The sequence below is a fragment of the Emydura macquarii genome, unplaced genomic scaffold (genome assembly GCF_026122565.2).
Source record: "Emydura macquarii macquarii isolate MOO-44397 ecotype Brisbane River unplaced genomic scaffold, CSIRO-AGI_Emac_v2 contig_1390, whole genome shotgun sequence".
Taxonomy (NCBI): Eukaryota; Metazoa; Chordata; order Testudines; family Chelidae; genus Emydura; species Emydura macquarii.
Genome location: NW_027131527.1, coordinates 22,030,633 through 22,092,169, shown reverse-complemented (window position 1 = coordinate 22,092,169; position 61,537 = coordinate 22,030,633). Strand labels below are relative to the sequence as shown.

The 61,537-nt window shown below is 39.7% G+C and overlaps 1 protein-coding gene across 3 annotated transcripts; it reads right to left on the bottom strand.

Moving 5' to 3' along the window:
• Positions 1 to 1,935: 1,935 nt before the first annotated feature.
• Positions 1,936 to 57,553, bottom strand: LOC137156149 (protein FRA10AC1). 3 transcript variants are annotated; one of them, XM_067552854.1, is made up of 15 exons: positions 57,379 to 57,553; positions 55,266 to 55,340; positions 53,456 to 53,532; positions 51,161 to 51,256; positions 51,041 to 51,086; positions 46,439 to 46,515; positions 45,341 to 45,424; positions 44,711 to 44,795; positions 33,764 to 33,809; positions 16,465 to 16,578; positions 14,098 to 14,140; positions 6,914 to 7,038; positions 6,582 to 6,620; positions 4,229 to 4,313; positions 1,936 to 2,881 (listed from the first exon to the last, which is right to left on the bottom strand). In XM_067552854.1, the coding sequence occupies exons 4-15, from the start codon at positions 51,229 to 51,231 to the stop codon at positions 2,839 to 2,841; spliced, it is 858 nt and encodes a 285-aa protein (XP_067408955.1). In that variant the 5' UTR covers positions 51,232 to 51,256; positions 53,456 to 53,532; positions 55,266 to 55,340; positions 57,379 to 57,553; the 3' UTR covers positions 1,936 to 2,838. The 3 variants fall into 3 exon arrangements, with proteins under 3 accessions (XP_067408955.1, XP_067408954.1, XP_067408956.1); XM_067552853.1 differs by lacking the exon at positions 55,266 to 55,340; XM_067552855.1 differs by lacking the exons at positions 55,266 to 55,340; positions 57,379 to 57,553 and adding an exon at positions 56,738 to 56,756.
• Positions 57,554 to 61,537: the final 3,984 nt, after the last annotated feature.

Below are 61,537 nucleotides of genomic sequence, written 5' to 3'. Positions count from 1 at the left end.
TATCGAAGTACCTATACCAATATCCCTACAGCAGGGCTGAATGTTCAAATGTCTTTTTAAAAGGTGTATGAAATGCTAATACATATTTGGATGGAATAATAAATACATTTGTCTGGTATTTCGGAATCACTAAATTTAGCCCAAGAGAATGAGTAAAAAAAAAACAGTCTTCATAAATCCTCCTCTAGCCACAGCCTAGGAAGCTAGTCTGTGCATTAATGGTCTCTTCATAAACAATATAAAGAATGAAGCTGCTCCACAGACACTATTCTAGCTCTTGGTTTGGAGAGTCTGCCATTCCCATAAGCAGAGGAAAGCGGAATGGCCAGTGGATTTATGTACTAAATTCACATTCCAGAGTATCCGTTGGACCCAACTCCAAATCTAACAGTACAGAGGTATAAAGGGTGGTTCTGCAATCCACAGAGATTATTCTCCCCATGTGCAGGCTCCCCAAATCCTACTACCCTTCGTTTCCTCCCAAAACAGGATTGTACAGATTCTACTGCTTGAAGGGCCCCTAACACCCACAAAGGCAAGGGGAATATTTGCCCACTGATAAATACTGTATGTAAAATTTCCCTACGAAGTGCAGAAGGAGAAAAACATTTCAGAATTTTCTCTTCAATTGTGATGTGCAGTTACTGACCAATGCTCCATTAATAAGTCTATGATTCTGTATCTCCATACATTAAACACTATTATTTCTAAATGTGTACAGGTAGTACCCAAATTACACTATACATATGGCATGATGAACTACATTCACCCCCTCTCTTCCTCTCTCACCCCATATCTTCTAGCATTTTTATAAAAAATGCTTTAAAAATGTTCTAACCTACACAAGACAGATACTGAACAACTAAAGTGAGAAATAAAATATTTTTCCACAAAAAAATTCCCATTTGTTATATCCTTATCTTATTAATAGGCCAAATATTTTATGCAGACTTAAAAATGCCATAAAACTGGGTATAATGTATTATTTTCTGTAATAAATGTAGATATAAGGAAATACCAAGTTTGCTTTCACCATCTACTTTAATTCAAAATATATTAAATGAAACAATATATTTAATATGTATTTTGTACCATTTTATAACTGTGTTGTGAAGACCCAGAGAAGAGTTAGGTATCCAAAATACATACCTATTCTACAGTATTTGAAGCAGCAAATATAGCAACAGACTCTACCAAAGCCCCTACAGACAAGTTGCATAGATGTAAGCAGATTGCTGCAGATTGGATTTGGCTCCCAACCAAGCTTGCAAAATGACAAAGAATTAACCTTTAAATCCATCTTCTTACCTAAAGAAGCCTTCACACACACAAGGCTACCTTTACTTGTTATTCAAGGACACCTTAACTGTGTTTCTGTACTGTCATCCATTTTGTATGTATGAACTGTCAAAATTGTAATTATGTTAAGTAATAATAAATGTAAATAGAGATATCTGTGGATATACACATAAAATCATGCACATGTAATAAAATGTTCATGAATATATTACAACCATGAATGCAGTTATGTTGTCTACACCAAATACTTTGTTGTACAGCATCTATAGCATGAACTACTCATCTAATTAAGGTTTTAGCTTTCAAAAAGAGATGGTATTTTATAAACCATTAATTTTCCCCAGACTGTTTAAAATATAAATTTCATTCAATAGTATGATGATAGAAATTTCTTATGTAGTAATTTTCCATTAAAAAAGGAATGGCCACTATAATTAATCTTGTGCAGACTGTTTCTTTGGAAACATACAATAAGATGAATTAAAAGTTATGCTGCAATTTAAATAGAAAAAATACAGTAAATCTCAAGTGCTATACGTTCTTATTTTGTATGCTCAGGATTACACCATAAAATAGGATTACCATTCATTCACTGCGAAAGGGATCAGAAACCACAGATAATGCGTAAGCCACATGTACTTTTCTCAGAGGCAAACTATGTTCTTTATTAAAACAAATGTGACAAATTGAAAAATTTCAACTAACATCCTGAACTACTAGTGGAGTGAACATGGGATTGTCAGTCAAATAATATTTAAATAAAAGACTTAAAATGAGGAGGGTAACAGTGATATGATGCTTTAAAAAAATTAAAGAAAATAATATCATTCAGAAAATATTTACTTAGGCCAAGCAAAATTAAGTTTTATAGAATAGGAAACTTCAGTATCAATGTTTCAAAAAGATTTACACATAACAGATGTTTGAGTCTTAAACACCGCATGATTGATTAATTTAAATCCAGGAACTCTTGCTGCATGATTTAATGGTTTAAAAAGAGAACTACATATATTATTAAAGGGTTAAGTGGTAAATACAGAACAGGGAGTCAACTAAAATATGCTTTTAAAGTAATTAACTAAAAAGCACAACATGGAACAAAGTACTTCGAGTATCTGATCGTTGTGAAAAACTGCACTCTATCAGCAAACTCCATTCTCATTTATCTCTCTCTCACCCTCTTTTGAAGTTAAATGTACAGTGTATTCTTTAATTTTTTAGATTCGTACTTCAGAATGCACTCAGCTGAAAATAAATGTATGTTATATGTCATCCTTCATTAATGTACAGGGTATCTATCATCTTCAAAGAGAAATTGCTTATGCCCCAATCCTGCAACTGCCCATAAGTGGGCATGTCCCAGTGAAATCAGTGATGCTCTATGCAGGCAGGGGAGTATGTTCACACGCAGTCAATTGCAGGAAGAGTGCATTTAATGGAATTTTTAGAGAAAAAAATACATAGGTTCCTAAATCTGATTTGGTATTCAGATATAAATTGTGACAATTAAGAAATTAATCTAGGTTTCCACGTGGAGTTTCAGAGAAACAAGTCTTGAAAATACTCATCAAACTCTTCCTCCCTGTAAGAAAAAACAAATATTATTATTAAAATCTGTATGTAGCAGATGTAAGGCTTTTAATCTGTAACCACACAGTCTCTATTTCTTGCGCTGCAAAAGTTCGGTGAGATTTCTGGTTATAGGAAGAACAAGTTCAAAGCCATGCACATAAGTACACTACATTCTTATTTTCCTCCATTTCCTCCCTCTTTCTGTCTGAGAGAAGCATTGTTTTGGTATTTAGGAAATACTCCTAAATTAATTAAATTATTTTGACATGACATTACTCTTATAATAATTATTAGAGATTGTATAGTATATAAATGATCAAAGGTTATTGTCTCTTGAGTGAGTAGAACCAATATAATTAAACATAAAGTTAAAATCATAATCCAAAATTTACAGATAATCATTTCTACAAAATAAGGGAATGGGACACAGTTTATCTGTCTCGGGTTTCAGGAGATCTGCTACATTTCTCTTTACACCTATTGTCTATAACCTCACTTCTCCTGCCTTAGCACTAAGTGGCTTTGGTAATCAAAGAGGATCAGATTTGTTTTTCATCTTTTCCAGTGAAATAAGGTCTCCTAGAGTTTGTGGCTCTGCAAGCCCAATAACAGCTTTTTGGGGCATTTTTCTATTAATATCTCTAGATGAGTAAGTATGCAAATAGGGTTATTGTACAAGTAACCTCACCTCAGACAGACACCATCACTCTCTGGCTGTTACTAAAGCCTGTGAAACTGTAGGTGTGTGAAGGAGGGATCTTTTCACTGTGTATCTACATAGTGGCAGACTGCCCCACTACAATACCTCTAAGCTGATATGGAGAAAGCTGCTACAGCATATTGCTCCATGGTATGCAGTAGGTGTAGTGTCTCTTTGCATGGCCTCCCAATGGCTGCCCTCACTGCACTGGAGAACTATGACAGTTCTGCTATTCCCTTAGAAATCAAATTACTTCCCATTATGCAAATATTCCAACATCTTTACTGGTGAAAAAAGTGCAAAGGAGCAAAGGAGTGTGCATACCCATTAGATCATGAAGCCCAGGCCAGCGGCTGCCACTCTCTAGCCGACTGGATCTGAAGGCAGTGCCGCTACCAGCAGCAGCGCAGAAGAAAGGCTGGCAATACCGCTACCCCCCCTACAATAACCTTGTGACCCGCTTTTGTGTCGGGACCCCCAGTTTGAGAAACACTGGTCTCCCCCGTGAAATCTGTGGGTAAAAGTACACAAAAAGACCAGATTTCACGGGGGAGACCAGATTTCACTGTCTGTGACATGTTTTACACAGCTGTGAATTTGGTAGGGTCCTAGGCATAACTATTACGAGATATACAAGCTATTACTATCAGAACTAACCGTGATTTTTCGTCTGTCTCTTGTAGAGGACCCTTCCAAAAGTCAGCATCTGAAGGAACATCTTGCTCTTCACTGCTACCTGGGTCTGTTAAAGATTATTAAAATGTCTTAAGAAAATTAATTTTCAAAGAATGTTTTCATCTGAATTTTACATGGCATTATTAGCAAGTCTAAGCATCTGAGCTAAATACAAGTTTAAATGTGAGAATTTTTGAAGAAAAACAATTTTGCAAATCGTTTTTCATACAAATGTGCAGCTAACTCCCTAGTAAGCGATCATGACGTGTGCAACCTTAAAAAGGAAAATGAATGAAGAAAAATGTTTTACTATTTTCTACCTTAAAATATAATTTTTATTATTAAATAAAGAGACATGAAAAATATGAGACTATAGCGTTCAATCCAGATTTCAGAGTCCAATTCCCAAACTGGATTGGGACAAATATTTGTAGATTGCATACTTTTTCATTAGCTGATGTTTAATTTTTAAGGTTGTCTTCCATATTTTTCCTACAATAAATTAAAATATTTCCCAAACATTATATAGAGGACTTTCAACATTTCACAGAAAAGAAACTTTTAACGTCATCAACTGATCTCTTGCCCAAAACATAACAGATATGGCAAAAATATCTGACAATCATTTCTGCTTGCCAACTAAAATTGTTACTTAACAGCCCTTGTTTTTTAAAAGCCCTGTTTATTTGATATGGTGACTCTAATGCCTTAATCTGTTGGACTCTGCTCCAGAACACTGATCCTTGTATCAACAGGAGTGTCAGCACTTTGTTCCTAAAATTAAACAAAGAAACGCTGCACACAGTCCATATTGGCACACAGATCCTCACAGGAGGGGGGGGGGGGGGCAGAATTATAATTTCCCAACTATCTAAGAACAAAGATATGATACAGAAAATTAGAGGCATATTGGCAAATTCAGCAAGGACCTTACAGCTCATGTGTTCCACCCTCCACAACAGAGATCAATGTAAGCATCTAAAATCACGGTAATAAAGTGTTTCGAATCAAAGTAATAAAAAAAGAATCAACTATTCAATTTCTATTTACACTCTAATTTATGTCAACTAATTATAAACTGTAATAATGCAGAGAAACTTACAGACTGTCTCAGCCTCTTAAACATCTAACATTTCAGATCTTGAACCTCAAAAAATATGTAATGGTTGGTAACTGCGCAAAATAATTTTTTAAAATTATTTTAATTTTGGAGGTGGGGGTAGGAGGGCAAGTTATGGGCCTGTAGTACTAAACCAAGAATAAGGCCACCTCCTTCCCGCCTGTTCCCTATGGTTCTTTCCTGGCCAAAGTCTCCTATTGTAGAGAGAAGGAACCACTGCCGGACACTCTGTACCTGGCGGGGAAGTGAGGGGTCTGGAAGGCATCCCAAAATCTTGTATTTAAGAGGGCAGGTAAACAGGAACTATCAGTCCCTTCCAGATACTCTGCAACAAGAAACTAGGAGCTCCAGACCCAGAAGCCCCTTTAATAAAACAGGCATTGGGAAGTGGAATTAGTGAAGAGCAGGGAACAGCATTTCCAAAGCAACCACTAGTACTCTGATCTCTCCTTACTGCAGCAGGTGGCTCTATAAAGTACTGAGGGTGGGAACTGGAATGGACTTTGGTTTAGAGCATATTGAACAAGTGTATATTCACATATCCAGCCCACCTTCCCCTCTTTCTCAGAGTTCTGTCTTGGTTTCACTCAGTTGTGGTGGAAGGAACTGAGGCAGTAGAGGGCTCAATGCCCCCTTATGTAGTGTTGCCCTTAGAATTGACTGTCTCTAATAATTTAATCTGAGGTTACAGTACATATAATTTATTTTTTAAATTCTGAGTGGAACTGTAATACTTAAAGTACTATTAATTAGTAGAGTAATACTATTACTTACTATTATATAGTATAACTACATAGATACACATACCCCATGTACTCCCCCCACATCCCTACAGTGATTAGCAGAGTAATATTTCTTTTCACTCATATAGTCTTTCTTGCACAAATTTAACCCAATTCTTTAACTATTTTTCTTAGCATTAACATTCTTATATTATCTTCTCCTTTCTAGATTCCACAATATTTCTTCCTTCCATAAACTTGAAAAGGGATCCTTGCCAAGTATCCTTCACCTATCCTTCCCATGAATTTAAATCACACATCTTTTTTTGTTTACTGTGGCCTATGTTTACGTCTGTTTCATAAACAATATTTCAAATCATTGTATCAAAAGACCAAAACACTGATGAATAGATCTGAAATCAAGGACAAATCAATTGGAAATAGTATACAAGTTTTTAGTTAAAAAATTTAGGAAGTCATTCAAATAACTTACCTTTATCAGAATCATCTGAATCTTCAGAGGAAATACGATCTTAAAAGAAATAGTCATTTAAAAACAATTAGTTATCTTGATTTTATGGCACTATTTTATGGCATGCGCACGCACACACACAAATAAGGCAAACATTGAAGTGAAAGGGATTATTTTTCTACAAAACAGAAAGTCGTCAGTTTGATGTAAAATATATTTTCTCTTTCCCCTGACAATCCAGTTAGTGAGCAACCGAAATCCAGAAACTTAAATGTATCTATCACTTTGATAGGGTTAAACACTCAATTAGTATTTATATTTCAAAATAGAGACAGTTTAAAAACTTATTTTACCTTTATGTTTATTTCTCTTAGACATGTGTTTTTCTGAATGAGATAATCTCGACTTCTTACTTTTGGGCTCTTTAGAGTTTTGTTCAGTTCTTTCTCTTTTCTTGTTTGGTTTGACTTCTCTCCTCCTTTATAATAAAAAATGAATGCATAACTTCTGCAAAGGTACTCTTCAAGCAACAGAAAACATATTAGAAATCAAGTCCAGTCAAGCAGTTATATACTACTTTCAACATTTGTTTATTACAGATTAAATATTTAAAACGAATCTCGAATGCAAAAAATGTTACTCTTACACTAAGGCTGTACATCTGAACAGAAAAAGGGGCAGGAAATGCAAAAATGACGGTTACTTACTTGTAAACGGAGTTCTTCACAATGACTCTGCGTATTCACACTATAATAATATAATATATATAATAATGCACCAACCAGTGCAGCCTAAGGGTAGAACCTTCCCCAAGTAGTGCCCATTAGAGAATATGTGTGCCCCCTCCTATTCCTTCCCTCAGCATCTTCGAACATTCTAAGGGCAACACTATGGGCACTGAGCCCTCTACTGCCTCAGTTCTTTCCATCACAACTGAGAGAAACCAAGATAGTACTCTGAGAAAGAGGGGAAGGTGGGCAGGATGTGTGACTAGAGAGAGTCACCTCAAGAATTCCAATTACAAGTAATCTTCATTTCTTCTTTGAGTGGTTCTGCATATTCCCACTGAAAAGTAGTCTAGCAAGCAGTGCTGAAAACTCTGATCCCTCCTCCTGAAGCCTAATTAAACAATGATTGAAGCACTGCTCTACCTAATCAAACATCTGCTCTTGGCTCTACCTAATCAAGCATCTGCTCTTGAAGACAAATACAAAGCATAATATTTACTAATCATATGGTCTGACTTCCAAATAGGAGCCTTACAAACTTCCGCAATAGAGACATTATCATCATAAGTAAAAGATGCTGCCACTGCCCTAGCAGAATGAATTCTCACATCTCACAGGATTTGTTAACTTGTCACATTCAAGGATACATTATTTAATCCATTTGGAAACAGTTTAAGCAGATACACTATAACCCATATGATTCTTAGCATATGAAACAAATAACCTAAAAGACTTTCCAAAATCTTTAGTTTATTTAAATAATATGCTAAAACCCTTTAACATCTAAAGTATATTACACAGATTCCCTTTTATTAGTACGCAGCTTTGAAAAAAAATACTGGTTAATTATCTGATTGACGTGAAACTCAGATATTATTTTCGGTAAAAACCTGGGATCAGGCAAAGGACCACCTTTTCTTTATGAAAATCCTACCATCAAGGCATCACTCACTCTTCTGACTGATGTTATAGCACAACACACAATTTAAGATTAAAAAAATAAAGAACACTCTGCCAATGGTTCAAAAGGCAGCTTTAAAGTATAGATAAAATAAAATTAAGATCCCATGGCGACACCAAATCTCTCAAAGAGGATACAAGTTAAATAACCCCATCATAACCTTTTTAACTATCAGGCACAAATGATGATCTACCATCAACCAAAACATAAGCTGAAATAGGCACCAAATACAACTCAAAGAAGAATCAGATAACTACTCAGACTTTAAATACATCCACTACTCCAATATACCCAGAATACAAGCTGTAACTGGTGAGGCAGATTTGCCTTGCAACCAAGAAACAAATCTAGCCCATTTCAAGTAATAACATTTCCTCACAGATTGTTTTCTAAAATTAAGTAATACACCTGAACCAACGAGGAACAAGATTGTTCTACATTCATCAAAAGCCCAAGTACCCAGGCTGTCAAATGGACAGACTGAGGATCTGGATGAAGAAACCTGCCATGCTGCTGCAGCAACAGGTCTGGGGACAAAGGAAGCAGTTTGCAAACTCCCTCCAACAGCTGAAGCAGGTGCATGTGTCACTGCTGTCTCAGCCAAGCTGAAGTAATCAGGGATCACCTTTACCCTGATTCGTTTCATCTTCCTCATCACTTTCTGAATTAATGGAACGTGGGGAAAGCATACAAAAAGTCCTCTCCCCAGAACATTAGGAAAGCATCCTACATGGACTGACTCTCCTTTCCCGCTCTGGAACAAAAAAAAGACCACACTTTTTGTTGAACCTGGTTGCAAATAGGTCTGCACTGGGCTGGAAAATCTCATGTCACCTGGTACTTCAGTGACCTCAAATACATCTGAGAAATGTCTCAACTAGGTGATCTGCCAACACATTGTTCTCCTCTGCTAAATGCAGGGCCACCAAATAGACATCAAGTAGAATGCACCAGTCCCGTAGGCTGACTGCCTTGGCACACAGCAGAATAGAATTGGTTTCTATGAAGAGGTGACTGGCTCTGTGGATATGGGGAAAGTGGTGGACGTGATATACCTTGACTTTAGCAAAGCTTTTGACACGGTCTCTCACAGTATTCTTATCAGCAAGTTAAAAAAGTATGGGTTGGATGAATGGACTATAAAATGGAACGAGAACTGGCTAGAGCATAGGGCTCAACGAGTAGTGATCAATGGCTCCATGTCTAGCTGGCAGTCAGTCACAAGTGGAGTGCCCCAGGGGTCGGTCCTGGGGCCAGTTTTGTTCAATATCTTCATTAATGATCTAGAGGATGGGGTAGATTGCACCCTCAGCAAGTTTCCAGATGACACTAAGATGGGGGGAGTGGTAGATACCCTGGAAGGTAGGGATAGGATACAGAAGGACCTAAACAAACTGGAGGATTGGGCCAAAAGAAATCTGATGAGGTTCAACAAGGACAAGTGCAGAGTCCTGCACTTAGGACGGAAGAATCCAATGCACAGTTACAGACTGGGGATCAACGAGCTAGGCAGCAGTTCTGCAGAAAAGGACCTGAGGGTTACAGTGGATAAAAAGCTGGATATGAGTCAGCAGTGTGCCCTGGTTGCCAAGAAGGCTAATAGCATATTGGGCTGCATTAGTAGGAGCATTGCCAGCAGATCGCGGGAAGTGATTATTCCCCTCTATTCGGCATTGGTGAGGCCACATTTGGAGTATTGTGTCCAGTTTTGGGCCCCCCACTACAAAAAGGATGTGGAGAATTTGGAGAGAGTCCAGCAGAGGGCAACAAAAATGATTAGGAGGCTGGAGCACAAGACTTATGAGGAGAGGCTGAGGGAACTAGGCTTGTTTCGTCTGCAGAAGAGAAGAATGAGGGGGATTTAATATCAGCCTTTAACTACTTGAAAGGGGGGTCCAGGGAGGATGGAGCTAGGCTGTTCTCATTGGTGGCAGACGACAGAACAAGGAGCAATGGTCTCAATTTGCAGGGGGAGAGATCTAGGTTGGACATTAGGAAAAAGTTTTTCATTAGAAGGGTGGTGAAGCACTGGAATGGGTTACCTAGGGAGGTGGTGGAATCTCCATCTTTAGAGGTTTTTAAGATGCGGCTTGACAAAACCCTCGCTGGGATTATTTAACTGAGGTTAGTCCTGCTTTGAGCAGGGGGTTGGACTAGATGACCTCCTGAGGTCCCTTCCAACTCTATGATTCTATGACCTTGCTTGCTGACATAATTCACAGCTATTGTATTGTCCATCATTACCTGTACAACCTTCCCCTTTTCATGAGGAAGAAAACATCTGAGAGCCAGGTGAATTGCCTTCAACTGTAAATCATGTATGTGCAAATTTTTTTCCTGAGATGCCCAGGGAGCCTGAACTGTCAGAAAGCCCAGATAAGTTCCCCATCCATTGTTCAATGTATCAGAGACTATTGTGACGGAAGGTAAAGGAGGACTAAACAGGGTTCCCTTGAGAATATTGTCTGTCTCTCCACCACATCAGAGAACCTAAAATGCCCTGATGCATGGTGAGTTGCATGTGAAGATTGTCCAGATTAAGCCTGTAAAATTGAGCCATCCAGTGTTACATTTGTTTCATTCTGACACATGCAAACAGAGTAACATAAATAGCCGCTGCCATGAGATCCATCAGACCTAAAAAGAATATTAGCCAATGGATTCTCTGAGTTGGACATAAATTTGACTTTCTGATATTCAGAATGAGTTCTGAATCTTTAAGAAAGGAGGTAATAAACTGGATGTGAGCTATAGCAGATCTTCACATGAAGGAAACTTCAGCAGCCCATCATCTAAATATGGGTCAACAAAGAAATCCCGCATTCTGAGATGCACCGTTCCTACAGAAAGGCACGTTGTAAAAAACGCTTGGCCTTGCAGAAAGACCAAATGGCAGGACGGTGTACTGAAACAGAAACAAAACAGAGGTACTTCCAATGATCTGGCCAAACAGAAAAACACATCTTTTAAATTAAGAGCTGCAAACTAATCCATATCAGAAAGCGAGGAAATTAAGGACACTAGTGTAAACTGAAATTTCCAGATGAATCTGTTCAAGTTTCTTAAATCTAAGATTGGACAGAAACCCACATCTTTTTTCTGCACCAAGGAACATTTTGAATAAAACTCTTAACCCTAAAGATCATTGGCTACCTCCCTCCACTGTGCTTTAGGGGTCAAGATTAGAATTCAAAACTACCTTTTACAAATTGGAGAATTGGTTTGAAATCAACAAGAGCAAGAGCCTTTCATTGCCACGTGTAGCTACACACTGCAGCATGGAAGCAGCCTGCTTTTCCCTATAGCCTATAGCTACATGTACCCTACACGCCACTAACAGTGGTTTGCAGTGTAGACATATCCTTAGGTGACATAAATCCGGACTGTTCAGGTCTTCTAACTCTTTCTGTATCCTTTCCTAACTGTGGATCTGGCCTTGGATCTGCTACGGATCCTACCAGAGATTGCACCCTCTGGTATCGTTGCTAAGACATAAAAGGTGAGAAGAATCTGCCTGGCAATTCTGCAGGAGTCTTAGGAGGAGGCAGAGAAGGTGGTAAAAATGCATCTGGAAAAAAAACCTGACAATGTCTACCCTCCCTTTCTAATGAAGGAGATTTAGACCACGGAACGAACAGAGTTTTCCTCTTCCTTCCCACTAACGATTTCGCTCTTAGATCTGAACAACACTTAGATGCCAAAAAGTGAGCATCTGCCACCACCACCACAGTTCTCTTCAGATCTGGTGTTGGTATATCACTGGATCTGGAAAAAGGCTCAATTCCATAACCTGGGGCATGAAGCCAAACACAGAACTGACTTAGGTCTCAGAGTTGGTACTGCAGAAGATATAGCCGAATCGGATGGATGTGATAAGTCTGACCTTTAGGATTTGGCACAGCTGACAGTGACTGTCTTCTCCACCACTTTTTCTGCAGAACCAATGCAGTTGGAACTAATGACTTAATCATAGGGTCCTTTGCTGCCAACTTAACAGATGGTGCCTTCAATACCCTACAGCTTTAACAGTAGGATCTGATGAAAAAGGAGTCAGAAACAATGAAGACATAGGCACCTCAGACTTACTAGACAGATCAGTCAGAGCTGAAACAGCCCTCTTAGTCTTTAGATCCAACAATCTCCCAGAACCCGACTGTTTAGCAGCAAGAGCTTCCTTAAGCAGGAGCACCTGCTTCCTATTCTGCCTTTTCTTATTTGCTCTGGGTGCAAAGGTTCAACAAACAGAACACCCAGAAGGAGAGTGACCGTCTCTGAAGCACTTAAGGCACCTAACGTGATCGTCCAATGCCAGGTAGATGGCTGAGCAGGAAGGCTTTCCATCTCTCAAACCTCAGCTTTTTCTTCTTCTTTGGCTTCATCACACCATGGAACCAAACCTAAAAACTAAACTAAACTAACTACAAACACCCTAACTAAATTAAACACTAGGGACTATCAAGAGCAACTATCTAAGGAACTTAATACAGGAGAAAGGAATAATTAAGGATAGGAATGGGTGCATATGCACTCTAACAGGCACTGCTTGGAGAAGATTCCACTGTTAAGCTGCACTAGTCAGTGCATTATCCATAAGTGGAAATATGTAGGGCCACTTGAAGCAGCAGCTTAAGTTCCAAAAGCAACATTAAGACAGCCACACTGCACACTGTTCTGCACTGAATAATCTAAATCAGTTATCAAATATCACGTGTGCAATGCGGCTAAGTTAACATCTCTATTGAAAGTTTAACTTTGTATATACAGACTTGTGTTAAAACATGCAACCATAAAATTGCATCAATGGCAGTCTCCATTTTTTAAAAACAAATGTTTGATCCATTAGAGATACTGAGTACAATTGATTTATGTACGTGTTTTTGTACACATATATTTAAAATGATGAAGTGAGAAAGGATAGTCTCAAAGTGAAGGAAATGACCTGGGCCTTGGGAGATCTGTGTTTGAATCCCAGCTCTGCCAAAGGCTTCCTGTGTAACCATGGGCAAATCACTTAATCTCCCTGGGCTTTGGTTCCTCATTTGTAAAACAGGAATAATATTTCCATACCTCAAAGGGATGTATGTCTTTGTAAGGTTTTCAGATACTAAAGTCATTGGGATGATATAAATACAGAAAGAGATAAAACTGCAGTGCAGTAAACAAATGCAAAAGCTAGATGATCTGCTGGTCCCTTCTGGCCTTAAACTCTGTGAACATAAAACCCAGAAAACCACAAAAAAATTGTAGAGATGGCTATAATCATGCAATATAGGACAGGCAATAACATAACTGAAAATCTAATTGAATTTTATAATGTTCATGAATGAAAGTGAATTTTTCACCACTTAGAACTTTGTTATTTTAGTTTTCCCCCAAATATTACCTAGTGACATTTCTTCATTGAGAAGTAAATATGTAAGTATGAAATTTTAAAGTTCAGCTATTGAGTCATACACAGACATAACAATTTTTTTAAAATAGGAAAAGCATAAAACATTTTCTTGTTTGCCTAAGTCAAAAACTCAGTAGGCAGATTTTGCATAAGCTTCTCAGAAACTGAACTTTGGGATAAAATCTATCATGAAAAAGTTCAGCCTAAAAGGCAAATTTGAGATAAGTATGAGCAAATGAAAAAAAGTTACAATTTGAATTGCAACTTTTATTATGACTCTGATTAGCACAAAAATATATAATTAGCAATGCTAGAGTATCGATTCCATAAAAATGATAAAGACAGCATAAACAAAAGTTATAGTAATTTTTTTGCAGCATTCTTCTAAATTTTCTTGTAAGTTAATTTATAATAGATTTATTATTTAATCTGCATGTTTTCAAAAGGCTGCATTACCTGTGATGGAAATTTAATTTGCAGGAACATTCTGGACACAGTCCTGGGGAGGAAAAAAAAAAAAGACAATTTGAACATGAAAATTGCATTGAGTAGAAATACTTAACAATAATTATCAACATTGCTTTCCCTTTCTATCTTTATAAAATTTCTTTCAATTTCACTAATTTTTATTACAATAGAAAAATTCCAATGTAGTTATAACCAGGGCTCAAAAAAGGGAAAAACTACATGTGATAAATCTGTCAGTACGAATCCTAAACTGTTGAGTCACTTTGAAGAAAGATGGGAGACTCAGCATTGGCTACTGTTCCCAAAAAATAAGTAGCATTTACTATTTCTGTGGCTCATATTATAATATGGTTTGACTGTGCTTTTGTGGGCAGGATAAAACAACATTATGACCATATTAAAGAAACAAAGACACTACTAAGACCTCTTCACAAAGCAAGTATTATTGTATATATGGGCCCATAGTCAAGAAAAGATCAAAAAGAAATCTCTCTCACACTAACTATTTACAACAAAAAGCTTAATTATTCTTTGAATGTATCAATATACTGTTATGCACACATATTCAGTAAGATCTCACTTCAAAGATGAGGCTTTGTGGCATGGGAATTATCCTTTGGGCAGTTAAAGAATTTTGGGGAAAATCACAGAATCATAGAAATCATAGGGTTGAAGGGACTTTGAGAGGTCATCAAATACACCCCTATGCACACAGGCAGGACCAAGTAAATCTAGACCAACAGGTATTTATCCAACTTCTTTAAAAACCTCCAATGATGTGGATTCCACAAATACCTTGGAAACCCATTCTAGACCTTAATTATCATTCTAATTACAACCTTTTTCCTAATAGCTAACCTAAATTTCCCTTGCTGAAGATTAAGCCTCCTATTTCTTGTCCTACCTTCAGTGGACATAGAGAACAATTCATCGCAGTTCTCTTTATTATAGCCCTTAACATATCTGAGGACTTAAAAGATTCCCCATCAGTATTCTTTTCTCAAGACTAAACACGCCCAGCCTTTTTAATCTTTCCTCATAGGTCACAGTTTCTAAACTTTTGTAATTTTTGTTGCTCTCCTCTAGATTCTCTCTGATTTGTTCATATTTTTCCTAAAGTGTGGTGCTCAGAACTGGACACAGTACTCCAGCTGAGGCCTCACCAGTGCCGAGTAGAGCAAGACAATTACTTCCCCTGTCTTACATATAACACTCCTGTTAATAGACCCCAGAATATTATCCTTTTCTTCTTCTTCTTCTTTTTTTTTTTTTTTTGCAATTGCCTCACATTGTTGGCTCATATTCAATTTGTGATCCACTATAACTCCCAGATCCTTTTCAGCAGTACTACCACATAGCCAGTTATTCCCCATTTTGTAGTTGTGCATTTAATTTTTCCTTCCTAAGTGAAGTACTTTGCACTTGTCTTTATTGAATTTCATCTTGTTGATTTCAAACCAATTCTCCAATTTGTAAAGGTAGTTTTGAATGCTAATCTTGATCTCCAAAGTACATGCAACCCCTCTTATCTTGGTATAAGGATACTCTCCATTCTATTATCCAAGTCACTAATGAAAATATTGAATCGTATTGGTTTCAGGACTGACCCCTGCAGGACTCACTAGAAAGGCCCTCCTAGTTTGACAGTGAATCACTGAAAACTATTTTTGAGTAGATTCTTTCAACCAGTTGTGCATCCACTTTATGGTAATTTCATCTAGGCCACATTTCCCTAGTTTGCTTACGAGAAAGTAATGTGGGGCTGTGTCAAAAACCTCACTAAAATCACGATGTATCCCATCTACTGCTTCCCACATCGCATCACCCCTCCACTAGCTCAGTAACCTCATCAAAGATGGAAATTAGGTATTCTGGTGTTAAAATTAGGAAATGTCAATATTAAAAATAAAATTAAGTGACTTTAATGCTTGCAAAAGATATCTGACAGCCCTAAAGACTGTTTTAACCACAGAATTGATTCAGCATGGGCTGTGATGAAGCTTCATGTATGCCATTTAGTCTTCCTATTTAAAAAATTAATGAAGAAGCTGTGTTTCAACAATATCACTAGAACAATCTATGGCATTAAAAACTAGACTCCAAGGAGTGTTCAGACTCCTTATAAAGCAATTACAGGTTGTACTGATGGAAAGAGAGTGATTTCCCTAAAGCAAGGATATTTGTAATTAATCCAATGAAAAGTATCATGTACAACAACTTACTTTACCCTCTTGCCTACTGTCCTAAACATGACTGCAATTTCTAGGTTTTTCACTATAGCATTAAATAGTAAGATATTAGCCTTCATTTGCATTTACATAAGCTTGAAGTCAACCATAGGAAGGGCTGACTTACTCAATTTCACAAGTGCATTCCTCTTTTCACCATGCTCAATGTATCCAAAATTCACCTCCCAGCTCTTTAGTCCTTCTTTCTCATCACAGTGCTTATTTCCACAGGAAAACTGACCTGTCACAGATCAAAAGAGCAAGCCATGGTCAAATCATTAGCTCATTTGGGCTTGAGGTTGTTATTTTCAGTCTTCCTTTTTTACATTATTCAGCATTCAAAAAAGCTGGAAAGTAATATGTAGAGGTAATGAAATAGCAGCAAACAATGCTTTTAAGGACACAGCCACAATATTTGTTTAATATTGCACAATATTTGAAAAAAAAATCACACAATTTAACAAATTAGATCAGGTCATGTCGGCTCTAATTTCTTTTGATATTTTGGGGGCAGAAAGGAGTAAATTAAAACTGCCAACACCAAATTTTGGAATTCTTTCTGTCAATGATCAAATAAATGCCATTAGATTACCTAAATCCTAAACAATTATTTACTTAGAGGAGTGTGATGGGTCAGAAGGTGCTTTTCAGACACGTACATTTTTAATGACACCAAATGATTAAGTATGAATTATGTGCAAAAATAAAATGCCCAAATATTGATTAACCTGCAGACTTCCTTCCCTGTTCTATTGGCAAGCAATCTGCTTTCTAAGATGTTCTAGAAATATTTTGCTTTTCCTTTTCATTTACTATTTCTAAAAAGAATTAAGGCCCAATATAAGGAGTAAAGTATGACAACTTATTTAAGAACTTCCTGGTTTTGTCACATTAAATCCCAATGTTAAAATTAGTCAAACAGTGTATTTGTATTCAATTTTGCTGACACCACTGCATTTTGAATACTGTACTTAATACAGACAATGTACACCCACTTGGTAGAAGATACATTCATACGCCGAGCTGGTGACAAAGATCTGTATTAATAGGCTCACCTCCAGTACTGTTTTTGAAAGATTAACCTCAGAATGTTCTGCCTAAGCTGCTAACCAATGGATTGACAGTGTCCTCAGATACTTCAGTTCTGCAGTGTAAAACCACTTGTAATGCTAATGCTTGAACCAAAGAAAATAAAACTTACATTTAAATAATGCTTCAAAATTCATTACATGAGAAAAAAGGTGTCTATTTTCTTATGGTCATAAAGAAGGAACAATCAATAAGCAGTAATTTATGCCATGTATAATAAAAAACAGCCAGATTTTTTTGGAAGTTAACTACAACTATGTTTTATGACTCCAAAAACCACCACCACCATAGGCATAGACAATAGTCACATACATCAGTTTTATTACCAATTAGCCTCTCTTTTAAAAGTGGTGTCTGGAAATACTAAATATCTCACACAATCAGCAGACCCAAATGTTACATACATAAAAAACATAACATTAAAAGCCTGTAAAAGAATGTTATCTCTTCATCTTTCAGTTAGTATCCCTCACCTTATTTATTGCATACCATCCAAATCCTGCCTGGGAGAACAGAGTGATGTTTGGGGTTATTGTGTATGCTGGTTATGTTGTGTAGGTGGTAGGGTTGATTTGTATCTGGAGGGTTGTGCAGGGAGATTTATGTTGATTTGTGTGGGTGGCAAATGAGGAGTATGCTGCAGTGAGGGTGTGTGTCTTTGGAGTTACTGTAAGAGGACTGTGTTGTTGTGTGGATGGTTTTGAAGAACTGTGGCAGTTGTGCCAAGTAATTCACCATGTGTGCAGTCTCCTTCATACAACTAATGAAAATGTTGCATAAAAATTAGCAGTAGAGTAAGGGTGATGATTGGTTGAGTAACACTGTACGGCTCTTGGCATAGCATAAATATATGCCCTGCTGTCTCACTGGTATAATCTCGAAAGGCAAAACAGCTGAGAATTTAAAAACTGGATGGTAACAGACAACAAATCCCAGGGATCATTGAACCTGGTGATATTTTGAACAAAAAGAGCTGTCAGCCATGCTTGTACATGTTTCCTTTGGTTTACACTAACTACCAAACCAGTTAGTGAGCAAAAAAAAAAAATATATATATATATATACACACATATAAATAAAACAGTAATGGAATCCCTCTATAATTATCTATGACAGAATTACAGTACTGATTTGATCCCCATTTTAATGCTGCTTTTGCTGAACTTGTGAATATTACTTATACATTTTCATAGCAAGAAAAATAAGAAGGAAAAGTCCACACATGTGCCTACATGTTAATCTTTGTTCTTGGGCTTTATATTGTTATCATACTGCAGCATACTTTACTTTATATTGTTGCCATACTGAAGTTTGATGGAATCTTTGTCAAATAAACTATGTTAACTCTAAATTTTCTATAGGAAATTTTCCTATTTCACTTCGTAAGTTTTTCTGCTTTCAATATGTCTTATTACATTAACTCATATTACACATAATTTTAAATCACACTCTACTATTTTTGTTTTAAAAAATACAAAAGAAACCCACTTAGAAAAGTGTGTTCTACACACACACACACACACAAAGTTTACAATGCATATTTGTATCTCTGCATGTTTTGTTTCTACAGCATAATTATGTAATTGCACACTATAACTATGATATAGTTACATGTACTTACACTGTTACACAGTTAGAACATAAAAGCATTTCTCTTAATTACAAATGCTCATTGAAAGGGTAAGCACTTATTCTGGGAGCCAAATACACTTCCATTATAGTTTAATGTACCTCATAGTTTGTCTATCTGCATTTGACCTACCTACTCTAGGCCGTATTGTATCTGAAAGTTGGGTGTTGGCAAAAACAAATAAAGCCACTAAAAAGCGTTAACATTTCCTAGTATATATCACAGTAAAAAAAGTCTCTCTTACATTACAAAAGATTAGTAAAAGCTTAAAGTATGAACTCTGCTTTTGTGTGGGATCACAGTTAAAAATATGTACATATTTGTTTTGTATAGTCTAGCACTGAAACTGGGCATAGATATTACAATTTTTAATGGTCGCTAGGTAGACATCTGATTCAGTTCTAGGACACACATTTCAGTTACCAAACATGATTTCCCTTCACAGTACCCAAGGAAAAAGACCGAATTAAAAATGAAAGAAAGAATCCGGGATTTAAAGAAAAACACGTACATTTTATTTATTTTAGAAAAAATATATATAAAGATGAAAGTAGAAGGTCTAATGGGTCTGTTTAAAAAAAAACAAACCCAAAACCTTAGAAAATACTGAATATCATCACTATTTTCATGTCCTTAATACAGACATATGTCAAGTTTATATGTTCATGCTGTAAAGGTCACCCCCTCCCTTTTTTTTTTTTAATACTATTTAGCAAATATTAACAGCTAAGCAGGTTGATGCGAAACAGAGTTGTGCTTCTATTTACTAATATGCCTTAATACATTAATGAATGAAATTTGAGAATCCTAGCCAAAACCAACAAACAAACATCTTGCATGAAGGAAAATGAGTTAGGGATAACCACTTGTTTCAAAAGAATATATGAAAGAACTATACCTGAAAAAAAACCAGTCCCTACTATTCTGTACAATACTGAATTCTTGTGCCCCTTAGTGGCAAAATCCATTATTACTCAATGCTGCTAACATTATGGTTGTCTATATGGAGTAAGCATTAATATTTTAATTAACACTGAGGAAAGAATGGTTTTAAATAAATTTTGAACTTTCCACCACACTTTAATATGCAATGCCAAACATAAAATATGAAAGTTCTAAAAATCTCCATCTATAGACAGAATTATACAAAGGGTTTCAATTTTTTTTCTTAAGTATAGCTGTCCTATTGAATGCCTAGGGCAAAACATTTACTGCACAACCATAAGAGTTACAAACTATTATTTAAACTTGAAAACGTATCAGAAAATTAGAAGTATGAAGATTACATTTGTAGATTTAAAACTACAAATTAGAAGGTACAACAGAAAGTATACATGAACCATCTGATGCACCATATCTAATTTTCAAAAAATTAGGCACTTACGATTCAGCTGTCCACTAATGACACTTGTTGACTGTCCCTATCATGATTGCTACTCTTTAGGAGTTTACTTCATTAAACAGATTAGTTAATGTTTACTAATAAAATTCATGCTGTCTCCCACAAAGAGGATGATCATTATCAAAAATGAATAAGGCTACCATGATAATAGGCCTAAGAGAACTCAACTACATAATAAACAGACTTATTTACTGAGCCATACTGATCAACAAGAATACCAGTTCAATTACTCAGAAATTAAAGAAAGGCCACTAAACCTGCATCTGCAATTAAGACTACTTTATTTTTCAACTAAAATGCTGCACCTTCTATATAAGACAATGTTAGAAATAGTTCTAAAACATTAAGAAGTATATTTATAACTCCTGCTACACACTATTTGATACATCTGGTATTTTTGAAATGTTAAAAACAGTATATATGCTGTGTCATCATTCTTATTCCTGTCTTTCTCCTCTCCACTTCTGCTTGCATGACTTATAAAGATGGAAAATAAAATTATTCACACAAACATTATTAAAAAAAGACATTCCATATACGCCTAAGAAATCAAAGTCACTTGCAAATAATAAGATTCCTGATTTTTCTTATATGTAGTGAATGGAGAAATTAAACTGCAATCGAGAATAATCTCTTTAGTGCACAAAATCTAGTGCAGAAACACATTCCTATAAATGCCTATAATAAAAGTTCCTATTTGTGGATTCTTTTTTTCAGATAAAGCATGTTTATGAATCCTAGCTACACGGTGTTGTCTCCTTCCTAGAGAAGGACTGGAGTAGTTGAAATGCTGTAATTCTCAAGCCTACTAAACTAAGTTACTAAAAGGACCATCTTCCTCCAAAAATGAGTTATGTCAGTTTGTATCAGTGAGGAGAACTAACGCTCTCCCAATCCTTACACTGTGAAGCATTCTTGCCAGCAAAGCTATAGGAAGGAAGGAAATGTTGACTCTACTACACATGTGACAGAGTAGCTACTATCCATGCACTTTGGGTCCTATTCCTTGAAAACCTCCAGTCATACGGATTTTTTTCTTATGTGAAGAGATCTAATTCTTGGTTTCCCCATGTTTATTACGCCCATTTTCTGCTGCTCTGATATACTGCTTAACTAACCTGTCTTTACACCAAGATTTTCTTTTATGCGCATGGCCTCTGAAGACGGTACATTTAAGCAATGTTTTTTATTATTGATTACAGTGTTATGTAGCCATCTTGGTCCAGAAGAAAATGACGACCTGAAGAAGAGCTCTGTGGAACTCGAAAGCTTGTCTCTTTTAACAACAGACATTAGTCCAATAAATGCTTTTATCTCATCCACCTTATTTCTTTTTAGTATTATTGTTTATTTGTATTACCATAGCACCTATTAGCCATATTCATGGACTAGGCACTGTACAAACAGAATAAAAAGATGATCCCCCTACCCCAAGGAGCTTACAATAAAAGTATAAGACGAGACAGAAGGATAAAGACAAGAGAGTGTAAGGAAGCAATTAAGACAATACTGGTCAACGTGATAAGCAGGGTCTCTGAACACCAACAGCCTTAACTGGGATACACTTAGAATAGAAAACATGGCCACATGATGTAACATGGAACTCTTAACGCTCTTGCTTGTTCAATTACTTAGGAGCATATACTGCTGTGATTTTGCCGGATATGAATAATAAATACTGACCTCTCAGAGGCCCTACAATGAGATGTTTCTCAGCTCCAGAAAATGGTTGCTAATCCTCTTTTCCTTTCATAGAATACTGAAACAGTAAAACTTGTTTACAATCTAAAATGTTCAGGTTAATTAAGTGTAGAGGACTATGAGGAACTCCAATAGGCCTAATACCACCAGATACACTAATTGTCATTAAAAAGCAATTGGCCAAACGTGCTCTGCTCTGTCCCTTTTGCACAGTGCCAAGACTTAAATAGCCAGTTGGGGATTCACCTTGCATAGGGGAATCCCAAATGGTATAATGCCAACAAAAGATTTATGCTATCAATGGTTACTATTTGTATTACAGTCTAGCCAACTGAGATTGAGCCCCATTGTGCTAGGTGTTGTACAAACACATAGAAGGAGGCAGTTCCTGCTCCAAAGAGCTTACAATCTAAACTGACAAGAAAGACAATTGGTGGGAAGGGAAACAAAGGCACAGAGAAGTGAAGTAACTTTCCCAGGTTCATACGGGAGGTCAGTAGTAGAGCTGAGAACAGAATCCTGATCTCCTGTCTTCTAGACCAGTGTGCTCTATACAATGGCTCATGCTGACTCTCCTGACCATTTCCCAACCCTGAATAAGTTTGCTTGGTTCCAGACCCTGTGAATCTGTAAACTTACTATCAGAGCCCATTGAAGGAACTTCAATATAAACATTCTTCCAGAACATGCACAGCCGTAGTTGTAACCTTTCAACATCTGCTTATGGTAGAACAACTATTAAAATTAATAAAATATTAGAAAATAACAGAAATAATTACTATGCCATGATTTAAAAATTGATATGGTCCATTGATATGGTCCTATAAGTGCTGGAGGAACCTACTAGGGGCCGTGCGCCTCTTGACCTGCTGCTCACAAACCAGGAAGAATTGGTACGGGAAATAGAAGTGGGCGGTAAACCTGGGCAGCAGTGACCATTAGATGGTAGAGTTTAGGATCCTGAAAAAAGAAAGAAAGGAGAACAGCAGGATACAGACACTAGACTTCAGAAAAACAAGGCTACTTACCAGTAACTGATGTTCTTCGAGATGTGTTGTTCATGTCCATTTCACTATAGGTGTGTGCACACCTCCGTGCATGGCTACTGGAACTTTTTTCCCTTAGCAGATCCTGTAGGGCCGGCTCTGGTGCCCCCGAAGTCCCACGCACATGCCGCGGTATGTGAGGCACTGCCGGCCCTATGGCCCCTCAGTTCCTTCTTTCTGCCAACTCCGGTAGCGGGGACTGGGGGTGGGTTGTGGAATGGACATGAGCAACACATCTCGAAGAACATCAGTTACTGGTAAGTAACCTTGTTTTCATCTTTGAGTGCTTGCTCATGTCCATTCCACTACAGGTGATTAACAAGTAGTACCTTGGAGGTGGGCCAGAGTTACTGGTGAGCTGCCTGCAGCCCAGCTCTGCTGAAGCCCACTAATTCCCGCGTCTTGGACAGAGGCGTGGTGGGACATGAAGGTATGTACCGCCAGCCTGGCAGTTGTTTTCCAGATATCCCGCCCTAGCATTTCCGCTAGGAAGGGTGTGGATGGAACTTGAGCTCTGTTGGGTGAGCTGTGGTGTCCGGAAGTGGCACCTTCACCTGCTTGTGGCTGAACGTGATGCAGGAAATTATTCCCAAGGAATTTGCAGTGGCCGGAGACCAGTGAAGCTTTCATCCAGCCGGATGCTGCGAGGAAGAGCTGCGTCGATCTCCTGAATGGCCTCGTACATCTGATGTAGAAGCCAGAGCCCCACTCACGTTTTAGCGAGTGCTGCCTTCTCCTCTCCTCCGAAGCGTGTGGTTCGGGGAGACCTGGGGAGAAAATATGATTGGTCCAATGAGACCGGGCAACAACCTTGGGCCGGGGGGCCCGGTGCAGTCTCACTGAATCTTATCTTATAGACTACAGAATGAGGGAGGAGCTCTGGAGTCAGAGCCCTGATCCTGGAGACCTTCCTTGCCGAGGTAATTACCCACAGGGAGGCCACCTTCCCAGAAGGCTAGAGTAGAGGGCCTGACGCCCTGGGTTCTGGGGGGGCAGGGGCATGGGCCGGGAAGGAACAGGTCAAGATCTCAGGGAAGCACTAGGTTGCGGGCCTACGGATAGAGCCTCCCATCCCACTCAGGGGCTGAACCGCCATCTGACGGGAGGACTGCAATTTCCCTTCCAGGAGCTGATGGACGGCTGATATGGCTGCTAGGTGGGGCTTCAGAGAAGCCACAGTCCGTCCCTGGAGCTTTAGCTGCGGCAAGTATTTCCCAGATCGCCTCTCCTGGTGAGAGGCCGAGCAGAGTATCTCAGGACTGCTCCCAGCAGGCAACAGTCACTTCCACTTAACCCAGTACATGGCCTGCGTGGAGGGTTTCCTGCTACCCATCAGTACACACTGGGCTTGTTCTGAGCGGCTCGCTCATTGCCTCTCAGCCACCGATCTATCACTCCCCGAGGTGTCGGGGATCCAGGTCTGGACGCTGCAGGTGACCGTGATCCTGGTAGCTGGAGTCACGCTGGCTCAGAGGCTTCCGAGGCGGGCGATCAAGAAATTCCGCAGCATGCTGAACTCACACTGGCGTGGCCAGTCGGAACAATCGGGATGGCATGTGATCAGCCCCTCCTAGTTGAGCAGGACTGTATGCAGGAGGGGAGGGCAGGAGAAAGAATATAAAGGTCTCAGATCACTACAGACAAATGGTGTTGGCGAGCGCCCCTGTCCCTTGACCATGGAGGGAGAAGCACCGTGGACACCTCGTGTTTCAGACCAATACAGACTGATTCCCTTTGGAGAAACCCACTCTGGACTGTCGTGGATGCCCTTAGTAGGTGCTGCGACCCCTCGTGGTGAGGAAGAGCGACCCCTTGATGCAGTCCACCTTGCCGTTCCTCACCCGTGGGAGGTGATCACCACCAGGTCCCAAGGGCCAATAGGTTCCCTTCTTAAGACTGATGAATGGGCTCCCGCCACCTGTAGGTGTAGTACATGGTTGCTACACTGACTGACAGTACCTGCAGCTCCCTGCTTTCGAGAAGCGGGGGGACTTTCCGCAATCCCTGCGAGCGTTTCGCGGGTCTTCACATAGGTGTGCCGACGCCTGTCCTCCTTTGGCCAGACGCCTTGTAAGCCGAGGTGAGCGCTGATAAGGCACTGTACCCTTTACTCGAGGTGGCCACTAACAGGGTAACTGAAGGAGCCTGTTCCTTGAACGGAATGCCCCTTCACACATCCTGAGGAGTCGTTCACCAGACTTGGGAGGCTAGGGCTTGCTGCTGTCAGGTTATTATTATTATTATTATTTGGGGGTGGAGGGGGAGAGAGGGAAACCGGTCTGCAGGAGATCTTCCTCCCCATACCGGGGATCTCCTGAGTCATTCGGGGGTCCCATCACGGGCTTCCCCTTAACGCCAGCCCCTTCTCTCTCATGGAGGTATGGGTGGTGATGGCATATGCAAGGCCAACAAGGCTCTTGCCGCCCTTCAGCCACCAAAGCCAATAGTTGCCGAGGGGCTCCCCCACTCCCCGAGTCAGGGGAGGCTCCCTGGCTGGAGACGCTGGCTCTGGCAGCGGGTCTCCATGATCCGACCTCGGTGCGGATCAGTGCTCCACCCTGCCTGCTCCAACGGTGCAGGGGAGTCCAAGTGCGTCCATCTCCACGCTGCCAAGTCGGGTCGGTGCCGATGGTGTTCTCTGCACTGGCGGCACGCTGGATACTGCAGCGAAGCAGTTGGCTCGGAGCCGGCTTGGGGATTCCATGAGCCAGGCTTTCATGCGGATTTTCCGAAGGTCTGAAAGCCTTATGATCCATTCTCTTATGAATAGCTTCCCCCCCACGCTTCAGGAAGTGGGGGTCAGTTAGTGGAAAGCCTTCACATCGGAGCGCATGGCTTGAAGCCATGACACCGGAGCACACCTGCTCCTGGTAAAAACTAGTAGACTATCTTCAAGTGTCTAACTACCACTACGGCAGTTACTAATCTAACTAGCTAATTAACTTAAAAAAATCCTAGTTTAAGGTTTAAACACGGGGAATAAAGCGCTTGCAGTGAGAGCGCAGGCAGTTCCAGTAACCGCCATGGGCGGAAAGAAGGAACTGAGGAGGCGGAGGGCTGGCAGTGCCTCATATACCGCAGCATGTATACAGGACTCCAGGGGGCACCAGAGCCAGCCCTAAGGGATCTTTGGAGAAAGTTCCAGTAGCCGTGCATGGAGGCGTGCACACACCTATAGTGGAATGGACATGAGCAATCACTTGAGGAAGAAAGCAGACTGACTCCCTCAGGGAGCTGATAAGCAGGATCAACAGGGAGGCTAATATGAGGGGGAAAGGAGTCCTAGAGAACTGTCTGCATTTTAAATAAATCTCATTGAGGGCGCAGGAACAAACCATCCCAATGTGCAGAAAGAATAGCAAATATGGCAGGTGAACAGCTTGGCTTAACAAAATCTTCGGTGAGTTAAAACACAAAAAGGAAGCTTACAAGAAGTGGAAACTTGGTCAGATAACTAGGGAGGAGTATCAAAATACTGCTTGAGCATGTAGGAGTGAAATCAGGAAGGCCAAAGCGCAACTGGAATTGCAGCTCGCAAGGGACGTGAAGGGTAATAAGAAGGGTTTCTTCAGGTACGTTAGCAATAAGAAGGTGGTCAGGGAAAGTGTGGGCCCTTTACAGAATGTGGGAGGCAACCTAATGACAGATGATGTGGAAAAAGCTGAAGTACTCAATGTATTGTTTGCCTCTGTCTTCACAGGCAAGGTCAGCTCCCAGACTGCTGCACTGGGTGGCACAGTATGGGAAGGAGGTGAACATCCCGCAGTGCTGAAGGAACAGGTCCAAGACTATTTAAAAAGATTGGACATACACAAGCCCATGGGGCCGGATGCAGTGCATCCGAGGGTGCTGAGGGAGTTGGCTGATGTGATTGCAGAGCCATTGGCTATTATCTTTAAAAACTCAGGGCGATTGGGAGAGGTCCCAAATGACTGGAAAAAGGCAAATATAGTGCCCATCTTCAAAAAAGAAAAGAAGGAGGAACCAGGGAATTACAGACCAGTCATCCTCACCTCAGTCCCTGGAAAAATCATGGAGCAGGTCCTCAAGGAATCCATTTTGAGGCACTTGGAAGAGAGGAAGGTGATCAGGAACAGTCAGCATGGATTCACCAAGGACAAGTCATGCCTGACCAACCTGAATGCCTTCTATGATGAGATGACTGGCTCTGTGGATGCGGGGAAAGCGGTCAATGTAATATACCTTGACTTTGGCAAAGTTTTTGATATGGGCTCCCATAGTACTCTTATCAGCAAGTTAAAGAACTGTGGGTTGGATAAATGGACTATAAGGTGGACAGAAAGCTGGCTAGGTCATTGGGCTCAACGGGTAGTGATCAACGGCTTGATTTCTAGTTGGCAGTCAGTAACAAGCGGAGTGCTCCAGGGATCAGTGCTGGGGCCGGTTTTGTTTAACATCTTCACTAGTGATCTGGAGGATGGGGTGGCTTGCATCCTCAGCAAGTTTGCAGATGACACTACTGGGGGGAGTGGTAGAGACCCTAGGGAATAGAAATAGGATACAGAGTGACAAATTGGAGGATTCGGCCAAAAAAATCTGATCAGATTCAACAAAGACAAGTGCAGAGTCATGCACTTAGGACAGAAGAATCCCAGGCACTGCTATAGACTGGGGACCGAGTGGCTAGACCACAGTTCTGTAGAAAAGGACCTGGGGGTTACAGTGGGCAAGAAGCTGGATATGAGTCAACAGTGTGCCCTTATTGTCAAGAAGGCTAATTGCATATTGGGCTGCATCAGTAGGAGCATTGCCAGCAGATTGAGGGAAGTGATTATTCCCCTCTATTCGGCATTGGTGAGGCCGCATTTGGAGTATTGTGTCCAGTTTTGATCCCCCCACTACAGAAAGGATGTGGATAAATTGGAGAGTCCAGTGGAGGACAACAAAAATGATTAGGGGACTGGAGCACAAGACTTATGAGGAGAGGCTGAGGGAACTAGGCTTGTTTCGTCTGCAGAAGAGAAGAATGAGGGGTGATTTGATATCAGCCTTTAACTACCTGAAAGGGGGTTCCAGGGAGGATGGAGCTAGGCTATTCTCAGTGATAGTAGATGACAGAACTAGGAGCAATGGTCTCAAGTTGCTGTGGGGGAGGTCTAGGTCGGATATTAGGAACAACTTTTTCACTAGGAGGGTGGTGAAGCACTGGAATGGATTACCTAGGGAGGTGGTGAAATCTCCATCCTTAGAGGTTTTTAAGATGTGGCTTGACAAAGCCCTGGTTGGGATGATTTAGTTGGGGTTGGTCCTGCTTTGAGTAGATGACCTCCTGAGGTCTGTCCAACCCTAATCTTCTATGATTCTGTGTGTGGCCCCTATCTGCATTCCACAGGGCTTCCATGAGCTTGGAGTCAGAGAATTTTTTAAGCACTGTCCATTGGTTCATGCACATGCCCTCACTTTCCTCATGCCTCCAAATGAGGAGATAAAAAAGGCAGAGCGGACCGACTGCCTCTTCTGTTATTTCTCTACCACGAATTCAGTATGATTTGAAGCAAAAGGGAAGGAGTGTAGGTAGTGGAATACAAATTAGGATCACACATCCTGAAGAATCTCCAGTTACAATAAGATAAGTAATTTACTCTTCTTTAAGCGCTGGTAGTACTCAAGTAGTACTCAAGTAGGAGATAGGTGTGAGGATGCAGGCAGCAGAGTATTTGAAGGACTGCCATCCCAAAAAAGATGTGTCAGTGGAGGAGTCCTGTACTAGAACATAAGGTCTCATGAATTTGTGGATGGATTTGCAAATGTCCAGTAGAAAATATGCTGTGAGCTTCCCCTAGGCACTGTTGATAGTTGTCACTGACCAAGTAGGAATGTGGGAAAACAGCACAGATTTTGAAGCCTGGAGTTCTGGACATAATCCATTATTTGTAGTAGGATATGGGAGGGAGGAAGTTCCCCAGGACGGGAATCTATTTAACCATAAAACTTAACTAAAAACAATAGAGTAAAAGTTTTAAACGATTTACAAAATATATATTTAGAGATCAAAGAATAAAGTGAGGAAGACGAATCTCCAGGCACTGGAGGTTCTGACTCCGGCCATGTGGCGGTAAGGAGGAACTGGAGCGGCAGTCAGTCTGCTCTGCCCTTTATCTCCACAGTTGGAGGCACAAGGAGAACAAGGGTACATGAGCGGACCAACAGACACTGCTTACAAGAATTCAATTTCAGGTACATGGAGCGCATGTGTACACCCACATGAAATGCAAACAGGGACCAGCACTCAAAGAAGAAACACTGTTTGGTAAATATTTTATAGCCCCTTTTACATGACAATGTCTCCCTTATAAGGTTGCCTTTGTAACAACCTTCACTAGTACAGACTACATCCAGCAAAATTTGAAGAGAATACCATGTCATCCATTTCCTATTGTTCAAGTCACAGCCATTTTGTTATAGATGCTATACAAATATTATGAATATCCTGAATGCCTAAGTTTGTGCCCTTATTCATGTATCATAATTAACTTAGTCTACTGAAATTTATTTTGATATAATCGATGCACTTTGAAATAATTTGTTTGTGAAGATATTTTGACATATTGGCTTCTGAGTATCTCTCAGGTGCATTCACGTAATAAATGAGATTACAGAGATTTTTAAGCATCCATTGATGCCCCAGAACAAAAGTCACAGTCAACTCTTGCTTATTTAAAATTAACTTTACTGTTTTATCTTTATAGTTATCATATTAATTCATAATGTAGAGTAGATGTAGGTTTGCACACCTGCTGAAAATTCACAGTTCCTGCTCAAAGATGCTTCAGTGGTTTTGGTATTTAGGAAATGAATCTCTTCATTATGCTTTAGTATCCTTCAGTCAACACAGAGAATCTAGGTAACTCTTTTTATCATTGTTTCAAAACAGACAACAGGAAAAAATGTGTCCTTAAGGTTCAGATCCTGAATCAAATGTTTTTCTGTGCGGGTAAAAATAGCCTAAAGTAGTAATAAAAGAATAATGAGCATTAATTTTGCTTTTCCTAGTTTTCTTTTTGTATACTGTAGAATTTATTTTTCTTATGTACCAGTTCAGCAGAATCCTATGACAAACAATATTTAGTACTCCCGTCTCTCACATTTAGATAAAATTGAGCAGTAAATCAGTCCTTGTAACGTCTCTGCACTAGAGGCCTTGGAATATATCCAGTATATTATCCATATCTAAATTATCTGACTAGCAAGGCTGGTATCTTTTTCATATCTGAGACAAAGATAAAGAAATGAGACCTGTTATCTTCCCTATAACTACAAACATTAATCTTAGCCACCATCAGAGAAGAACTTAAAATGTACCAGATGAACTGAACCCCCAAAATATCAGATAAGCAGTCACTTGGTTGTATTTCTGATCATGCCCACCATTGGTGGCTTTTTCTAGCTTTACCGTATAGTTCAAGGCAGATTCATGCTTTGGAAACTGGAAAGGGTCTACACAAACTCACCCTCACCTCAGTGATATAGAGCCATCAGAATAAATATATCTAGTCTTCCTGAATCAGATACATCTATTGTTATTTTTATTAACAAACACAAAATAAGCATTTGTTTCCCTCATCACAGGCTATAGGGAGTGACTACACAGCTGTGTAACTTTATCCAGCTTTTTTATCTTTTCTAACCATAAAGATATCGCAGGATTCTCTTTGTAGTAAAAAGGATGACAATTTCTTTTAATTTCTCAGAACACTTTAAATGGATATGTAACAAACAGAAATTATACAAATAAAATATTTAATTTTATTGAGCATTAAAAGTTACATTTACCTTTCAAAAAGGAACGAATGCATAGTTGCAGATGCCATATCTCAAAGAGACAGAGCCTCTGGAGGGTGGACTGAACAGATAGGGGTGGTCCTTGTCAAGGCCTGAAACTAACAGCTTTTCAATTTCTCTCAATTTATATGGGGTAATGATTAACATCTAAATATCTTTTGTGTGTGATGAGTTTTCTTAGTTTTTAGATAATGCGATGCTGATGACATATCTATGCTTATATAAATTAAATATATTGAAACAAATATAAATTAGACCAAGACAAAACGTAGGTCATTATTTGCATAATACACAGAAAGTTATAAAATATATCTCACCATGGAGAAATAACTGGAAATTGAGGAAATACCTGAGATCTGAGCCAATCATTTTTGTTTAAATTAAGAAAGTTTGGTTACAGAAATGAACAAAAGCAAAGGGGAAAATAAAGAACTGTCTGAACAGCCACTAATAACAATATTATGTTACACAACAATGTTCTCTGCACTGTGCAAGACATGGAAGTAAAAATAGTATTGAAAGAGCAATAGAGTGATCACTAATACAAACAAAACCAAAATAGTCTATGAAACTACAATCAACAAAGCAGTTGTATGAAAACATAATTTACTGTTACTTCACCCTCCCTTCCTCACATGCATGTTTATTTCATCCATTTACTGTGTTTTGATATTAACTGAAATTGTTAACTCCTTAGGATATGGACTGTTTATTATATACAGCACAAGGGGATCCTTGACTATGGCCTCTATGTACCACTGTAATATAAATACATAAACACAAAAAGTTAAAAGAATATTAAGGTTGTGAGGTCAGGCAGTCAGAAGTTAGGAAATGTTAAAATTAAGGTTACTCATGAAACCTTAATTTGGTCCCCTTGTATTCCATTATAATACTGTCCTTAATTACATGATCACATACTATTTTTTCCACATGACCTCAATGTATATACACAATGGTGTTGAATTAAGGTTGCACAGTCAACTTTAATTCTGGCATCTTTTAGCTTTTGAGCACTTGACTTTGCTACCATAACAGTCTGCTAATATGGTTTTTTTTGTATGCAATTTCCTAATTTTTTAAAAAAACTGAAAAAACAAATTCCATCATGTGGCATCATATTGACATTTGTATGGATCATTACCAACATTGGATTTGTTAGATCCACAGCCTAGTCCTCTCTGCCTCTTGAGCTAACAGAGTAACCAGAAGAAGAGGGGAAGACACATACTCTGCCAGTGGGTTTTACATATGTTTGCCGACAGAAGAGAAATATTGTGACACAGAAACCTTGGGTTTCATTCCAGGCTCTGGAGAGCAGTGTTCTCTAGTGGTCACAGATCTCTCTGCCCTGGTTCCCTCACAAACCCAACCACTTCTGTCCCAGTCCTGTCTCCTCCCCGCTCCCTCCTCTGTTCCTCGTCCATCCATCCCCCAACCCCACACGTACTTCCTCATTTGAATCTCCTCATCTAGCTAGACCCAGTCCCACCCCCCTTGGACACCTCATTCTCGTTCCAATCTTCCCCTCATGACTTCCCATCCAGCTTTCCATTTTCTCCCCTCCCTAGCCTCCTCATTCCAATCTCTCATAGTCTTGTTGCTCAGCCAGTCCCAGTCTCCTCCATCTAAATTCCTTACCCAATTTCAGACTTCCCAGACAGTCCTAGTCCCAATCTTCTCCCCCCCACCATCTCCCAGTCTCCACCCTGTCTCCTTGTCACAGTTTACTCCTTTCACACCACCCCAAACACACACAGTCCAGTTCTTGTTCCTTTGCATTCACGTCAGGTTAATTCTTCCTCCATGTTGTCTTGCTGCCAGCAGAAGGAGCACTGAGCATACAGGACAGAGAGTCTCCCTGCTCTCATTTCTTGTGCCTGGCCTGTAGCAGTCAGGAGCAATTGCAGAGAAAGTTCTTCTCAGACCCTGTAGCCCAGGGCTAGAGCATGTTAAGAGCTGACAGAATCTTTAGAGAATCTGGCTTCCAAACTTAAGCAAAACTCTAGTGAGCATATGCAAACTGAGCTTTTTCAATGGCCAAATTTAGGCAATTTTTCATAGGAACAGAGAAGGGCTCCCTGACAAAAGACCACCCTCCTGTCAAATTTCATATCCCTGCTCCAAATCATGGAGACGCTAGAGTGTCTCAGTGAAATGGCTGTAAGAATTTTAGGTTTCTTTTGTTTTGTTTAAAAATATGGACAAAACCCCCTTATTTTTCCCTAATCTCATTCTTGGAAAATAAAAGCATTTTTACTGAATTTATCAAAGCAATTCAGCCTGAGGCAAACACACTGCATAGGAAATTGCAACCCAAATGGTTGAAATCTGGCAAAATAATAAGAACCTAAAAACAGGGTTTTATACTGGGACATGTTGGGCAATCTTAACTATAATCAGCATTGAAGAATAAAACAGTGTAGCACCACTGGCTGTTGCCCAGTGCCATTTAAGGTCAATGAGCATGATATTTCATACTGGCAAAACCAGTATGAAATTTTTTTGCTGCAAATATTCTACAAGTTGAAAACAAAGCAGAGATTGCCAAAGTCATTATTGATACAGATGAGTGAGTGCTCTGAAGATGTAAAATGATATAAAGCAAGAAGTGCAAAGAATTATTAGACATTATTGTCAACATTCTGGAAAAACTTTCATCTATACCTCCACTGTCACAAACAAGACAGTAAGAAAAATACCAAAAACAACGAATCAAGTAAAAACTGCAATACAAGAAGAAAGGCAATATTACCTTTTCCTGAAACTACTTCTTTCTCATGTCTCCATCTAAATCCAAACTGTTATAAAGATAAAAACTGAAATTAGTTTCTGAACAGTCAAATACACTCATAAGACACACAACATTTTAAAGAGTTAATTTCAACTGTTTATTGTCCTTCAGCACTGTTCCCCTATTTAGCTCTGTTTAATAAAATATTAATCCCTCACTCAATAAAAAGAAACTCATTGATTTTGATTGTCAGATTGAATTGTGACTCAAATGGAATCTAATTCAATGGAGTGCATCAAGTAAAATGTCTTGTAAGCAGGCAGAAGGAGAGAAATCACGAGAGAAAGAACTGTATTTCATTCTGCATTGCAATTCTTTCTTCACTGTAAACAGGGAGAAGAGCACTGGAATTTAAAATGGAATGTGAAATAGATTTTAGGTAGGTTTCAATTCTTCACCTCTTCCCTACATGAGTTAAAATAAAACTCCATTTTTCTAAGGCCTGGTCTGCACTATGGTACTAAGCATCTACACTAAAATGTAGGTCCCACCAATGTAACTTGCCCACTACGCAGACTTAATAACTCTACCTCCGCAAGAGGCATAGCACTTAAGTCGATGTAGTTAAGTTTACTCAACTCAGTGTCAGTCTAGATACTGCGTCATTTACATTGACTGTTGCTGCCTTTCAGAAACCATTCCACACTGCCACACTGGCAGTTAAATTGGTGTAAATGCTCTTGGTGAGGGCACGCATCGCCGACACAAGGAGCATAGTGTGGATGTATAAAACTGATTCAATGACTGCAGTGACTGTACACTGACGTAACTTAGGTCGACTTAATTTTGTAGTGTAGACTTGGCCTAACTTGTATCTTTTTATTTCCAGACTCTGTCCAGGAATTTCATATGAAAATAATCCAGGCTCCCTTCTCTGAAAAATCAGTCTCTGTACCATTCCTTGTTTTATCAGCCCATCACCCTTAAATCAAATTATTCCATGGCACATAAGCTAGAGTCCATTGAGAAGGCCAGACTGTAGGAAAGAAAACTGAGGTCAGGATGCACAAAGGGAAGGAGGACAGTCTGGAGAAAAAAGTCTGGTCTAAGATCACTGCTAATTAAAAAGCTAATTTAAAACAGGGAAGGGAGAACAGAGATCAGCAGCACATCATTTCCCTGGAAGAAGGGTGCTTCATTCTGAAATTCCTGGACACTATATGTCAACCAAATAAAATTAAAACTCTTTGGGGCAGGGACCACATACTTGTTTATAGAGCAATTTACACTATAGGGTCCTGATCCTGACTGGGGCCATTGGACGCTACCATATATTTACTATAAAGTTAAACAAAATTATATTTACTTGAAAACAAGTTAATACATACTTACACTCACCTGAAATTGTCATATACATTTAGTGCTTTTCTCAATTATTTCAATGCAGAATGTTTTTTCTTATCTTAATTTCTCTTATTTCCCACCTTTTAGCAAGAAAAATGGCAGGTTTGTCTGGAAGTGAATTTTACATTTTTGTTAATTGTAATAATTTGTTTTAAAGATATTTCTGTTTTGCTACAAATCATTTCCTGAGGAAAACAAAACACTTAGAGTGTCCCTTCAATGTTCCAAGCCATCTCCAGTATTTTTTAACCATAATCTAATAGTGACCAGACTGTACATTTTTAGTTCATTGATACACAATGAACACAAGGCAACTCCAATAGCTTAATGATGCACCTCTTTTCTTGACTTATTGCTTAACTAAAGAACATGGTGTAACCGTAATACAATCTGCTAAACAGAAAACCCAAAAAGCAGCCTGGGAATGCATCTGAGAAAATTTCAGTTTATCAACTGAAGGTACAGCTGCTGACGGTAAATTATAGAGCTCCTGTTGATGGCTGAATTGGAAAACTAAACTGAGTTCAAAGGAGGCTATCTGCATGTGTTAATGTTTATCAAAGGTGAAAGCAGATAGAAAAAATATAAAAAGGTGTCATGGAAATGAAGTAACAACATGATGAAGTGCACAAAAAGAAACTCATAAGAGACATGATGCTATTAAATATATACAGATCGCTAAAAAAAATGCAAGGTGCAACAGGCTACTGTAACACCAATATGCAGATGCTCAGTTCTATAACTCAGTTGTATCAAACTCAGATTCTACAATCTGTCTGCTTCTCTGGCCTTGTCTATAATGGCCAACTTTGCAGCCATAATTCAGCTAGGCCTGGGGCTCAGATAAAAGGGTAGTAAAAATACCTAACTCTATTCTGTGGTAAAAACACGTAAGCCCTGCCTGTCTATGGTGATTCCATGGTGGCCATCAGTGCTGGATGTGATTTATGGTTATGGTTATTTATGGAACAGATGAAGTATCCATAGGAATAGGTGGGAATGTGTTGGCAGTCTCTATTCAAGGTACATATATGCCCTTCATTTATGTAGTTTTAAGACTTGAGGTCCTACTGAACCCATAACTATTCCTGGATACTCTGGATGCAAGTGACCCATAATTAAGGATAAAATTTGGTCACTGAGGTCACGGATTCCATGACTTTCTGGGATCTCCATGATTTCTGGGGCAGGGCTGAAGCAGTTGTCAACCTTGGGGCCACCATGGAACAGCTGATTGGCTGGCTAGCCCTTGAATAGCTGCAACCCCCGCAGCTCTGTTTTCTCCACCTCCCCCAAGGTATTTTTAGTAACAGTCAGGGCCAGATTGTGCTTTCTGTTAATTTTGTTTATTGCCCATGACCTGTCCATGACTATATCTGTGACAGAATCTTAATTTTACCCATAATGCTTAGTTACCATCTATGCCTGACCAGAAAGAAGCAGATCACCTTAAGTGAGATTGACTGTTATTAGTGAATTATCTCTCTGCTCCATTCCCTATGTATTTACTTTCAAGTGAAATTTAAGGGATTGATTTACATTCTCTAGAGCTCTTTATGCTCTGGGACCTGCCTACCTCAGATTTATCATGACTATCATTATTAATTTATACAAAGCTACTAAGTTATGCAGTTTTAAGAATATGTAAACTTTATAATCCAGAACAAGACAAGTTTGATGTCCTCGAGAACTTACAAGACACAGGACACACAGTAGTTTACAAGAAGAAACAAATACCGGTGAGGAAATCAAGGTCAGAAATATTTTTTAAATAAGTTGTTTTAAAGAGGGATTTGATGGATGAGAGAGGATGCCAAGCAGACAAGGATTGGGAGACTGCTTCAAGCATAGAGAGCTACATGAAAAAAACTGCAAAGCTGAGAGTGGAAGGTTGTGATAAGGGAGAACTGAAGACAGAATACTGGAAAAAAGAAGTATGGAGGGAGGGAAAGAGCAAAACTACCTAGGGTTATGACAGAGAGCACCAGGATCCCAAATTTCATGTGGTAAGAAACATAGAAGCCAGTGGAGGGGCTCAAGTTAAAAGCACTATTTAATTAATTATATGTACTGTGTTCTCATTTCTTCATTCAAAATCTTTACTTGAAATGAAACTTTCCCCAGCAACCTTCTGGTTAAAGAACAAAAGGTTGCATGGAACACTGTGAAATAAAGTTACTAGAACTGTTTGACTACTCCAGAACATTCAGCCACTTTGTACCGACACAGCATATTGGTAACAGTTGGTGTCAGGGACAAAGCACAATGCACTTGATATTCAACCAATGGAACAATGCCATTAAAGACATTTCTAGGCAGAACAACTTAACAGCAGTCTTGTGTCTGCTCTAACTTGCACCAAGGGCCAGGTTCAACTGCCCCAAGACATAAAAGTGGCTCAAAACCACCTGTTTCCTGTATTCCCAGTTGTGTCTTCAATTAACTTGGTACATCTGAGAATTAAACCCACTCGCTGTATTTGTATTTCATATATAATGGTGCAATCTCCATTATTCATTACCTTCATTTTTTTAATGTTCCTAGTTTCAGTACAGAAAAATATTGTACATAAGTACCAGGGTTTTTTATGATCAATGACCATTATCATAAAGGCAATAGCACAAAACGCTTATGGAAAAAAATACCACATGGACCACACTACATAGAAAAGAACTGGGAGTCAAAAGGTTGCTGAGTCAGGATGAGCCACTTATTCAGAGTGTGATTGTGGGCAAGTCATTTAGCTATTTGCACCTTAATCACCCCAGCTGGAAAACAGAGCAGAATCACATCACCAATAATCAGATGTTCCATTTGTATTGAATTTGTCCTAGTTACATGTGTTATAAAGAAGATTCTTAACACTGCCAGTTTTCTCTGAAGGTCAATGCTTTTCCATCAATTCAATTTTCAGACATATGGGATTCAGGGCTTAATATAATTTGAGCAAAAATATTTTTGGACAATTAACTGGTAAATCACACAATAGAAACAGAAAACATTAGGTTCCATATTATTCTACTTATGCTGCCAATTTGCTAAGGAAGGAACATCTCATGCTTGGCTAACTCCACAATCTGCAGTGTGCTCTAAAATAAGTTTCACTTGAGCCACTCATGCTTCAATCTAGCACAAATAAATCAACTGCATAACATGAGAATTGCATTAAACTGTTCACTAAACTAGAATAGAAAAATGTTTTAAATTGAGGATCACTGAAGAATCCTACATTTCATGGCTTTTAATTTGTTTTTAAATAACTTGTATAATCTAATGTACTGTTTCCCACTTAATAAAACAGTAGAACACTGTCTTCAGATAAATACTGCAGTAGTAAAATATTTAGTGTTGTTGTTAGCTGTGTTGGTCCCATGATATTAGAAAGACAAGGTGGCTGAGATAATATCTTTTATTGGACCAAATTCTGTTGGTGAAATAGACAAGTTTCTGAGCTTGCATAGAGCTCTTCTTCAGGTATGGAAAAGGTATGCAGCATGTCACAGCTAAATACAAGGTGGAGCACATTATTTAGCACAAGCAGTTAATATATATTTCAAAAGGACCACTCAAGGTGAAGCAGTCAGTCAACACCTTTGCAGTCATAGAACAAAAAGGGGAGTTAGTGGGTTATAGATAGTTGTAATAAACCACAAATCCAGTGTCTTTATTCAGTCCATGATTTTTAGTGACTAGCAAAGTTATGAATTTAAGCTCATCTTTTGAAGGTGTTGTGTCCATTTCTTTGAGGATGAGGACTGAAAGGTCAGAGAGGGAGTGATCGCTTGTGACAAGTGTCCACACAGAGGTGATATAGTGCTTTTGTCTTTTATCATTTTCCTGTGTGAGTTCGCTCAAGAGAAGTGATTGTCTTATTTCACACACTGGATGAGGTGAACCACCTGTTGTTATAGGCGTGTGGGGACCCATGAATCTTGTAGGGGGTATTGATCGTTGTTGCAGTGGAGATATATCTACAAGTTTTGCATCTGTTATGGCAGTCTAGTGCGCTTTAAGTTGGTGTGTCCTGATGTGTGGGGAGCTTGCTTCTGATGATGAGCTTGGTGAGGCTGGAGGGTTGTTTAAAGGCCAGAAGACAGGGGTTGTGAAAGATTTCTTTCAGGAAGTGGTCCCCATTGAGTATGGGTAGTAACTGTTTAATGATATCCCTTATGGACTGCAGTGTGGGCTGACAACTGGGGTGTGCAGTCAGAGGATGCCCCTCTCCCCGTATTGATGCAGGTTAGCTGTGACACTGATTATCTTCCTCAAACCTGAAGAACTCTGTATAAGCTCAAAATCTTTTTCTTTCACCATGAGAAATTGGTCCAATAAAAGGTATTACCTCACTCACTTTGTCACTGTAGTAAAATGTGTAAATTATAATTCTCCTAACACCCTACTTGCTTCAGTGAAATATTAACTACAAAGCTCCTCCACTGTGACTACTTAAACACTAAGATCCAAATTTTGTTCTCAGTTCATGTAAACAACCTTAACTGATTTCACTAAATATCCTGCGGCAAGTTGTGAGACAAGTTTTGAACTGGAGTCTGGTTTCCATATTTGAATTTCTACTCGCAGAGTTCAGGCCTACTATGCTGTTACTTCATAGTATCCTGTCCCAAGTGATTTGTGCAATTAAGAAACCACAGGGTCATCTTCCTACCTAGCATGTAGTTGATGCATGGAAACCAGAGTCCTGGTCTAGGTTTGTCTCCCGCACCTAAATGTAAGATGTTGTTTCTAATGTATTTAGAACATTGTTCTAACATGAACATTCTAACATTGTGTAATGTTTATGTAAATGTGTTTATATGGCAATATTGTTGGATCCAACCAACCACAGTAATTTTCACATGTCATTTAAAAGTATATCTCTAAATGGTTAAAAATTCTCCTGATCTGAAAAGCTTGTGATGCAACCTGTAAAAATGTTTGGGGTAAAAGCATCAACAGAATTTGCCATGCATTTGTGCATATATCTACTGGCTATGCAGTCAGAATAAAGCATCATTTTGCCTTACTTATGTATTTGTTATCTCAGAGTCCCTCAACCAGTCCACCAACCACTGGGTTATGATCACTTATGTTACTGAGGTATTCTTATGTAAATTTTCCTTTTGGGGCCAAATCTGGCCCAAGAAGGAACAACTAGATGCAATCATCCCTAAAGAGTATTTCCTAAACAGAGCTAGTCTGGAAAACAAAAAGAAAAGACAGAATAAAGGGAGAGAGCCAGGACTGGCAGAGGGATTACATACAAGAATAATTTACAAGTAAGACAATTGTCTTCATAGGAGAGTCGCTTTGCTGATAATGCTTCCACCAAATACTGGGAAATGACAGAGTGGATTAGGGTGGAAAGTAACAAATAAAGCAAGTCAAATATGTGCAGTGTTTTGTTTTGTTTTTAAAGTAATACTGAATAAGTTGAAACAGCAACAACAGAGATGAACTCAATAGAAAAATAAGAAATGAAGTTAGTCTGTTATATAGGAAGGATGGTTCACAGAATCAAGAAACAAAGGCAGCATCAACAAAAGGCCTTATAATATTTGGTAAAGTAGTTCCTTGAGGCCCTAAGTGCAGCTATGCAGATCTCCTAATAAGAAGTGCTATTTCTCTGAGTACAGGTAGGGACGAAGAACTATGGACACTTATCCCCATGGAAGGCAATAAATGGCAAACAGTGTATTAATCTTTTATGACAGTTTGAACACAAAGGGAAATGATAGTCCTGGAAACCTTAAGACCTCTTTTTGTTATAGCCAGAAGCCATATAAAATAAAAAAGGTGTCAGATTTACAAAAAGTGGATGTCCTGTCTAATAATTAATGTCTCTGGCAACAACGGATGCCTGGTGATCTCTTTCAGACAAGGAAGGAAGGGAAATGTTTTGATTAATACAGAAAGAATAAACACAAACGATAATCTTTTCATGGAAAAACTGGAGGTAAGATTATTTACAATGTAGTAGTGCTCCAGGCTGAAGTAATGATGACAAGAGAGAGCACCTTCACAGCTAGGAAGTACAAGAAGAACTGGCCCAGAGGCTTGAAAGGTGTCCTGGAAAGAGCCTTCAGAAAGAAGCTGAAACTCCATCTACTCTACAATAAAAAACCCACAACACTGAATCTCAGAGCCCAGATCAACTGACTTGGGCTCGTGGAGTTCGGGCTGTGGGGCTAAAAACTGCAGACATTCAGGCTTGGGCTGGACCCTGGGCTCTGAGACCTTCGTGTCGTGCGGGGTTTCAGAGCCCAGGCTCCAGCCCAAGCGTCTACACTGCAGTTTTTAGCCCCATGAGCCTGAACCCCACGAGCCTAAGTCAGCTGACCCAAGCCAGTCACAACCATGCCATGGCTCTTTTATTGCAGTGTAGATGTACCCTTTGTGACTATGTGTCTGAAGAGTGGTCTTAGTTTCTTGGTAGTATGGCAGTCAAGAAACGTGGATGAAAGACAAGCCTATCTTTGAGTCTGTTGAGACCCAAGACCAAAAGACCCAACATACAGTACATAAGAATACTGTAGTTCAGGCCCACACTGAACCACTCTGAGAAAAACACTAGGATGGCAGAATATACTGGCTGAGGAAGTTACATTCCTAGCCAAAGACCAGTGAAAGTAACACTCGTAAACAGAGTGCTTTCCTGACAGCATTAGGAAATTGACTACATGAGAGCAATAATCAAAGGCTTGTAGAGTCACTTGTTAGCCTCCAGGCTTTTAGGCAGAGATAGGTGAGGTTCAGGTGTAGGACCCGGTCCTGATGTAAAAGAACTGTGGACTGGGGAAAGTACCAGAGATCATAGATGGATATCTGAAAGAGGCTGGGGAACCAAGGTCTTCAGGGCATATCGGCAGTTCTGAAAATGACTTTGGTCTGGTCCTTCTGGATCTTCCTCGCAATGCCCAGGAGGAGTAGAGGAGGAAAGACATATATGCAAGGCCTTGATCATGCAAAAAAGAAAGCATCCGCCCCCTCCAGGTGTAGAATCCTAGTGTTTGGTGCAAACCATGAGTTTGTTTGGGGGCACTCGTCTGCTTGGTTGAGGTGGAAAGCAAAAAGTTACATCCATCAGGGACCTTGGGTCTTGAACCCTAGTCCACAGGACTCTTAGGAACTAGTAAGATCCAGCCTGCCACCCAGTGACCTGCTAACAGTTGCAAGCAAGGACAGAAACTGAATCCCAACAGAGGACTCCAGTTGTGGAACCTGATTGGCAGATTGCTGGGGGGCCCTCATTAGTCCACAACTTTTACATAAACCCAGCACAGGTACAGAAAATTGTCCATGCACCTGGGATCAACCCTTCTCTGGACTGTGGGCTTCCTGCTCCTGCTCCCCTGGTTTGACTTTCTGGCATCCCAACCCGGCTTGATTTCTGGCATCCGACTTGTGGTTCTAATCTCTGGTTTGTCTCCTGCTTCTGATCTCCTAGTATCCTGACCTGGCCGACTCTTGACTCCTACTCTGTGACTGTGGACCCTGGCTCTGACCACTAGGTATGACTGCCCACAACCTAGCTATGACAACATCTGACAAAGTCTTGCTGCACCATCACCTTGTTCAGCTGCCTCATGCCCAGAAGCGTCTCCTGCCTCAGCCAGTCTACACGGACATTAAGATTGTTCTGGATATACCTATCTGATATTGATAGGTGAGCTCTTTCCTCTTTGGACAGAATCTTTATGATATAATGACAAAGATAATGGCTTCTGGTCCTGCCCTGTTAATCTATTTAGGCTGTTATAGCTTGACTGTTGATTACTAACAAGACTGCAAGTGTGTCGATATAAAGGAAAAACAATAGAAAGCCAGGTCCCACAGCCTGAAGCTTCAAGTTTTTTTTGTGTGCTTCCATCTTCAGCCAAATGCTTTGACATGATGTAGAGCCCTGAAAACATTCCATCCCGAGACTACCTATCATGATTCCAAAGGCTAAAAGGACTGAATGTGGTTTCCAAGAAGAGAGTTTCTTCTTGACAAGACACCACTTGAGGAATTTCCACAAATAGTTCTGTAGGAGAATCAGTAGTCTAAGGGACTTTTCTTGTGATGTAACAGATGAATAAGCACATGGAGATAAGCCCCCTCTTGATCCATGGAGTCATCTCCACCTTGAATCTGACAAATTACATGGTGGAATTCTAAGTGATAAAGCCAGAATGGGATGAAACACTTCATCTTCTTGAATATCATAAAATAATAGGAGTAACCCTCCCACTCTCAATGTTCCTCTTTGTTGATACCAGACTGTACGTTCTTATGCTAAACAGATTATGTAACATATGAAAGAGCCTGTCTCTTGTTGGAATGAGAAGGAAGATGGCACTGAATATGATTTGGAAATTGGTGAGGAAGTTCTATGGGTACACTATCTAAAGGCAGACATAGAAAGAATGTTGTAGGCAGAGACACCTAATGCAAGCTGTTCATCTCTAGAGTGTCCTGCTGCAGAAGCTTAGCGAGATACTTAAAGTACTGTGGGGAAAGTCATATGAAAAACTGGTGGCTAGCAGATGAAGAAACCAGTGATCCACTGATCCTGTTTGCAGGAGACCAGGGCTGAAGGGTAGAGCAGAAAAAAGAAGGCAATAAACTTCTTAATACCCGGAAGCGCAGAGAAACAAATTAGGACAGAACAAAGCTGAAAGCAATCTGTAGTTACAGAGGTAGTAGAGTGGAGCTGACTGTGCCTTAAATGGCCAGTTTTACATTTCCCCCACAAATCTGTACCAGAAGTGGACATGGATAAGCCAACAGTTGATAAAGATTTGGAGGAGGAACTTAGTATAAATATAGTGTGTTTGAAGAAAGAAGATATAATCCAGTTTAAGAGAAAAAACTTATACGATATGTCAAAGTTATGCTGAAAGAGAAACATATTCCAATTCTCCACATTATGAAGAAAAGTTAAAGAAAAATGACTTATTCTCATTTAGAATACAGGGGAATTCAAGGTGACCTGGTAGAACTTAGAAAAGTCATGAGTGAAGCTGGAAAAAGAGAGATTGTTCACACTAGACAAAGGTTCAAAAACGTGAAGAAAATTAGCAAACTGGGATAAAACTTTTCCCACAAAGGATAACAACACATCGAATAAGATATTTGGCATGACAACTAAAGAACCAACGAAAACTATAAATGAGTTCAAGGGATACAGATTATTTTCTGGAGGTGGAAGGGATTGAGGGATATGGCATAAATGTAGGAAGATGAAATAAAGATCAACCAAAAAAATCAGGGAAGGCATCTTAAGCATTTTTCTGTTGCTTAAGTTTCTTAAGAAAATTCATTCTGCACTAAGCAATAGACAAATTTTGGGTCCAATCTTGCACACATGTACCATGAATAGTCCCACAGAACTCAATATAGGCAGTGTTTGCAGAACTGGATCTTTATGTAGTGCCCTCAAAAAAATGTATGTTCATGCTCAGTACAACTCCTTGCAAAGTCACTACACACAATTTGGTACCATAAAATGGCAATTTTAAATTAAAATTTTGCTTAATGAAGACCTATTTTGCAACCACAAAGATTTATGAAATTTAAATGTACCTTGTTCTCTTTGTATCTACTCAGATCTGCTATACAGTACTCTTTGAATAATTTATCATAGTATTTCTTTGCAAGTCTCTTTTCCCTGTAAACAAAAAGACAATATTATTGATTAAGCATATGGAAAATACTGAGTGAGATTAAATAATATAAATCTTTTTACATAGTAAGGATATTGGCAGGACAGGGGCATTGCAGTTTTGTTTTCTCCAATGAATACAAGTTGTAGTGGAAAATATAAAACAAAATAAAAAAATATTCAGCTTGATGAGAGTAATTGCCATGAAAATTTTAGTTTCTCTTGAAAAGAATTATATATTTAAAAATATATTTAAAGCACAAACTGAAAGCATACTTTTTAAGTTGTACTCTTTTTAGAGATTTCTTAATGGTAGTTTAGTTCTCTTCGGGAATGCACAATAGTTTAATCATTTCTGTGTAATCAGTTCATTTTGTCACAGAGCTGCATTACTGTATCGCCTATACTTTTTTATTTTTTATACTCGTCTTTTAAATTCATCAACAGTTCAAAGCATAAAGAGCAAAGATCCATGTAATTTTTAATGAATGATGAAAAAAAGATAAATACAACGTGATCTAAAAATCATGTTTTATTATAACCCAAGTTACCAATTCATGTTCACTGCATCTTCCTCTTTCCACAGGAATCTATAGTTTTCTCTTACAACATCAAGGTCTGTCTTGTCACTTGCTCTAGGAAAGAGTACATTTTCTTAAAAAGCAGATCTAGTATTAAAATGAAATTTTATAGCACCTGACACAAAATAATGAGATCATCATTTGGCAAATGTTGGTATTTTAGACTTGTTTTATTTATTGAGTTGGACATACTGGGGGACATTGTTAAAAAGCAATAACTGTTCATGAGAACAAGTATTATAAACTGACTTTTTTCCCTAAAAGAATAAAAGAGCTTGCTTCTAACATTAAAGTCACTCATGACTGTTAAAATGGTGTGATTTAATTCTCTATAAAAAGTTATGTTTAAAAAATAAAAAGGGGATCATCTGCAGCTCAGAACAAGGGTTTAGCTTCCTCGGATAGATATTTAGTGATATTCCAGATTCACAAGTCTCCTAGGTTCAGATTTTCAAAGCTGTGCAGAGGATTTAACATTAATGAAGAATGTGAGACTAACTGCCTGCACTTCTTTGCAAACTTGAACCCTAGTAACTAGCCTCTCATAACTTTGGTAATTATTATTTAAAAACTGCCTGGTGTTCCAAATGGCAAACAATTTTACTACCTGCAAGTAGTTATTCCAGCACTATGTACTGCACCACAAGAATCTGAGAACAAGATTGTCATTTTCTACCCTCATTACAGCAGGCAGCATTTGACATTGTAGGAATGAGAGTTGAATGCTCAGCAAATACTGGATTATTTTAGATGCACTCACCATGTGTTGTCTTTCAATCCACATAACACAAAAATAAAAACTTCCAATGGAATTTCATCTAACTTTTCATATATAGATACAAATTGTACAAAATTAAATCAAGACAACAAACAATTCTCTGCATCTAATTCAAATATTTACAACTACCATAGTTGATACATGTTAGCAAAAGGGATAAAGATTTGATACAAAAATAAATCTCTGGCCACAGAATTCATCACAATATTAATAATCCAAAGAGGAGTTACCCAAGCATGTATTTTAGCAGTTTTATAAAACAGATAAGTATGTTCTCTAAGGACACTTACCCTGAACGTTGGAAATCCTCCTTTTTGCCACCGTAGTATAAAATGTAGTCATTCACAAACTTTTTATGTCTCGCATACTGAATAAAGCAAAACTAAGGAATACATTTTCTGTATTCTCTCTCACTCCCTGGCTGGTTTATATGGCTTCATACTACTATTAGCTCAGATAAGCAGAATAGTACAAAACTGTTTCTACAATATATGGGATTTAAAGAAACTATTACCAAAATTAATTTTAGTGAAAAGGAATTTTAAAGGGCAACTGTTATTAGAATAGACTTTTACAAATAAATTCTCAATAGGAGAATTTTAGGGCAGAATTCAAGTTTTAAAACCCATCCACATCCCACACCATTCCAGCCTTTACTGTATATGCTATTGCAACTCAAACTAGTGTTCCATGATAATCCAACTTTGATTTAAAATATGTGTGTCATTTTTGCCTGATAGAAATATAAAATTATTAATGAAATTGAGCATTTTATGTACTTTTCAGTGTCAGTGTAAACGCAGTAACAAACTTCAGTAGAAAATTTTGTTTTGGGTCTCAATATCAAGTTACAGGAAATTATATCATGATTATTAGGACATTTCTGTCTTACAGATGTAATTTGAAACATATTTTATATGATAAAACAAAACCATATAAACAATCAAGTTATTCTGGAAATAAGCACCTCCACAAATGGAAATATAACAACAGTAAAACAATGACTTAAAATATGTAAAAAATTCTTAAGCATTTATGGAACTACAGAATTGGAAATAAATTATCTTTTCGGCATGTTCTCAAGCCACATGTTAAATTGAGTTCAATAAGAACTCATTTCTGTCTACCTACTGCCTGCATTAAAATCATTTTATGCAAAAAAACATTGTAAATGTATTTTCTACTAGAAGTTTCCAAATGTTAACTCAATCTCAAGATGTTATTCTTCAAATTTTTTTTACTTAAATTCAAGAATACTGTTAGGGGCCATTATTTAGCAAGTCTAAAGGAGGTTGTATACATCATGAGGGAGCTAACTAACTTCAAGGAACCACAGCTTATTTGTCACCATTATCACCTTTGAGAATAGTAGGCGACTGACTTGCCCTTCCAACTTGAGGAAAGGAATAAGATGGTAGCAGTAAAGAAATTCCCAAGAAAGCAGAAACATATTTAAGTCAGACTACTTATACAAAGCTCCACAAAAACAACACACTATGGCTAGCAAATTCTACCATGGGGTTTTTAATCATAGCTTCTTCTACTAACTGGTTATTTCTACAATTGAGGATCATTAGCTACATGCAGATGACTTTATGTGGAAAGAGTGCAGGAAAAATAATGTAAAAGGTGACACAGCAGGGTTAATTACTTTGGAGGAGCATCTGATTTTGTTATATAAACATTGTTCACTCAGCTAGTGCTACTAGATATTATCCTTTCTTGATCAATGAAGCTTCTGGTCTTTAGCCAGGATATCACATTATTATAAAACATTAATAGCTCTGTCAACTTGCACAGCACAAAAAAATATAAGACAAATTCCCTGCCCCAAAGAATTTATAATTTAAATTATACAGAACAGGCAATTATATAGAACAGGCTTAACACAGTTTAGCTCAGAACATCCCCACCTGATAAAGATAATGTATGTGATTTTCCCTTCAGTTTGATTTATGACAGACAGCAGCACAGAGGGACAGGGAAATACAGTTGACACACAGAGGAAACAAGGCGAAGAAGCTGTAAATGACACTATTCTACATGTTTAACCCCAAATTCTAATTTCTATTTCTTGCTGTGTACAACTTGGCAAAGTTACCATTTCAAAGCAGTGAAGATCATACTCAATGATACTAGTTAGAAACCACTCACTTAAAAAAAAGAAAGCAGAAACTTTTGTAGAAGAATGACTTAAGTTCTGCAGTTATTCCAAAGCAAGTGAACTGTTCTGTGGCTAGTGAGCTGTTCAGAAGTCAGTTGTAATCATCAAAGATACCACGTCACTTTTCACAAGCGTTGGGTGTTAGACCTGGTGTCCAGGCCAAATTCCAGCATGAATAATTACTTTTTGTTTACCTATATTTCTCCTATGGATTCAACTGAAGAAGTTATTCTTCATGTCCCTACCTACTTCCCTATTGTGTAACTGTCATAGCTTCAGAATGGCTACTACTGTCAACACACATGTGGCTGTATTTCAGACGTTGGTAAGGCTTCAGACACATTTGGTTAAACAATATTCAAATCTCCCATTACAAAGTAAAATTTATACAAGGTAAAACAGCCAAATTTAAATGAAGTTGAGAAATTTAAAGTAGTATATCTTACTTAACATGATCATCTTAGGAGCAAAATTACACTAATAAGATAAAGAGAACACTAGACCTGAGAAGCCATTCAAGTTTCAGAACTTAGGTGTTGCAAATTCACTTAATGTGAATCCCAATAGCATTTGCCAGAATTGAAAATACTTTGTTGTTCTACCAACAGTTGGCAAGTTGCAAGAGAAAGAAAATATATTTGACTGCCTGTTTCCAAACTGGTTAAGATGTCATTATGCTTTATTTAAATTTACTAAGACTGATACAAAAATATTAACTTGTCCCTGCCCTATTTTCAGAATCCTACTTTCATGTGTAGTGTATGAATATTATAAGTGATGGCATACACACTCTTTGAGTATTTGTAAGTCAGAACACATATAAGACTCTGACAAATATTTGTCAGAACGCAACAGTACAAACTCACAATGCCTTGCTCTCCCAATAATGTATTCAATTACCATACTATAGTAATAAAAGAGGCTTGCATGCAATTCAACCAAAATATAAACGCAATGTATAAATGTGCCTTTGATTCATGGCGCTGCGTATACTCAGATTTTTGTAATTGTCATGACAAAGTAAGAGTGTTTCTTGACAATGAAGACCTAGCTGTGCTTTAGAGCAAGTAAAAAGATAACACCAAAATCCACTCAGAGAAGCTGAAGGGTAAGTCTGAATTTAGTAGCAGAAATGCCATGTTTTGTTGCAACAGAAAGAAATTGTCATCTCCAAATGTTTCCAGGTTCCACATATGGATTGCCACAAGTTCACACAACATACCCATATGAATACAACAAAACTTAAAAAATACAAATTCTACCGTCTCAAAATAATTTATAATCATGGCTATGTCAGCCAGGAAACTAATTCACCTCAGCTACTCAGACACTAGATATATAGATAATAAAAAACAATAATGCTAAGTTTTTACACAGCGCTACTTTAATTTCATCATGCAACATGGCAAGTCTTTGGTCATTTCTCTGTGCTAGTGAGACGAACATAGGCACGATATCCAATTGGTCGTTCAGATATTTATGATACACACAGAAACAGCATTACTATTTTCAAAATAATCTATTCCATAGGATCATGAAATAAATCTATATACGCTTAACGTAAAGGTCATAAAGCAAGCATTACCAATCCTCCAACCATAATAAAGATGGACGTAGATATATCATGGAAGATGTTTTTACCAAACTGGATTCGCAGCCTATAAAAAAGCTTACATCACTTATGGCAGATAAATCATACAAATCTGTCAGGTGTGTTACATTCTTTTCAATTCAATGAAATCTGTGCAATTTGCCTTAAAATGCTACATCCCCCTACTGCTAAATTCCAAAGAGCAACTTCTAGGCAACAGAAAAGATTACTTGAGGGAAAGTTCAACAAAGGAGTTGTATGATCTTTCCCCTATCTCAGTGTTTCTTAACCTGGGGTTTTAGAGGGGTCGCAAGTGCAGAGCTGGTATTGGGGGTGGCAAGAAAGGCAATTGCCTGGAGCCACAGGGGCGCCATGAAACTAAGTTACATGCCTCAGCCCCGTGGGGGTGGGACTCAGGCTTCAGGGGTACAGTAGTTTGGAAAGGTTAAGAACCCCTATCTACTATATAACTACTTAGTTTCACTGTAGAAATAATCATTTTCATGCTAAACTTCAAAGAAAAGTATTTTTAAAAAGGAAATTTTGTAGCTGATGAAGGCGATAGTTTAGGACTGAAGCACTGAAGTAATCAAACATTATGCCATTCAAAATAAAAGCTAAAATAAACAAAATGTAATATTAAACAGGTCTACAATATCACATCTGTGGAGGACACTACTTGAGGTAGTTCTTTCTTGAACTGTCTTTTGGATTAATTATTGTGTTCTTCCAGCATAAATGTAAGTGTATTCTGGTAACGGTAGCTTCACATAGAACTGTATTCTGTGTACATTCAGATAAAAGTGAAGTGAAGCAGCAAGGTCTGTGTGTGCCAATGCAATCAAACCAACACCACATCTAAGATATGTAACTCACACCTACAGCTTCAACACTGACCACAATTAGGGACAGTTTGGAAACCCCTTTCATACGTGGATCTGAAATACCTAGTTATCAGTGGCAGACAGAAAATGATTTGAAACAATACCCAGTCTCTGCTGCTGCACAGAAATTCCCCATGCAACAACGAGACTCACGTGAACTTGCCCCTGATAGGAGGATTTCTCCGCAAGTGAAAGAAAAGTTGAAAAGCTGAGAATGTGTTTTTACCAGTATGAACAAATAATGAAAGGATACAGCATCCATTGCTATCAAATGAAATCTCCTATTTCTTGCTTCTTCCCTGTTAACAAAAATAATAATTTTGAGTAAAAGTTCACTTTAAATAAAAAATGTTCTGATAGAAGTGACCATTACCTATCCCATTCTTCTGCTGCAATTTGTCTGTGTGCAACCTTGACCTGTTTTACTTTCTGGAATGGTTTCATGAGTAGGGCATCTTCATTACTTGTCCTACGGGTGGGAAAAAAGTAAGGAATAAATCATTCAAAAAATTTTCACATACAATATGTTCAAGTACACCGAAGTCAGCAGCTTGAATGTTATAAGGAAAAGGTTGTTAGGCTCATACCATTGTTGTACAGACTAGCACTGTTTGCCTCTTGTTCTTGTCTGTGTTAATGAAACCAGCCTTAGAAAGGGGGTGAGACTAGACTTTACTCGTGTGGAGTTGAGACCAAGTCCAGAAAGGCACCTGCTCACAGGCAACATCTATATAGAGTTGCTTACAACAGTATCTCTTGTCTAACAATACCGTCAGTCCAGAGTCACACTGTAGGAGTCATGTAGGTAGTCACACAGACATGGAACCCACTGGAGCAGGTACTGGGAGACAGGAGCATGCTCAATTCCTTCAAGTCCTATATCATACAGGTCAAAGATAGAAATATCTCATTCTCATTTAACAACTCCCCAGTTTTTCTCTATCTCTACTGCTGTATATAGATCTAGGTTCCAAAGCAGAGGGAAGAGAAGCAATATGTTCAGAGAATAAGAGTTACTGTTGGTAACCCCTTTTTCCTCCCCTCATGGTATTGCCTCCACAGAGCTCTTCTGTACCAAATTAATTAGCATGGACCTCTCTGAGGGGCATAGGCTGAGGAGCACTGTCCTCTGAACACCAATCTGTTCCATGGCAAACCAAAAATTCAACAAAACAAATAAACTTTTTAGACTAAACCTAACTACATGGGTATTTTAAAACATACTTAGATTTATTTGTCTAACATTATGGGTAAAAAGGTAAAGTCTGGTTCCATGATAGAAGACTGAGAGGTAATCAAAGACCCATAAACTGGATGCATTTATATTCTCAGTCTAATGACTGTAGGACTTGAGAGAACTAAGCACACCAATTGCTCAAAAAGGTTCTGTGGGCACATGGACAGACACACAACTCCTATATTGGGGCTTTGCGAGGCAATGTCATGAGGGGGTCTTTTTACATTTTTTCCCCACAGAGAGAATTAGTTTCATCATGTACCAATAGCAGAATGTATACATATGCTGCAAACTCTCATGAGAACACTATTGGGAGCCAAAGAGAGTGTACCAGAACAAATGGTACAGAAGATAATTTATTTGAAACAGCTCCCACTGTTTAATATTTCTTCTAACAACTAGAAAGATGTAATGTATAGTGGCACTTGGAAAAAACTAAAACTGAACAAAAAAAGAGTCAATATTTTTAATAGACGACTGCTAAAAAATACTAATAAAAAGAAAAAAGAAAAAACAATGTCTAAATTTATTTTAATGGTTAAAGGTCAGATACAAAATGCAGCCAGACATTACAAAACTCTTCCCTTTACTTCCACTACAGAAAACATAAAAGACACCTAAGAAAAGGTCCCAGAAAGGAATAGAGCCTGACAGAAGAGGAGAAGTTAAGAAAAGAGTCACAGAAACAGATCCTTGAGCAAAAATATAACTCCTGAATCAATTCTGAAAAAATCTGTAGCGCTATGAGTGAACTGTCAAGGAAGCACAGTGCCACAGCAGAAAATAAACTTCCCAATAAAAAAAGATGGTCAGACATCAAAGTTCAGGGTCACAAAGTGTATGAACTGCTAAATGAAACAAACCAAAGCTGAGCGTAAATGAGAATCTCAAAGGCTAAGTGCAATTTAACTGACCTAATTTGTTGGTCTCTAGAAGCCAAGCTTGGCAGAAAGAACAGGCTGGAAGAAATTAAATAATAATAAAGCAATGTCAATGTTTCCTGTTCATGAGGCAGGTGTTTTATTCCCACAAAGTCTGCTGCCACCTGGCCTTGGCCATTTTGATCTCTCTCTTTGCAGCTCCACAAATCCTGGTGGGTGGTAACAAAGACATAGGAAATTGAACAGAGCAGCCAAAACCCAGCAGTTGATGCTACTGCTTGGAAAAACGAAGCACTCAGTTGTGAGAAATGAGAGGTATACAGACACCAGATGGACTTGGCAGAACTGATCTTTCTCAGTTGCTCCTTGGAGAAAACATGCTCTGACAAGCCTGAGTAGGCAGTGGCATACGAATCAAATGTATATTTTTATTTTTCAGAAATAGTTTCACTATGTCAGAGTTAAAAAAACAGGGTCTTCTATATATAGATATTAGTCATTTGCATACCAGAGATGTAAATGGATAATGTCAGTATTATAATGCATTTACCTTTTATTCCTTTGGTCAGATTTCTCTCCATTCTCATCATCACTAAAATCAGAATCATAACCTCCCCGGCCACGTACCTGGAAATAATTAAGAAATAAAGGAAAATTTCACAACACAATAAAATTAGAATCTTACAAATGTAGGACTGGAAGACACATAAAGTGATCATCTAGTCCAGCCTTGTGCACTGAGTTAGGACCAAGTATAGTTAGATCATCCCTGACAGGTATTTGTCTAACCTGTTCTTAAAACCTCCAATGATGGGGATTCCACAACCTTCCTTGGAAGCCTATTCCAGTGCTTACCTATCCTTATAGTTAGAAAGTTTTCCTAACATCTAACCTAAATCTCGCTTGCGGCAGATTGAGGGTTTGTCTACATGGTACTACAATCCAGATTATAAGGGTGTGAACTGTAGAGTGTTCTGTGTTGCACTCTAATTGTCCATGTAGACCCTGCTGGCGCAAAGTAAAAGGTACATAGTTTCCCATTTCAGGATTACATCAGTGCAAACTAGATCAATTTTGCAAACTAAAAGGTGACTATATCAACACAAATTAGGTATCTTTTTAGTTGGTGCCAGAAGGGGCAGTTATAGCACAACTTGTTAGTGAGCAGCAGCCATACTGGTTCTGCTCATTGTCAAAGACACAATACTGGACTAGATGGCTATTGGGTCAGTCTGGAAATTCCTACATTTCTATAACCGTTACCCTCAGACAACAACTTGAGAAAACATATAATCCTTACACTTTGCCTAGAAGGTTAACAAGCTGGGATTCCACTGAATGCACAGGAGAATCAAATATCAAAGCCAGTGCTCTTCCAGTCTCCAAATGCTCAAAGCTGTGAATTCTTACTGTGACGTTCCCCTCTGCAATCTGGGCTGGTGTATAGCTGTCACTTCAATCCCTCACTCCTGGGGCCCGTCTTGCACTTGCCCCCAATGTGTGAAACGCCCCCCTCCCCCCTCCAAAATCAGCCCACATACAGCCTCCTGCAAGCAAGCAGTCCTTAATTTAGTGAGTGAGAGCTTCTGGCCAGCCACTCATGAGATTATGCAATGGTGTGACACCCCCCCCCCCCCCAGCCACTATCCCCAATCTCAGATGCAACCCTAGGAACTGCCATTTTACAGAGTTCAGTGCTGCCCACTGAACACTGCAAGCTTATATGTTCATCAGTTTATCAAAGAAATTGATATGCACCAGCTCTGTCACTTTAAATGAAGTCTCTACACACACCCAAACTACATGCACTTCTTTAGGCAAAACAAACAAGTAAGTTTATTAAGTACAGAAATATTTTAAGTGATTATAAGCAGAAGAATATAAATCAGATTTAATCAGGATGAAATAAAAGCAAATCGCATTCTAAACTAGGCTTAACAATTTCAGTAGCCTTACAGTCTTAGATGGTTCTCACCACAGGCTGGTTGGTTGGCCTCCAACCAGGCTCTCCCCTGTGGTCAATGCTTCAATTGCTTGAAGTTATTCATAGTTGGGTTGCAAGAGGGAGCGCAAGAGAGACTAAAATGTCCCCCCTTATCAACATTAGCCACTCTCAGGTGCCTCACCCCCCACTTTCAGGGTCAAGTGATCACTGTATTTTTTGGTCTTCTCCACATCCTGAGTCAATGAGCATTGCCTTATCAGGTACTATAGTAAATGAAACAATGAATTCACACTACATTGGCTCTTTTGGGTAATGTTAATCACTAATTTGGCTCCTGACCCACTGAGGTCTGAGTGTCAGTGCTTTAGACCATATTTCAGTGACAAATTTGACAGTCATTTGTCAGTCCACTCACCTACATGACCAAATGCACTCAAGATGATACTCAACTGGAGAAAGCTTTGTTACTTCCAGGCCATGATCTAAAACTCTATATAGGTACAAGAGCAGAGTTAGACAACCACTGTAAAAACACCTGTGGTACGTCAATACTAGCAGCTCAAATGTTGTTATCACAAGTGGAGCTACCCAACTGGCAGACCCATAGCAGAAAAAGTACTTGCTTGGACAATGCCTGAGACAGTATTGAAGAAATGCCCTAACATGATGTTAGGATGCACTGGGATACTAATTTTTGGATGAGATATAAAGTACTAATCTTTGAAAGTCTCCCACTCAAATACTGACTTGCCATACTCTGCTTGTGAGGTCTGCAGAATCACAATATTAGTTGGTATCAACCCAACTTTGCAAAATTCTACTTCCCCAGCAATATAATATTTTTACCACAAGACTAGTACAATATAATTAGTATTTTTATTATTAATCTTCATGGTAAAAGGCAGACAAGCAGTCTTTGTGCCTGGGATCATAAATTTTCATGACAATTTTGCAAGGTTATATCAATGTATCTTTATTTTATCATGTACCAATAAATTAAATTTTCAACTAAAGGAAACATTTTATCATGCTCCCTTTATCTGCTTTGCTGAGCTTGAGGCCTTCTCTACTCTACAAAGATAAGTCGACCTATGTTAGGTCGATTTACAGCAACCACATAAATTACTGCAGTGGCTGATGTCTACATTACCCTCCTTGGGTCAGTGGTTCACGTCCTCACCAGAAGCGTTTACACCAAACTAAGAGGGGCAGTGTGGGGGAGCTGAGAGCCTGGATTCTCAGCTCCCGTGGTAGCTGCCTCCCAGGAGCCCAGCTGCCTGCCCTCTCTCAGCTCCCCATTCCCCACTGGGAATGGAGTCCAGCTGCCTGGGTTTCTTGTCCCCCACTGGGAGTGGGGTCCAGAAGCTGGACTCTAGCTGCCCTGCTTTCTTATCAATTTCATAGCTCCAGCAGAGCCATGAAATTGACAAGAATGATAGCCAATATAAGGAACGCAGTGTCTATACAGACACTGCATCACCCTAACTACACTGACATAGACCCTATACCTCTTGTTGAGGTGGTTTTATTATGTCAGCATAGCAGGAGAATTACATCAACAGGAGGAACATTTCAGCATGTACACTTCTGTTTTGTTGACAAAATGTGACTTTTTTGTACCAAGGAGAAAAAACTTTTTTTTTTAGGAAGGAAACAAAAAACAGAAACTGTGAAATTAAAATAAGTGACTCCAACTATATTTTGTTACCAATTTAAACCAAGAACATTTAAATCAGCCCAACTTGTTGGCTCAGTTAACAGACTGGTGTATACATCTCACACAAATTATTATCAGCAATAGCACCCAGATTGGTCACCTCAACAGAACAGAATAGGCATTATAGCAGAACTACTTTCACCCCAGATGGAGAAGAGATGGGAACCTACCTACACTGGGGCAAGGCACACTGGTGGAATGGGAAAGGTGTAAAGATGTTAGCAAAATAAAGAGTCAAAAAAGTTTTAATAAATACAGTTCTCAAATGATAAAGGCAAAAGCAAGAAGATAAAGGTAGATACTAAAAAGACCAAAGGATCAAGAACATAGCTTTGTAGAGAATCATTTGTAGAGAATCATTGCCAAAACAAATTTTCATGCTTCAGGAACATACCAAGTCCCCTGTGCATGTCACAGACAATGTAGGGTCAGAAGCTGACAGAGGAGTCGGAGGACGGCAGAAGAGTGAGGACCTCCTGCATGTTATAGTTGGATGCTCCCAAAATCAGGCAGCCCATTCGCCTTACTGGCGTTATTTCTTGCCAGGCTCCGCAACGGGGCCAACGGCTCACAAGTTGCAGCAGGGGACGATTTTGCACCTTTCTCGTCGGCATAAACACAGCACCCCCCACCCCCGTCTAATGAACAGCCTCTCTCCCATCCCCCGTGAACGTTGCCCCTCGACGAGGGAGGTCTCCCTGCTGCACATCCTTCCCCCGTGAGCGCCCCAGCCACTCGGTGGGAGCCAGTGGCTGCCCCGGGCCCCGCTCTCCCCGCCCCGGGCCAGTGACGGGAGCAGTTGGTTACTCACGGCCTGAGAGAGCGCCATGGTTGCCGGCTGTTCGCGGCCTGGCTCGGCCGGCCTGGCTCAGTCAGCGCCCCTTGGCGAGGGAAGGGCCCGGACGCGAACCGGCTGGGGGTTGGGCGCTTCCAGCCCCGAGCAAGAAGCGCGAGGCGGGCCTGGCACCCACAGCGGCGCCGGCGTCCCTCCGCGTGAAAGGCCCGGCCGGAAACCGAGGCAGGGGCAGGACAGAACCGGGCCCGGGAAAAGGGCAAGGCTTAGCGGCCCGGCCGGGGGCTCCCTCAGCGCCCTACGAGATACGCGACCCTGCCGGGCTGGCGAGGCTCCATCCCAGGAACGGAGCTGCCTGTGGGGAGAAAGACACTCCCTCGCTGCCGGGGAGTTTCCTACGCGGGCCCTCGTAGGGGACTGGAAGCGAACCAAGGCCGACGGAGCTCGCCCAGCGAGCAAGTGAATGGGCGTGATTCGAACACAGAGCCGGGTCGGGCGATGGAGAAACCGCCCCGAGCACTGCGGAGGCATGAAACTGACCAAGGCCGGGAGCAGTGGCAGAGAGCGAAGCAAGACTAGAAGGAGAGGGGGTGAAGTTAAATAAAACCTCCTCTGCATCAGGGACGGGAGCTGTCCTGAGCGTGCTCAGGAATCCCTGGCCCCTCTGACGCTGCCTGCTGCTCTCTTTCCAGCAACCTGCAATCAGTGGCGGAGAGCTTCGTGCTCCTCCTAGGCAATATGCGGCTACCCTACGTGATCGGGCTTTGCTAGGGTTCTCTGTGTTCAAGTACTGAGGGACTTATGCGGATTTCAGGCCTGACGTGCTTTTATTGCTTCTTAATACTGCTGCAGCCTTCCTGGCCACACAATTTGCAGAAGACTTTGGTAGACACTAAGCTCTGCGCATCATCCTGCTGCCAGCCTCCTCTGGAGAAAGTGTACTGTAGGGGAGACAGTAAAAAAGAAACCTGAGTGTCAGGAATTTGCCAATGTATTGAGTTAGAAGAAAAATACTACATAAACAGGGTTCCCTTTGTTCGCACTACACCACCATATCAGGGACTGTCCTCTCTCCTGCTGGTATGATAAAGCCTGGGGGAATTCCTAGAGCAATGGGGGTGGAATAACTTCCCTTAGTGACCCCAGGAGAGGAAGACAATCCATTTCAGGTGGATCCTGAACCCTAAGAATACTTGCTATTGAAGAAATTCCCCAGGCAACAGATGGAGTCTCTCACTGGAAAGTGATTGTTGGGATACTCCTCACAATCTCCCCTACTCCTGTGGCTTTGGAAAGAGGCGGGGAGAGGGTATAGTTTTGGGTAACTTCCTTCATTCATGTCTCGGAGAAGCTATCAGCCTAGGACAGAGGTTGTCAAACTTTGTTGGTGTGACAACATTTTGAGACAATGGATCCGCTTTTCTTCCCATTCACAATTGCACAACGTTCCTAATCTACAGTAATTCACAATTACATAGCATCCATAAAGCAACTACAGTAACTGCTTACATGAAAAAGTAATATAAGCTATTATGTATATATAAAGTATTTTAGCTGTTTTTCTTTTTTAACAAAATGTTACAGTTAGAAATAAGGAGGAAAGGCGAGCATTAGGACATCATATACAGCAATTAGGTGGCATGGAGGCTGTGATTCTATCCCCTATGGAAAGGAGGTCATGTAATGCTTCAAACAGCATTATATGACTACTACTGAAGTTAAAGCACACCCTAGCTAGCGAACAGGAGCTAGTGAATAAGGGCAGCTAACAGGGAAGTTTTGCGAGGGAGTCCTCCAGATGACGAAGGAGTGACTGTGACCCTTGGGGTGAATTTGTGGTCTGTAATGTGGGTGTTTGTGGTATGCTTGCTGTTTGACTGAAGTATATCGAGTTGGCCGGTTTGGAAGGGACCATGTGCTGATCCTAGCAACCTGCTAGATAAGGCTGAGAACTTCTTAATGAGACTTTGATCCCCAAATCCTTTCGAACCCATCAACCCTTAACCAGAGGGTGGGGCTACTCAGGGAAAACCAGAGTTTAAAAAGCCTACTTCTAAGCGACCAGAGGAGCTAGCTAACAGGAGTTTTGCGAGGGAGTTTAAAGGGGGAGTGGGAGAGTTGCGGGGTAGATACACTTCATTAACATTCTGTAAACTAAAGACAGTAACACCACCGCCCCTGATTAAAAAAACAACAATAAAAGAAAGAGCTGCAGGAGTAAAAAGGGAATGCAGGCAGAAGTCCAGCAACAGAGTGGGGGTTATCCAGTTTATTGCACTGAATACACCATATATGATTACCTGTCCTATGGGCTGATGGCATATGCATACTTCGGTGCAAGGAGTTCATGGCCGTCAGAGACCACATATGGGCTTTGGAGACCAGGGTGGCTGAACTGGAGGAGCTAAGGGAGACAGAGGTACATAGATGAGACTTTCTGGGACACAGCAGAACAGTTCCACCCCCAGTATGATAGCCTCTGTACTGTTAAGGAGGATGAAAATCTCAGGGATGGAGAACATCAAACTGGAGCGGAGAGAAACAATTCTATAGTTGGGACCCTCCTTCCAGATGATGTCATGGTATCCTCTTGCACTGAGAATACCTCTCCGGGGGAGGGAACTCCAGTTATTAGGAAAAGACAGGTAATAGTAATAGAGAGCTTGATCATTAGAAACATAGCTGGGTTTGTGATAAATGGGAGAACTGCATAGTGACTTGCCTGCCAGGTGTGAAGGTTGCAGATCCCTTGAGACATCTAGACTGACTTATGTGTAGTGCTGAGGAGGAATCGGTTGTCATGGTACATCTAGGTACCAATGACATAGGGAAGGACAGGACAGAGGTCCTGAAGGCCAAATTTAGGCTGCTAGGTAAGAGATTGAAGTCCAGGACCTCCATGGTAGCAATCTCTGAAATGCTTCCAATTCCATGTGCAGGGTCAGTTAGACAGGCAGAACTGCAGGGTTTCAATGCATGGATGAGAAGATGGTATAGGGAGGAGGGGTTTAGATTTATTAGGAACTGGGGAACCTTTTGGGAAAGGGGAACCTATACATAAAGGATTGTCTCCACCTAAACCAAAATGGAATCGGATTGCTGGAACATAACATTAAAAAGGTCGTAGAGCAGTTTTTGAACTAAGGGCTGGGGGAAAGCTAACAGGTGTGGACAAGCACGTGTTTTGAACAGAGACACCCCTTAGGGAGGATATATTAATGGAGATTTTCTATACCCTAGTAAAGAGCAGAGGATGGACGGGGGTAAAACATGGGTAGGATCTAATGAGAAACAGTCAAATGAAAAAGAGTCCCATTCAATTACATCACTGTAGGAGAGCAGGGCCCTCTTCCACTGTCAATCTCCAAGGGAGGCTGTGCCTCTTTTCTACACAGTCCTAGGACGACAGTTTGCCAACAGGGGAAGTTAGCAGTCTCTAGGGCTCCAACCCTCTGGCACGCTACAGCAGTAGTGAGTCTGTAAGCCCAAGGTAGGGCAGGGCACCAAACAATCATAGGGGCCCAGGCAGGGGTGAGCACCAACACAATCTAGGCCTAGTGAGAAAAGTCTGCCACTCCAGGGTTGGGGTGGCAGAGGGTAAGGGAACCTGGCCCCATCCTACTCCACTGGGTCCCTAACAGTGGTGGAGCATTCCACCACTGGATCGGTAGGGTCTGGCTGAAACACACTGACCAATGCTCGGGCAAGAGCAGAGTTGGACTATAGTTGGGTATCCCTGATCTATTTCCTACACAGCCTTTGTAGTGTACCTGCAGCTCAGGTTGTCCTCCATCATTCCATGGTACACTGCAAGCGGCAGCCCCGGCAGCTCCTCTGGCTCCCGGTTGGTTGATGACCCAGGCCAGTCCTCAGGCAGTAGCCCCAGCAGTTCCTCTGGCTCTTGGAGATAGCAGGATTCATTGGTCCTCCTCAGCAGCTCCCCTCCCCTCCCCAACTGAGCTGCAGGGCACAGCTTTTGTACTTCCTGTATCTCTCCTGCTACTCCTGCTTCCAGCGAGGCAGGCATGGCTTTCTTGGTTCCACCCACCAGGGGGCATCTGGCCCTCCCTTGCTGTCAATCTCCGAGGAAAGCCACACCTTTTTGTTACAATCACATAATGGCAGACAGCTAAAAAGTGACCATTTTTAAAGTGCTTCTATACAAATGCTAGAAGTC

What these genes read in the sequence shown, in the direction of transcription:
- LOC137156149 (XM_067552853.1), bottom strand. An exon ending in TCTGACCAAAGGAATAAAAG is followed by an intron (nt 51,257 to 53,455) that starts GTAAATGCATTA and finishes TCCCACCCGTAG; the next exon opens with GACAAGTAATGAAGATGCCC. An exon ending in TTCAGATGATTCTGATAAAG is followed by an intron (nt 4,314 to 6,581) that starts GTAAGTTATTTG and finishes AATCTTTAACAG; the next exon opens with ACCCAGGTAGCAGTGAAGAG.